A 71,375-nucleotide genomic window follows, 5' to 3' on the forward strand; every position below is an offset into this window, starting at 1 on the left:
AGGACATGTCCAGAAATGAGCTGCTTCCTTGTGTGGTAAACTGAGATGCAAGAAATACGCTGCATGTGTTTCTGCGGGGGTTTGGTTTGTTCATGCATTTAAAATGGTGACATCAATGAGTTTTTGAAGCTCCCTGTGGCTTGGGTGCAGTTGATAAGGGTCTGAATGCAGTACCATAAGAATACCCTTTTCTTGGCGTCTTAGAGACATCAGTTCTGACATTCCCCTCCTTTGGCAGGAGACAGAAGAAAAGGGGCTGAACTCCCCCACGGGTGATGGTGGGGCTGGGGGAGAAAAGAAGTTATTTGGAAGGTGAGGAAAGAACTGGAAGATTTGGGTTGAATGGAGGTTTTCCATGAAGGGCATTGAGCTAAGCAGGTATTAAGGTGTTGGGAGCTATGAGTAACTTGAGGAAATGGGGCATGGAACAGTAAGATAGGTGACCTTCTGATGGTCAGTATTTGTGTGAGACACCTGAGGTGGGAAAGCTCATGAAAGAACAGATTTGGTGCCTGGTTTGCTTCTCCTCAAGTGTCTGCTTCACACGCTCAGCATTCATGTTCCCTAAATATGGAGTTACTCTACATTGAATACAGTCCAGAGCAGAAAGACAAAGGCAGGCATCCCGGTTGGTGTCACTGAATACCTGCAGCAGCAGGTCCATGCCTGGTGCTGGCACCGCTTTGGTAGCAGGGTGTGCAGGGTACAGGTCCTGTTGCACCCAGAGGCAGAGTGCTGCCAGCGTGCCCTGGTCCCCACTGTGTGAGGCTGGTGACAGGGTACGGTGCACACCCCCATTGCAAACACAACAGAGGGTTGCTTTACAAAGTGGAAGGCTGCAACTGCTGCAGTTGTGGTTTGGGAAGCAGGGAAAGGCTGCCTGTACTCACCATCGCCAGAAGAGCCGGGATATTCCAGCATGGCTAAAATGGACAGTCCTTTCCCACACAGCTGCAGCTGGAGGTGTGAAAGCTGTTTGTTCCCATGAAAAGCTGGTTTGATGCCCCCTCCTTGTGCTGAAAGTACTGCATGGAGATGAATTTCTAGCAAACAGAGTTGTTCTTTGGCTTTGAGGAACCCTTACCATGGTTTGGCTCGGAGCAAATTAACCCATTCCTGAACACTGGAAGTAAGAGGGGAAAGATAAATTCAGCCCCCAAGAGGCCAAATTTCTCACTGTAAAGCACAGAATCGTAGAATAGTTAGGGTTGGAAAGGACCTTAAGATTACCCAGTTCCAACCCCCTGCCATGGGCAGGGACACCTCACACTAGACCATGTTGCCCAAAGCTCTGTCCAACCTGGCCTTGAGCTCTGCCAGGGATGGAGCATTCACCACTTCTCTGGGCAGCCTGTGCCAGTGCCTCACCACCCTTGCAGTAAAGAACTTCTTTATATCCAGCTTGAACTTCCCAAAAGGAATTAGCAGAGGATGGTTTCGATCCATCGACCTCTGGGTTATGGGCCCAGCACGCTTCCGCTGCGCCACTCTGCTCTGCACAGCAAATGTAAAGAGCTTCTTTTCTCACAGTAAAGGCTCATAGGAGAAGGTCTGGTTCTGCTGATGCTTCCATAAGAGTGCAACTTGGTTTTCTTATTTTCTATGATAAATGGATTGTTGGCAGACGTATACAACACAAATGGTTTAGCTCAGCAAAATAACCCCATGACAAATGGGTGATTTAAAATAGCCTTTGTAGAGCTGCATAAAAAACACCTCATAAAATTCGGGGATAGTCCCTAAAATGTCCCTGAAAAACATGGGACACTTGTTTTAGGGTTGTTTGACATCATTTACCTCACAATGTCAAAAAGTATTACTGTGCCACCAACTACTTCCATAGCATCAAAGCCTTTGGGATAAGAAGTAATTGTATATTCATAGACTCATGGAATGGTTTGGGTTGGAAGGGACCTTAAAGCTGATCCAGTTCCGACCCCTGCCACGGGCAGGGACACCTTCCACTAGAGCAGCTTGCTCCAAGCCCCTGTGTCCAACCTGGCCTTGAACACTGCCAGGGATGGGGCAGCCACAGCTTCTCTGGGCACCCTGTGCCAGCGCCTCAGCACCCTCACAGGGAAGAGCTTCTGCCTAAGAGCTCAGCTCAGTCTCCCCTCGGGCAGGTTCAAGCCATTCCCCTTGGCCTGTCCCTACAGGCCCTTGTCCCAAGCCCCTCTCCAGATTTCCTGCAGCCCCTTTAAGCACAGGAGCTGCTCTAAGGTCTCCCCTTAAGGATCCTTCTCTTCTCCAGGCTGAACCAGCCCAGCTCTCTCAGCCTGTGTCCATAGGAGAGGTGCTAGGGCAGTTTGAGGCAGTGGCAGAGCAAGACAAGAAGCAGAGGGTGATGCAGAGAAATTAAACCAGAGAGAAAGCTCAGCACCTTTGATGTGCTCTGGCAGCACGCATCTGCAGCATCATAAAGCTATGACTCTATCAGAGTATTGACATCAGTAATGCAATTTGATTAAAACACTGGGTATGCTGGGGGTTGCGTGAGAGAGAAACCTGTCCTGTCCTGAAGATGCTGTACATGAGTTGATAGACACAGTGAGGCGAGGGCAGGGCTGGGAGGCTGCAGAAAGAGCATGGAAGTTGATGACAATGAGGCAACCGTTAAAAGTCACCCATGGAAAACTGCTAATATTTTCTCTGGTTTCCTGGGGAGTGGCAAAATGACCTTTTTTTTTGTGGCAGAATTTCAGTTTTCAGCAGAGAAAATGATACTTTTGGTACTTTTTCCCATAACAATTTTTTCCTCTTGTAATTTTTTATTTAGGCTGGAAACTGCTCTTTGCCACTGAATCTTAAGGATTTTGTTTTAAATTTCCTATGAGGAAGGAGACTGGGAATTACCTAAATAATTCTTTCTATATAGAAATCCCAAACCTCTCAACATTGACCTCTCAACAGTCCTCTTCGAATACCTCCTCAAGCAAAGATGCTTTAAGGGGAACCCAATGCTCCTTAGCCCCAATATCCTTTTGTTGCTTGACAGCTTGTTGTCCCACTGCTGTGCCAAAACAATTGCTTGTGGGTTGTGCCACAAATGGGGTCCATGCACTTTATAAAGTCTCAATGAATTTATTTCCCCTGTTGGTCCCATGCATTTTCTCTCACTGATGTGGTTTACAGATGGTTGCATGGGGCAGAAGGAGGAGGAGGACATGCAGGGACCTCTTTAGTTGGCTTTGCTTGTGGAAAATGTCACGTGGAAGATGTTAAGGGAGCGTTTTCTGGCCAGCATCACATACTATTGAAGTCATCATCTCTTTGGGATCAGTCCTTGGTGCAACAAGGTCTTCTCTGCTGACCTCAGTGCCGCATCTTCATATGCCAATTACCTCTGGGTAATTAAGGTCTGAGAACCCACTACAGGGTAGGTATTGTGCAGCCAGCAGTACTGCTTGGGAAAGGACATGAACACAAGTGCTCTCTGAATGGTCATGGGTTAGCTAATGCCATTCTAAATGCTTCCCATGCCTTCGCCTGGCCCTGGTGCCCAGAGCAGACTGCAGGAGAGAGGGTTGAACCACAGGATAATTACAAGTGAGTTAAAATGTTCATGGACTCCTCAAGGCAGCGAGGATGCTATTTAAAGGAATGTATTATTCCCTGCTGTATCTTCTGGCCTGCACAGGGAGCTTTCATTAGAGCAGCTGGCAAAGACAGAGCGTGAGAGATAGTGCCTTGGAGAGCTCATGTGGCTTTTCCACACCATCTCGGCTTGAAAGAGCCTTTGACTGTGCATCTTGCAAAATGTTTTCTCTGAGCTCTCAAAATATGCATCGCTCAAACCAAAGGAGTCTGGAATGTGCTACGTTGGTGCACCGTTACCATTGGAGCTGCAGCTGTGCAGGAAGGGGTCCCAGAAAGTGCTCCCCAAAGCTATGTGAAGACACTGGTCCTCTAGAGATTCTGAGGTCCTGAGAGAGTACCTTCATCTCTGTCATGATGGGAACAATCCTCAGACCCTGATGGGGCTCTCCCAAGGGGGGACCAAGTCTGTCAATCTTGCTGGGTTTGAAAGCAAGCAAGGAACTATTCGATACACATCTCTTAAGGAAGAGCAGGTCCCTTGGCTTCCTTCTCTTCCTCACATACATTGGGCGGGATGGAAGGGTGCACGCCAAGGACAGAAGCAGATGTGTCACTGCACATGGTTGCAACCTCCATGGGGACCATCTAAGCTTGGAGCCCTGGGAGGTGACAGAGCTTCTGGCCTTGCCCCAGAAAGCATGGTTTGTGTATTGGAGGCCAGCTCGCCCTGCTGTATCTAACCAGTGAGGATGAGGAGCAGGAGACAGACCATTACACAGCCTTGCAAACATGTGAGGCACCACCACGATTTAGGAGGCAACTGGCAGGAGCCCATCTTGTGTATCTCATGCCCAGCCCTGAGGACTTGAAGGCTGTTGGAGAGAGATGGGAAACAACTGCACCCACATTTTCCTAAGGAAAACATGCCACAAAGCAAACTCTAGGCAGGCTGCTATTTGTAAAACTCATGAGAATGTCTATGGAGCCTGTTGAGAACTGCTTGAGGGAATTTTGTTCCAGAAGAGATTTTTGTGCCCATATTATCAGAAAACATCCAAGTGTGGCCTTGAGCATTCAACTGTATCATAGAATCCCAGAATGGTTTGGGTTGGAAGAGACCTTAAAGCTGATCCACTTCCAACCCCTGCCACAGGCAGGGACCCCTTCCACTAGAGCAGCTTGCTCCAAGCCCCTGTGTCCAACCTGGCCTTGAACACTGCCAGGGATGGGGCAGCCACAGCTTCTCTGGGCACCCTGTGCCAGCGCCTCAGCACCCTCACAGGGAAGAGCTTCTGCCTAAGAGCTCAGCTCAGTCTCCCCTCTGGCAGGTTCAAGCCATTCCCCTTGGCCTGTCCCTACAGGCCCTTGTCCCGTCCCTACAGGCCCTTGTCCCAAGCCCCTCTCCAGGCTTTCTGCAGCCCCTTTAGGCACTGGAGCTGCTCTAAGGTCTCCCCTTCAGGAGCCTTCTCTTCTCCAGGCTGACCCAGCCCAGCTCTCTCAGCCTGGCTCCAGAGCAGAGCTGCTCCAGCCCTTGGAGCATCTACATGGCCCTTCTCTGTACTCACCCCCACAGGTACACATCCCTCTTGTGTTGTTGCCCCAGAGCTGGGTTCAGCACTGCAGCGGGGGTCTCCCCAGAGCAGAGCAGAACAGAATCCCCTCCCTCAACCTGCTGCTCACGCTCCTGCTGATGCAGCCTAGCACACAGTGAAGCTGGGTCATGTCGAGCATGGCCAAAGGGTGTCCTTCAGGCATCTCCTGCTCCTGGCCAGCCTTGGTGCCTTGCTGTGCTGCTGGAGCCCTCCCGAGGGTGCCAGCCCTGTCTCCTGGGCAGCCCTCGAAGCAGGTTCCTCCCTAAGGGGAATGCAGGCATAGTGTTTCCATGAGTAAGCCTCTCTTGCAGGGGTGCATGTTTGCAGGATGAGGCCATGGAGCGAATTAGTGAGCTCCCAGCCCGAGGTACACGTGGTGTGGAGCTGGGTGAAGGCATGCTTGAGAGCTTTTAATTTCACACTTCCTGAGCAAGCACACTTTCCTCCCTAGAAGCTGAAAGACTCTTGGTTTTATTTCTATAGTATTTCTGTATTCAATTTAGCATTTCTTGTAAAGCAGAAAAGGATAAAAATGGGGGTGATAAAGAATTGGGGCAGATTTCTGTGTGTGTGGGCTCGGGTGAGTGGCATCTTTCTGGTGTGCACTATGATGAGCACTACATGGCGGGGTCCTGCCCTGTGCATTTTGGACAGGGCAGATCACTAACCATTCAAAAACACGTATTGAAACCTCTTGCTCAGGCTGAGCTGTGGTTCTTCCCTTCTAAGCAAGGTGGATAAGAGATGAGGTGTGAGGCAGGGGTGTGTTAGGGGTCTCCAGGCAAGGCCACTGAGGGTTAGTACACCCAAAGAGTAGGTCCCCATTCAGGTCCTCATCAATGTCTCATGTCATGATAGCACCCCAGCACTGGAGCTGATAGGCTCCCGCAAGGACTAATTAGTCTTCATCTTGGATGATGCTGTTGAGACCAGAGCTTTTCCAGGTCTGAGGCCACCTCTGGGATCTATGCATCATGCTTTGTGTTGCTGTGCTCCCAGATGTGCACAGAAAGGCACTTAGCAGAGTTCAAGGAGAGACAGCAAAGGTAACAGTGAATGTAGCAAAACTTGGGCTTGGGTTTGCTTCACATGAATGTATTTTTCTTCTTCATTTTCCTCTCCTCTAACTCCTTCCCTGCTCTATAGCCCTAAATACCACACTAGATCTGCAAATCCTCACCAGGTTTCCAGTCCTTAGTTGGTTCCTAATCCCTTAAACCCATTTTTCCTCATCTACTAGATAGCACATGGAAAACTTTGGGTTCACGGTCACGCTCCCTGCACGGATGCGAGTGCAGTCCAAGCAAATAAATCCTGAGTGCTAGCATTCATACATGAAGAACTTCACACTCGGAAACATGACCACACTAAATTGCTGCCAGAGTTTTAAAGGCAGCTTTTGAAAATATTGGCCCTGCATCTTGTATTTGTGGAGCAAATGGTTTGATTCATTAGGGAGCTGCCAGCTAACTGCACATAGGATTGCATCCTAGGGATGCAGGGAGGAGAGAGGGTTGAAGACAGCTCTCTGCTTGAACAGCAATAGACCTGGGGCTGATTAACTACCAAAGAAAAAGGGAATCTTTATGATTTCTGCCTTTATTATTCATTTCTCTGCAAATGCAAAGATTTGCTGTAGAAGAGCATCTTTCAAGTGTATAAAGCATATGCTCCCCAGAAACAGTCAGCAGCAATGTTTTTGGCTCCTGTAACTAATACTAGCAGAAGGTTCAATTTCCTGATCGTCAGCACCAGTTACTAAGAATGAACATTTTCCCTTCATTTTTCGCCCAATTCCCAAAGTACTATTGATAGCTGATTATTAGCATTTTATGTGAGGTCATCACAATCAAGTTTGAATTGTAGACATGCAAAAGTGCAGTCTGTAAATCTCAGTGTATAGGTAGTATATGCCTATAAACTGCGCTGATTCATAACTCCATCATGGGGAAGTTAAGAGATTCCAGAATGAAGGCTGTGTCTCCCATCTTCATTTAGCTTTCACAAGTCTATGTTTCATGAAGGTCTCATGACCATTACACAGTGTTCTTGTGCAGATTGCTCTCCATTCGCTCTCACCAGAAGCACTCACTCAGTATTTTGTGTCAGCCCCATGGCTGCACCAATATGTATGCTACTGATGAGGTGGGGATCTCAGTCCATCACAGCTTTCCCCACATCAGCCTTGGCTGCTCAGGGCCCTGCTTTCCTTTGCTGGCTCCTCAATCAGGGGCCCAGGCCTGCCTTTGAGTCTTGCCAACTTCTCACTTTCAGCCCTCTCAGGCTTCCTCACAAACAACCCCCTTGCTTTCCTCTGCACAGCAACTCCAGGAGTGATTTATGGTCTAATTTATGAGCTATATACTATTATAATGCGTGTCATGGAAAGGGATAGAGCAAAGAGATCTTCTGCTTTGTTGCAAAGAACCCTATACTTAAGCCCATGTTTTGTACTTTCTTATGCAAGTGGGATGGGGGCCAGGCCTAAGTCACCTCTTTCAGTGCACTGTGCCAAATGAGAAGGGACATGCTCATGGGGACAGGGACTTAGTATCTACCAATATCTGAAGCTATGTGATCTTTCACTGCACAAAACCCATCCATGGTGCTGGGGCACCAAACTGGCTGCTTGTGCTTAACACTATAAGATACCCCATGGACTTCAGGAAGATCATGCACATATGTGATTTGTTGTCCCCAAATCAGACTTGTTTCGATACTGGCATGATAGGACACAGATCTGATATCTTATTGGTATATTTTGGGTTAAAACTTTCAATACAGTGTCTTGGGCAGGCTTATTCTATGTGTAATTTAAGACTAGATTTTATACTCTCTTACCTTTCATAACATGTTCTGTTTCAATGAGGATTTGCTTGAATTCACCTGGTTATATCTGAGGGCAGGGTTTGTTCTTCTCTTTCTTGCTAAGTGCAGTTACACTTAAAGTGAAAAGCTGTTAGAATCCTTGAAGGAAAAGGTAAAACTAAGAACAGCAAAATTCAATTACAGAACATTTATCAGTGACAAAGTGTTGTGGAAAACATTTTGGTCTCAACAAAACACTTAGCTCCACACGAAATTAAATACTGCCTGATATCTAGGGCTTTTGATAAGCAAGAGGAAACAAATGTAATTATGACAGGCAGGGAGGAAAAATCACTGTTTTGCTTTGAAAATCAGCCTTTCTGGATTGTTTTTCCTGGCTGAGACAGTCTGACAACATTTTATGAAATATTTTGATCTACTTGAAATTGTCTCCCTTTCTTTCCATTTTTTTTTTTAACCGAAAAGATGTATTTTTGGCTGAAGTTTTTTTACTGTATCCAGAAAGGGAAATTGTTCTGTCAAGGGTATTGTAAAAAGCCCCGTGTTTCATTGCCTTTTAATGGAACCTTAATAGAAGCTGGCAGCGTAGATGACGAAGCTGGAAGGCTGCAGTGAAATTAAAACAATCAGAAGTTGTTCCGAGGTTCACGACCATAAGAAAGCCCTCAAAGCCCATAACTGTTCACTCAGCCATAGAAATGGCTGATCTCATTTCTTCCTATCACATCCCATCCTTGGGAGAAACACTCACAACTGCAAGAAGCCCACAGGGCAACTTGCTGCATTGCTATTGATTTTAGATGGAATATGTGCAGATAGTGGAGTGAGGAGGGGAAGAAGCAGCTTCACCCAAAGAAAAGTGCTTTGAAACCTGGAAAAGCTCTTGGATCTGGGAGGAGGGGATAAATCTTAATCAATGTCAGTGTTCCCAGCCGAGTTAGAAAAGCCTGACTATGCATTAAGCTGCAATGACCTCTGGCAGGCTTTTAATTTAGATGCAAACATTATAACTTTCTCTTTTAATGATGACCACGGCTTCTAAATGCTTTGAAACAGTTGCATCTGAATGGGTTTGTGCTACTTGGAGTTTACATTGCACTCACTGGAGGTTCTTCGGATTTATTCCAGAGTATTGCTGCAATCAGAGTTAGAAGAAATATCCCTCGTGGATAACACTACCTGGACTTGTACTACTCTTGCTCCCCTTGTTATTTCTCCCCCTAATACACTCACATGCTTTCTTTGTCTCCATCTTTACAGCTGTATGTTGAGATGGCTTTTGGCTCCAATCTATTGGTTTGTCTATTGCAGAGCCTTTAATAATGGTTATTTCCTGGTAGTGAATGCTCAACTTAGTCTTGGGGGACCTGTTTGTAGCATAGTTTTCTGTAATTACCCAAAATTTACACAGCAATTCCAGGCCTATTATATGGGACATAGTATGTAATTACAGGCATAACGTATTAGGTCCTAATAGCAGCAAATATATCATTGCACAAATCATTCATGTTACTGTGCTGATATTTTTATATGGAGTAAGTGAATACAATTACTAATAATTACAATACACATCCAGCTGCAGTTTGACTGGTGCCACTGGGACATGTAGCAGCCAGGGGCAGGAAACTCCTACTGAAATCTGGTTGAGTTAGTGAAATATCACATCCAAAAACCAAGGTGGAAGCCCTCTTCATACAGTTTTGTGTGTACGATGTACATGTGTATGACAATTGTATTCAACAAAGCATACAGCTAGGAAGAGGGATCCACTTTGTCTTGCTTAGATGATGGGTATCCTAGTTAGTTATATGGGGCAGAGGGTTCTCCAGGCCCCAGGGCTGGAGATGGAAGGAGTAAATCCTATAATGGAAGCAGCAAGCGGAGCTGGGCCAGCAGGTCACCAGCAATGAAAATGATGTGTCTCACCTTCCAGTTTGGAAGAGCTGGGCTCAGCCCAAGATTTGTAATACGAGTGCTTTGAGGCACTTTAAACCTTCCCTGAAAGGTGACTGTTGATCCCTACCAAATGTAGGTAGATTGTAGGGAAGAGGTGTTAGGGCTGGTATCAGTCAGGCAGCACTGGGTGTGGATTAAGGACACAGAAGGGGTGCAAGGCCAGTCCTGAACTTTACGTGCAGCTTTATGAGTGATTCGGGTTGATGCATATGAGTTTATGAGTAATCTGGGTTGATGCACGTTGGTTAATGGGTTGATTTAGGCACTGCATCCTGGCACTCTAGGATGCATTATCTCAGACTTTGGTATGAAAGGCAGGTAGGTGGAGGGTAGATGCAACAGGACTTCTTTTTCCTATAGTACTGTATCAGAAAGTTCAGTGGTGACTTCTCTTTCAACATCTACTTTATATCTGCTGCATGGTTCAGGCTCAAAGCTGTTTCCTTTGCTGACAGGTTAACCTGCTTTCTGGGCTCTGGATGCAGCAGCCCTCCAGCACTAACATGGATTTGCAACATTAAGTCCCTTTTTCCGCAGCAGCAGGATGAGGATAAGACATCGTCACCCAGGGTAATGGGAATTTTGATTACCTCAAAGTGACTATATGAGGAGAAAATCACATATGCTGGCGCATATCCTCAGGGGTACATTGCTGGGAGTTAGCAATAGGACATCGTTTGCACTTGGCCAACTTGGTTTGGGCAGAAGCCTTTGCTTTACCTGTGCCATCCTATTTCATTATGGAAAAATTCCAGTTAGAGCAGGGATGATTAACAGGAACAATGGGGACCAACACCATCCTGTCCAAGTGATTTTATCTGGCATGGAAATACTGATGGGTCAGTCTGAGAGGGAATACTTGCCCCATCCCTGTCAGTGTTCAAGGCCAGGTTGGACACAGGGGCTTCAAGCAAGCTGCTCTAGTGGAAGGTGTCCCTGCCCATGGCGGGGGATTGGAACTAGAAGAGCTTTAAGACCCTTTCCAACCCGGACCATTCTGTGATTCCGTATATGGGGGGAAGAGAGAGATGGAGGCATGGCAGGAGTTGTGTAAATGTGATTGTGTTTGTCCACAGAGGGCTACTTACAATACAGAAAGGTACTTGGAGCTCAGTGTTCAAGTGTAGAAATGGTAGGACAGCTCCTTCTTCTTTCCTGCTGCTCTGCTGAGCAACAGAAAACCCTTGAAAGAAAGAAGAAGCTGGCTTTAACGGGCAGATTACTGCACATGGTATTTTTGAGACTCCATGGACATCCTTTCAACCCCTGGCAAGTTAAGCTGATGTAAAACCTGTCTTGAAGATGTTTGGATTTAGAGGTGTCTGTGCAGAGCAGGACTCCTCATGCACGAAGGACTTGGCAGCTGCGAGGACATTTATTTAACAAGCAGGTAGATGGTGACTTCTCCAGTACTTGGAACAAGTCTGTGGTTTCATATTCATAAGATGACCCTCACCTTGGTCCTCACCTTTGGTACCTCCCTGGCTACTAAATTCCTTCAGCAATTGTTAGATCAGAAATAAGGGGAAATGCTAATGCCCTTCACCCCCACAGCTGTGAGCTGAGCAGCGGATGTTGTATGAGCAATGGGTGCAGTGCTTTACATAGAATCAGAATAGTTTGCGTTAGAAAAGACCTTAAGATCATCCAGTTCCAACCTCCCTGCCATGGGCAGGGACACCTCACTCTAAACGATGCCGCTCAAGGCTCTGTTCAGCATGGCCTTGAACATTGCCAAGGATGGAGCATTCCCAACTTCCCTGGACAACCCATTCCAGTGCCTCATCACCCTCACAGTAAAGAATTTCCTCCTTATATCCAGTCTAAACTTCCCCTGTTTAAGTTTTAACCCGTTACCCCTTGTCCTATCACTACAGTCCCTAATGAAGAGTCCCTCCTCAGCATCCCTATAGGCCCCCTTCAGATACTGGAAGGCTGCTATGAGGTCTCCATGCAGTCTTCTCTTCTCCAGGCTGAACAGCCCCAACTTTCTCAGCCTGTCTTCATATGGGAGGTGCTGCAGTCCCCTGATCATTCTCGTGGCCTCCTCTGGACTTGTTCCAACAGCTCCATGTCCTTCTTATGTTGAGGACACCAGAACTGCACACAATACTCCAAGTGAGGTCTCACGAGAGCAGAGTAGAGGGGCAGGATCATCTCCTTCGATCTCCTGGTCACACTCCTTTTGATGCAGCCCAGGATACAGTTGGCTTTCTGGGCTGCAAGCGCACACTGAAGCCGGCTCATGTTCAATTTCTCATCGACCAACACCCCCAAGTTCATCTCGAGGTGATGTTATTGGCTTGGTGCGTGATTTGTGGTTATACATGCCATTCTAGTTTAATATGGCATTCAGCATCTGGGAAAAGCACAAATCCCACTGCCCTCTCAGCATCCCTTTGCATAATGAACATCTCCCTTCTGTCCCACAGTGGGTCCTGCACATGGTCCTGTGGGGGGGCTATGTTGTAAGGGTTCCTGTGCCCTCCCATCCAAGACGTGGAGCTGGGGGCTGGCACCAACTGGGAGCAAGGCTTTGTGTCTGCTGACCCTGGGGAGGAGACAGCACGAGGGCTGTTTTGCTTTTCCAGCAGGATAACAAACATCATTTCCCTGTTATCTGCAGGGGAGAGTGATCGCTCGGCATGTTTGCTAGGGAGGAGTGAGGCAAGGTCAGCTCTGTGCCTCGACTGGCGCCGGGTGCATGCGGGGCCAGGAAAGCAGTGTCAGCTCCATGGTGGTGGTCAAACTCATGTGTTCAGTACAGATTTACCCTCCTTGTTGTCAGAGTTGGTTGGTTGAAGTAGGCTGGGGAGCACAGTGATGTTATGGATGGCCATTGCTGCTCCTCTTGTCTCACTGGGGATGCAAAAGCATCCACACAGCCTCTTGCAGAGCCTTGTTCACTTAAACCAAGCAAACCAATTTATTTCATTTAACTTCTAGGGACTTTCTGCCTGCATTTACTAGAGGGCAGCGGTAGGGTGGGAATAGCAGGGAATGTTTAATCAAAGTGAATTTGGGGAATCTGTAATTAAGCAACTTGATCCCAAGGGTTAATGTTTCCCTAACCAGGGGGGCAAAGAATATTGCATGACCTAAAGCCCCAGTCGCAACCCAGTGATGCCGCCCAGCTTGGGACTTACGTATTTACAGCAAATGCCTTATCTATAGCTGGCATTGGAAGGGGAAAAAAGAGTAAATAAAGAGTATCAGCAGTATTGTATCGCTGACTCTGTGACTGCCTGCAGACCTTGCCTGCCTGCTAATTATTAACTCCCACAAACAGAGCCACTGCAGCGCTAAAATACAGTGGTGTTCCTCACATTAAAAATGCCCAGTGAATGTCTGACTGCTTAAAGAAAGAAATGCCCACAGGGCTTCCTTAGCAACAACCCCGAGCCACCTCCATTGCTCTTGCTCAAAACCCAGATGGGAAAGTTTTAGCAGAGCCCCATACAAAACCTGCAGTTCCCCCTTCAGGTCATCTTGTGATGCTGTTTTTGTGTTCTGCTGCCTTCCAGCTGCCTTTCTCTCACCGCATTCTGTGGCTGGGCCGCATTCACAAGGTCCAACTGCTTGTTGGCTCTTGAAAACAAATGGACTTTAAACCCAACCCCTTGCCATGGGTGCAAACAGTTCTGGAGGTTTCCTGCAGTCTGTGAGCTCAGTCCCTCTACCTGTTAGAAGCTAAAAGGTTGGGTTTAATGTATTGCAATGAAAGACAGGCTTCAAAACTGTGCTTTAATAAAGAAATACAAATGACAATCTAAAAACGCACTTTATTGGGCTGCTAATAATGACTGGCAGTGAGGGTGGAGGGGTGAGCAGCATAAGGAGCTCTTGGGAGGGGGCTTGGACACAGCCATCCCCTGTGCATCCCAGAAATCACATAGAAGACACCTGGAGCATCCTCACTGGGAGCTCGCCCGTCCTCGCTGGGACCAGAGGACTTGGCAGTGAGCAGACCATGACCATTCAGCCTGGCATCCCAGCCCCTGCTCTGGTGAGCTCATGTTTTGTGTGTGTGTGTTTGGGAAATAAACGGGCAGGCACTGAGGAGTTCAAGTTTTGTATTCATGTCAGCAGAACAGAGACTCTTCCCTTCCCCTTCCCACCCCAACCCCTCGCCCTCCCCAGCACCTGGCGATGCCCGGCCAGATCCACACTGGAGTAAGTCAGACACCCGGGACCCTGATTGATGCTGATGTCGCCAGGATGGGAACCTGGCCTCACAAATAACCTTTCCCCTTGAGTGGGAAACAAAACACATCCCCTTGGTTTGGTAACCTGCATTTATGTGAACACAGAGCTCTGTCCCCCCATCATTAGCAGATGTCTTGCATACGAACTGCATTACCTATAAAGTCTGCTTACTCCAAGCAAATGTTTCTCAATCTTTTCTTTTTACTTCAATTTGAAGTGAAAGGTACAGTATAGGATTCAAATGCTTTTTGCATTACATGGGTTTCTGACCACTTGAAAAACCCCACAGAAGAACAACTTCACAAACCTGAAACGCCCGCTGAATTGTTTTGCTGCGTTCCATCCTACCTGATGAACTTCCTTTTGATTTCCTTTCTTTTTGCTCCACATGGCACTTAACTGCTGCTTATTTATTGTTATTTATTTATTAAAAAAGAGTGAAATTCGCATCTCCTGTTTCAGCTCTCACTTTGTGTCAGTTATTTCTACCCTGTGGATGTGTTGCACGGGCAGGAACATCAGGGCATTGCCCAACAGGCAGAACTAGCCCAAAGAAAGGAGCGAACCTGAAACGCCAAAGCACGACTTGCTGTCATCCCAGCTCTTGCCTGCACCACATGCTGGCTCCAGGGCTGTGGGCAGGAGACATCAGAGGTGACTGACAGAAGGATTCCTAAACCCAGATGTGTCATTGGCCTGCTCGCCACCACCTCAATGGCACCTCCGACTTTTCTTTGGCTCAAAGATTTAACGTTAAGGCAAAAATAAGACACAGTGTAGAAGCTCCATCAAATCTTTGGCACAACAGCAACAACAACAACAACAAATTACTGTACACATGAGCTGAGAGGGTAACATTTCCCAGTTAAGCAAAGGGAAAAGTGCTAAATAAATTGCACGTACTAAAAGGTGGCTGGCTTAACAACAATAAGAAGCATCCCTGTCCTTGTTTGGTTTTTGTTTCCTCCTTTTCCTTTTCTCCTTTCTGTTCCAGAGATTAAGAAAGTTCCTTGGCCAACTGTCATCTCGAAAAGGGGTTTCAGCAAAAATGCTGCTTGCAGTCTTCATCTGGATCGTGCAACCTTTGCCAAGAACAGATGTAACTCTGGCTGGAAGCTCTTCTGAATCCTCCCCTCCTTGTTACTACTCCTGGAAAGAGAAAGATGCACCATCAGAACAGTGAACACATGGTGTCCTGGTGGCTCCTTGCAACAACGATCGCCTTGACTCACACTGGGTTGTCCTTGGGGACCATTGGCCATGGGTATGAAGACCTTTAAGAGTTGGGCTTGCAGAGCAACCCCCTGTAGATGCCACAACAGTGGCCAGAACCCATAGAGAACAGAAGGACTAGCAGACAGAGGGGTGAGGAAGGCTTAGGGTGGAAATACAAGGTGTGGGCTGCAGCTCCTGCCACAATTAGAAATGATGGCAAACACCTGCTTTTGACAAGACCTGCAGATTTTTGGGGTATATTTTCAGCTTCAGAAGCTGATTTTAGAAAGCAAAGGGTATTTGTGCAGGAGATGGGGTTTATGTCTCTATTTTAGTTATCCCATTCACTATCCAGCATGTATGGCTTCTCAGCCTAAAGGACTGCAACCTGTTCCTTGTGTCTGTGATCACACTGCACGTCATGGCTGTGGCAGATGTACTGGGATAACAGGATTTGGCTAGAGAGTATTATGGCCACATCCATTGGAAAACATACAACTCCAAAGCACAGAAGCTCCAGGCAGGGAAAAACCTCATCTAAGTCCCTTTTAACATTAAAATAAGCTCTGTGAATATCCCACAAACAGTCGTTAGCGTAGTTCAAAACAGGGTAAAATCCTCAGGGCCTGCTCTTTCATGAGATCACATCTCCGTTGTCCAAACTGCCTTCATCACGTGGGCTCCTAAATCCTTCTTTAAGTAAGTTAGAATTAGAAACTTGGAAACGAAATCCCATTTGTGGAGTCCAACCACTGTTTCTCGCTTTCTGCCAGTGGATTTAAGAGCCCTTCAGGGTGCAGTACAGCCTCTGAAGGCCCTTTGGACACGGTCATCAATTCCCTGGATAGATCAGCCATCCTTCTGAGAACCACAAAAAGGTCAAACTCCTTAAAGCTTGGCCTGAAAAACAGTTTTTCCTGAATCTGTTTTCTTTCTGTACTGCCTCTTCTTTTCCATTATTAGATATAGTAACATTAACGTATAAAATATTACTAACTGATGCCTATTTTATGGTTTTATTTATTTGATTACTATCAGTAGGGAGACCAACCATCACAGCTGATCATCCGTGCCAAGCTAAGGGGCAGAGAGGCCCAAAATCCACCTTGCCATCCCTTCCTGCACAGTGCACACCCTGGAAAGCACAGGATCGCCCCAGGACCATCAGGATTTCCCTCAGAAAGAGCACTGAAAGGGCCTAGGTCAACCTCCATGCAAGAAATGCAGGTCTCTGCTGAACCCTTGATCCTGGAGCTGGGGTCAGCACATCTGGATACATGGAGGAGGGTTTGGCCATTCAGGTCTGCTGAAGGACAGGATGGAGCCTTCGGCTGGCTGTACCCCAGCACATCCCAGCTCATTCCAGCAATAACAAAGTCCCCGGATAAACGTCACTGCACTGGTCCCAGCCCAAATTGGTTCCTCTCCTGCGTAAGCAATAATGAACTCTTCACATCTGGCACGCACCAAACCTGAAAACAGAGCTCATTATTGCAATTATTATCAATAAGGAGGCACCTCTGCTGACTGTAAGACACTACTTAGTGCTGTGTGAAGCAGAACATATGAACTATTGCCCTAATTCAAGGCTTTAATTGGGATTTGGGATTTTGAATAAATGAGGTTTAGATAGGAGAACAACAAACAGCCTTGTGTATCGCAAACGTTTCTGTTTCTGTTTGGAGACCCCTGAAATTATTCTCCAACAATAAATAATATATATTAATAACCTGTAATAGAAAAAGTCAGTGCTTTAATTTGTCCCACATGGAAAGAAATGTAAAAGAAGAAAAAGGAGGGAAGAAATGACCACTCTCATTAATATTAAAAGACAGTAGAGAGACAAATCCCCCCTGTTCCTGTCTGGAACAGCAGTCCTAGCAAGCAAAACCTTTTCCACGGCAGGAACGAATTACCCAGCAATAGCAGCCTTATGCCCTAAGCCAAAGCCATCGGAGTCACAGGGCGCCTCGTCCCCTCTTGTGCCTCTGGTGCTCTTTAAAGTGCTGAACAAATAGGACCTGAACTGCAGTTAACACCTCCTGTGTTCATTCAGTGAGACCCTACCCTTTAGCTCAAGGTGCTCAATGCTGATAAAAAGCACTGGTGTGTTTTGGGACTTAGGAAGAGGAGCCTCAGTGGCAGGTCTCTGCTCTGAAGTCTTTGCAGTTGGGGAAGATCAGCCATGGAGGGAGAAGAGGGAATATGTACAAACCAGCCAAGGGCAGGTAAGGGCAACCATGCCATACCTTCCAGGCGGATGAAATGGAAAGGGAATGGAGAGATCCCTCTGCAACACGAGATGGAGCTCAGCAGACCTTGCTGGCATGCTCAACTGGTCCCAAGGCTCTGCCCAGTGCTGGCCATGGGTTATGTTAGGTGGGAACAGGCTCCTTTCTTTCTCCCTCCACCCTTTCCCACTCCAGCCAGGAGTGTTGAAGACAGATTTATTAACCAGGGTCTGCTTTAAACTAATAATATCAGAAGTCCCATGGCTCTTGAATTTGACAACTGGCCCAATGACCTTGGTGAGTTTGCAGCATCCCGGAGCATTTCAACCTCTATAAATCAAAGCACTTCTGGAATTGAGTCAGCCTTTGTTCCAGGGCTTCTCCTGTCTCTTCTACTCACATTTTCCTTTTGCTGTAGTTACCTGATATCTGTGGGGTGGATCTTACCCTATTCTTGGTAATACCCTTGCTACTAAGGGAACGGATCCTTCGCTGGGACCCTGTTCCCACTGTGGGTATGAATCCCAGGCCCCAGCCTTTGCATGCTGTACTGTGGCTGCTCCAACACCCCTTTTAAAGCAAAGAGGGGTTTGTGGTGCTGTCACGCAATAGTGGGGTCCACATCACGTCCCTTTTGCAAGGAGAAGCTTTCAGCCCTTCTCTTTGGGATATCGATGCTCAGTCCCCAAATGGGTCAACACGGAGTGTGCAGTGCCCTCAGGGAAGCATGTAGCTGATGCTGCCTCCCTGCCCAGCGTTGGATGAACACAGAATCACAGAATAGTTAGGGTTGGAAAGGGCTTTATCATGAGCCCTTAGCCTCACACTCATGTCCTATTTGCAATTGTTGTTTCGGATTGCGGGGACGTATGTAACACAAAGAATAAGCACAGGAATCCACTACAGCTCTTACGCACCCTCACTATTGCCCCACCATCTTATTCTTAAGCAGGTCTGTTCCCTGGGTGTGGAATCCTTCAGGCAGCACAGGGCAGGGATAACTCGTGGCCAGGCGGATCTCCCCCCCCCCCCCCCCCCATAGGGATGCTGCCATCCCGCTGTCCTGCAGGCAGACGGACGGCTCCAAAGCGGGACGCTGCTCTCCTGTGGTCCAGCTCCTCCCCGGGGCCCATGGAGCTGGCGGCCGTGGGGAAGCAGACTGGCTGGCTGCCCGCTCGCGCCTGCAAGTCCTAGCAGGGAAATGAAGCTATTTTTAAAGAGGAACCTCTGCTAAGTCGAACTGCAGGGAAAGGGAGCTCAAACCTCATTATCAGACCCCCCTCTCCCCACACAGGACGGGAAAGAAATGCCATGCAGATCCTCAAGACTTTTTACTGTGCTGGCTCCAAATGTGTTCTAATAATCAATATCAGATGATCAATAAGAGCAAGCCCCGGCAGACGGGATCATCTGCTCAAGCCAGGGGGTGGGAGCTGTGGCTTTATCTCGGGGCTCTGTCTAAATAAATCACAAGCCATGATACCGTGTTAGTGAAAAAATATGCTCCAGGCGAACGGTTTCAGTGCCATACAAATCAAGCCTGCCGCTTCCATTTCTCTTCTATAACATAAAACCTGGTCACTCCTGGAAGTAAATATGCCGCAGAAAGCCCTCCTTTGAGTTTTCCAATGGGAATAAGTGTTACCTACAGTGGGAATTCCGCTTTTAGCAAAGTGGCAATGAGGCGGCATCAAGGCACGGCAGAACACCACAATAACTGTTTTATATAATGCAGTAATTACATACATAACGCGAGCCCTTTTAGCGCAACCAACAGAATGGCTTTTCATTCCATATACGCTCCTCTATCATTTAATTATCAGGGAATACATATGTATATATAAAGAGCATTTTTAATGTTTAATTCCTTGCGTCTGTGCGCATCCACACACACAGGCACCAACCCAAGAAACCAAATTCCAGCCGAAGACTTTTATTGAGCTCCAACTGCTCGCCTGTTATTCATAACCCAGTTTCCTCTCTCACAAAGAGACCTTTCGCATGGTTTGGGGTTTTTTTTTTCTTTGCAGTGTGTGTGTGTTATTTTTTTTCCCTTCTGCCTCGCTAACAGCTGCTCGCAGTGTTGTATCCTGAGTGATGATGAGGTTCTGAAAGTGTTTTTTTGGAACAGATGGCCAGGAGAGAGCTGGGGAATGTGCCAGCAGCGAGCTGGGGAATGCGCCAAGTCCTGCAGTGACTGAGTACTCCGGGTTCCAGCTCGCGTGCCTTTCCCCTGCCCTCTGCCCCAAGTGGCGCCAGCAGGACTTCCCAGCTCGCGCTCCGAACATCTGGAGTCTGCGACTGCCAGAAGAGCCTGGACGGGGGGAGGATGAGGAGAAAAAAATCCCTCACCCGTCGCTCCCCGCTCCGGCTTAGCTCCCATGGCCGCGGCGATGTTGCTGCCTAGCACGGGGGCTAAGCAAAGGCAAAGAGGGGAGAGGGGAAGGCAAAGAGAATGAACCTCACCATGGGAGAATGGGGTGGGCTTTTTTAGCACCGGGGGGGCGGGGTCTGTTCAGTGCTGGGGGTGTTTTATAAGGGTATTAGCAGTCGGATCCTGCTCTGTGAAGGGCTGTGGTTATGCTGCCTGGATCCCGTGGGATGTGGGGGGCTGCGGCACACACCTGTGCACCCACAAAAATACTGGTGTCTAGGGAGAGCACGGGGCCATGCACCCTGATCCGACCCCGGGCCATCGCGCTGCCTTCCTGCAGGGCACCACAGTTTGGCTCTGCTGGGAAAAGGCTATAAAAGGAGAGTGTGCAAAGAGCGGGCTGGACCCAAACGTGCACAAAATCTGTGCGAGGCTTTCAGGCAACCTCCTGCCACTCAGGATCATGTCCCATGCAGAAATGGGGTACACCAGGGATGAAGGAACTTGAATTCCCCCTTCTGAGCCACCTCCTTCCCCTGGTGTGTCCCCAGCTGCTGCTGGAGGATGCTCTTGGCTGAAGCCAAGGGCAGGTCCCCCCCTCTTCCCAGGGCATCAGTGTGGCCCCAGCAGGGTTCAGGGCTCTGCTGAGGGTGCCACAACCCACATCTCCAATGTGGCGCGACTCCTGCAAGCATGGTGAAGAGGCTTAGTTCGGATCACTTGTATAATCAAGCCAAAGGAATCCTTAAAAAATGAAGACAATCATCAGAATTCACCACCCCCCATGCAGCTTTTGTTTTTTAAAGGAAAAGGCATTTGAAGACCTTCAATTACCCCCTTTGCTGCTTATAAATGAGATCTCCCATCACCAAACACCCTCAGTCAAGTCTCAGTTGCAACAACTAAAATCACCGTATAACTATAGTTAGGGCTGGAAGGGAGGGCTTTTTCCCCCCCCAGTCAAGTTTGAAAGGCTAAAGACAACTTTTCTATTTAACAACATGGAGTGGAAAGAGGGGAAAAACACCCATATACGCTTCACATTGCAACAGCAAAGTCTGAACAACAACCCAACGTTAAGGACAACAGATAATCTGCCCTCAAAAACAAAGCAAAAGGAGACGCACGATCCAGCTAAGGCAACATCTGGAGCCCCTGCCTGCCAAAACAAACTCCAACCAGCTACTTTTTAGTGTGAAAAGCTCACGGTGCCACAGCACATCGCAATCAGGGAGCTGAGAGAGTGAGTGATAAAGGAAGAGACACAATAAAATGGAGATGACAGGAGATAAGGGTGCTGTGGACCCAGCGGTAGAGCTCAAGGAGCAGAGGTCTGTGCTCGGGCTTGCTGTGAGTCTTTTTAAGAGACACTAAAAAAGGAAACCCCCGAAACAACACCACCACAAACACAACAACCACCCCAAGGTCGGTAACTCGGAGGAACTGCTCAGTGAGCAGTGGTTTGGGAGAACTGATTAAAAACACACAGAGCTTAGTAAAAACGTGACTATGTCCAAATGAATGAGGGCGCGGTGATTTGGGGCCAAGGCATTGCATCCTCATCCAGCTGCCCATGTGAGACCCCCCAGGAGAGACATCCCTTCACCACCTGACATCCAGAGCCTGGATCTTCCCCGCACAGCCATCCTGGATCTATGACTTCCCTTCCTTGTGCTCATGATGCCATTGAGTTGCTTGGCTCAAGAAGAAAGGGAGATACCAAGATGAGTTCTCCCAGCACAGGTTTTGCATCCCCACTCCCACCTACCAGGAATTACTACTGGGTTTGGTACCTACGGGGTTTGGGTTCCTCATCAGCTGCGTGTGCTCTTGCAATCACCTGAGCAAATATAGCTGGAGACAAAATCACACCTATCAGCCAGGGGAATCCACAGGATGCCCTAAACTTGGATTTTCCCAAGCAGCAGAAGTACATATGCAAGACACATTACAGAAAGAAAAGCAAGGCAGAGCAGGGACCAAGACCTTGCCTCAGGTACAAAGCCCAGCTTTCTTTTTGGATAGGGCCTCTGGGGAAGGGTTAGGATGGGTTTCCTTCAAGAACATGGAGATAAGGCAGATTTTGTCCTAGTAATGCTGTTTCTGTGTGTCAGTGGTGACCCATTGGGAGGCAGGATGTGCCTATTAGAGTTTCATTGTTCATGCGCTCTCAATGGGTTTGGGGCTTTTCTCCACACATATGCTCCAGAGCAAACTTTAGAGAACAAATGCCATAAATGGAAGGCTTTTAATTCTTAATTTAATTTTTTTCATTAAAGATGGATCCAGCCCTAGCCCTCAGATGTGAACTCTCTGGGATTTGGAGCCATTTGAAATCTGGCTCTGCATTTTGTCTTCAAGCTTGCTTTGGTTTACATAAGCCAGGATAATGAGTCTCAGCTCACTGGGCACTCAAAAGCCTGAAGACCCACTCAGAAATCTACTGAAGCCCCAAAAGGGATGCTCATCCTCCTCTTCCATCTTGACTTGACCCAAGGCTCCACTAGCAATCTGCTGAAGCCCCAGGAAGGATGCTTATCCTCTTCTATCTCGGCTTGGGGGGACCTAAGACCCAACTCTCACCTTGCCCTAGGGTTAGTGGCATCACATCAGCGTCCCTGGGACACCACTGCCTGTGGCACTATGGACCCCACAATGAACCCCAAATTCTGGGCTATGCCCAGGAGCTCCCCATGCACTTTCCAGTTTCGGCCAGTGCTGTTGGCTGTGGTCAAGCAGTGCTGCGTCTGCCTGGCACTGCTGCTCCAGGGGCATAAACACAGACCATGACAGTGAGAGGAAGCGACAGGGAGTGTGCTATTGTGCTTATTTATAAACTAAATTGTTGTAGGATGATTTGTTGGGCTAAAGAGGACGAAAAGTGAGGAAACCTGCCCGAATTGGAGGCAGATCTTAATGACACCGGGGAAGGAGCCTGCTCCCCGGCTCAGCTGCCCATTCATCCATTAAAATCCTGCTGATTTATTATCCCGCCTGACAAGCAGGCCCAGAATGCAGGGGGAAGTTCAATTCAAGTTTACAAAACTCTTTTTGTCATAAAAGCCTGAACAAAGACATCAATCACTCCTTTAATTCACCCATGTCACTCTCCGAGAGGAAAACTGGCAGAGCGCTCCGCTTCCTCCTCCCGCCGCTTGACGATGATTTCACCTAATTGGTTCAGTGTTAAGTAACCTAAAGGAATGTGGGGCGTAATTAGATTTAACGTTGTTTCCTCAAGATACCCACATGTCCTTCAGGTCATACATCTTACTAATGTGTTTATACATACAACGTCTCCATTAGCCACTTTTTTGTTGTCGTCGGGGCGATTTTTCTCGGAGATAAGTGTTAGATTAAACAAAACAGAAAACACAGGCGGGCGACCGTGTTTTTATGGGCTCCAAAAGGCAGCTCAAGGTTGGTTTGGTTTAACAAGTAACAGCCCCAAGATGACTCTAATAGGATCATGCTCATGTTTAAACACACGATGGGCCACTAACGAGAGGAAGAGCCCAGCGCGGAGGACGGGGAGGAGAGAAAAGCTTTTGATTAGAGAGGAATGCAGTTATTACAAGATCAGACAGATGGAGGAGAGAAAGCAAGAGGGAAAGGCAAGGGATGAAAAAAACCCAGGAAATATCCAAGAGATTGGGAAAGGAAGGAACCCCCTTTGGATTCCTCCTTTTTATTTCCTTATTTTTCCCCCTTTTGTAACTTTTCCCGTTATTTGGGGGGCGTTGGGGGAGGCTGTAACATACCTTCCTTTTTTTAGATCTTCCTTCTGCTTGTAAGGTCCTAGTGCACTGCTCCACGCATTCAGAGAAGCTCATGTTACTGTGGTCAGCACTGTAATCCAGGTCTGCTAGTCTGGCCAGGGAAAGGATATAGTTACAGGCTATTCTCAAGATGGCCAGTTTGGACAACTTTTGACCATAAGAATAGCAGGGAACCTAGAAAGGGTAACAGGGAAAAAAAGAAGAATTAATTAAAAATTAGGCCAGATAAACAAAATATCTTGCTTGAGGCATGGCAAAACAACTGTAGGTTATTTTCTTAGCAGTTTTTAACATAAATAGGAACTCCAGCGATAAAAGGCCATATGGTCCCAACAGGTTTTTAAGAAGAACTCCCCCGCTGCTCTCCATGGGGATGAAAGCAGCACGAAGCCTCTTGATTTCAGCAGGGCAGTTCTGCTTAAAGTGTGATGGCAGGATACGGCCTGGGATGTCTGCCTGCTGCTCAGGCTGCTTCTCAGAGGCCCTGTTTGTCTCAGGAATCTACAATCCCCATGCCACCCAGTTATTCATCTTGAGTAACTTACTCCTGCAAGTAGCTCCAATGCCATTGTAGGTCTTGCAAAATAAGGCACTAAGGGGGGTATGAGCAAATATATCACAACCTGGTGGGTTTGTGCTCAAACAGCATCACTCATGACTTCCAGCCCATGCAAAACCACAGTGCTGTTGTAGGAGCAGGACTTGGAGGCTGTAATTCCTACCTGCCGAAACAACCCATCACGGTACCTCACCTCCCAGTTCAGAGCCTGGTTCAGGGCTCTGGCCACATCTGATGCAATTTATTTCTTTACCCTTGAAGGTTCCTAGTGTAATGTGAAGCATTCAAACAATTCAAACTAAACAGTGTGTGCCTAAATAACTGAGCAGCATACGTTTCCTGCTGCACAGGGCTGGACTGCTTTCCGATCGTGACCCACCAAAGCCCTACGTATAGGCTCAGTTTTGCACACACAGCTTCAACGTGTCCAGCTTAAAGAGGGATCTTCCCCTGAGTTCAATAGGCCCGGGGCCCCGCTTGCTAGTTTGCAAAATTGCTAAAGGTCATTGAGCCTTTAATGCACAGGAGCCTATCGCCTACGGGAAACTGGAGCCGGGCATTTATCTGAAATCCATCCTAGCCACTCATGTTGTCTGACCGCCCGTCAATCCTAGGTTTTCATACTACATCAATCACTGGAATACCGCAGTGTCCCTCTACCATCTGCCTCCATACCAGTCTCCATCTTCCTCATCCCTCTAGGGTGTCATGCTCTGTTTAGGGTTGGAGAGTTTTTAATGCTTCTTGCCATGCCCATGCCTCAGCTTTTCTCCAATACGCTCCTCAGGTATTCCGCCTGGCTCCAACTAACCTCAGCTCCATGACCTCAGCTAGATGTGTCTTCCCAGTATCCAACAACCATGATAGATGGTTTTTGCCCATAAATTAGTCTGATAAGCTGAACCCCTGCCAATTTTGAGCACCCACAACATTCTTTTGCAAAGTTTGCTTTATGTTGAACTTGGCTCTTCCAGTCTTCACCTGAAGCCCCCCAGATCCTGTACATGAATAGAGGACAACAGACTTATTCACCTCTATTGTAACGCACGTTTTTTTGTCCTCCACCATCCCTTCAGCATCTTTTCCAGGAGAAAAAGATCAAACCACCTTAGCAGATGGGTGTGTGGAAGCCATTCCATACCTTTGATGGCCCTTGCTGCTCTTCCCTGAACTTTTGCTAGTCCTTTTGGAGCTGAGAGGATTAGAACAATGCATGGTATTCATGTTGTGGGTGCTCTGTGGATGCATCTATCTAATAGATGCTATGTTCTCTGTTTAATAGTCCTTTTCTCTTAACTCCTGATCTGATTTGTGACCACTGCCAGGCATTGACATGAGACTTCTGTTGAACCATCTATAGAAACCCTGAGGTCTCTCTTCTCCAAGATACTGGTCAGCTCAGGGTCTGTTGCTGCATATGTGGAATCTGTTTGTTTTCCCATATGCATCACTTTATCTACATTGTATTTGTTTAATCTGCCATATTATTACCTAGTCACTCACAGTCATAAAGTCCCTCTGCAATTCTTCTTACCTCTGCTACCTTTAGCGAATAGCAGCACCTTTTGGTGGAGTATTGCCAGCAAACTTCCCATTGCACTGCTCACCCACTTTTCCAGGTCATTTGCAAACACACTCAGCAGCACAGCTCACACAGTGTCAGACAGTGGGACTTTTGAGATCCCCAACCCAACTTCCCGCTTGAAGCAGCACTAAGATCAGAGTAAGACCTCAGTTTGTCTACTCATGAGTTCCCTCCCCGTAGAAACTAGCCCTTTTTCCCTTTCCTCCATCCTCTGCCTGTTCACCAGTCACTAACCCACACTCCTGTCCAAGATGCTCAGTTTCTTCAAGCACTTCTAGGGGAGGAGCTCTGCCATAATACTTATGGAAATCCAAACCAACTACAATTGGTTGGATCATCCTTATTCACAGGGATTTTAACACTGTTGACACTATGGGCCAACTGACTTGTATGCTACAGTCGAGGTGCCCACCAGTATCCAACCTTTCCAGAAGCAAGCCAAAAGGCCTCAAAGAGCCTTTTTTTTATACATACAATTTGCTCCTGCTACCCCTGATGAGGCAATGAATCATTGAATAGTTTGGTTTGGAAGGGACCTTTGGAGGTCACCTAGTCCAACCCCTCCCTGCAATGAGCAGGGAATCTATTTATTCCCTGGGAATACCCAGTGTCACTGCTGCATTCTCCTCAGGTTGCAGCTGCACAAAGCAAAAACTCTGCTGGTAACACCAACCCAAAAGGGACAGGGCTACTTCCACGTTCCTCCTGCTGGAAACATCACTGGGTCCCATGGGATTCAAGATACACTCTGTAAGACCCCCTTTCCAAAGCTGGCAGTCAAGGAAAAGGCAAGGCTGAGGGCTGTCCCCATCTCTCCATAGTGAATCAGTGGGGTGGCTGGAAATGGCTGGAGTCCATTTCCATGGACATGCTGGAAAAGAGCACAAACGGCCCCTTTTTGACAGACAAAATCTCTCTCTAAATACTCATCTTCACTTCTGCAGCACAATGCACGCACCAACTGTGCTTGCCCTCAGACCGCAATACCTGGCCCCCAGATGCAACAAACTGAGAGTTATTTTGAAAGCAAGAGCTCCAGGCTGCAGGAACACCCAGTGTAACAGTGGAGATCCCAGATCAAACAGCAGCGTGAGAAGAACAAAGCAAGATGGAAACTGGAATGGAAGGATTCAGTGAAATGTGGGAATAATTTCAGAATTAGAGCAAGAAGGAAGTTAAATCGAGTGGAAGGAAAATAGACCACGAAGTCCTTGAGGCTGATGCACAGACGCTGTCCAGTTACAACATAAGAAGGCAGAAGTCTTTTTTTTCCTCATCTGTTTTGCTCTTTTTTTTTGTGTTATAAAAAAAACCATCCCAAAACAACCCAAAACCAAGAAGAAGGAACAAAATAAAACACAAACTGTTCCGTAGGACGTTTGCTACTAATTGCAAGAAAGATCTCAGTGCTAACACAGCTGACAAAGCCCTTGACTGGGATTACACAACACTCTTCCAACATGCTCCAGCAAAGTCCAAACTGGAGCTGCCTCATGCATCCATGGGAAGAGGTTCACCTTGAGCAGCTCAGATACCATTGTGATGGGTGCAGGGCACCAGTACTAGGACGTAAGAGTTTTGCCATGGTTACAGTGTTAGAATAACTATTTCATCTGAACCCTCCCTGTCTTGGCTCAGCTCCTGCCATTTTAATGTTTCCTTTTGAATTAAACATGGGAAATTGAGAGAGGAATGAGCCACTTAGTTCAGATCCAGATACAAAGCTTCCCCAAGTGTATGTGTGGGGTGGTGTAAGAAAGTGAACTTTGATTTTATTCCTTCTTTAACATAAAGCCAATAGAGAAGAGGATATAGATTTGCATAAGCTGGAGTGAAGGGTATCGATGACACACCTGGATGCCAAGAATCTTCGACATCCAACCCAAACCAAAGCAAGCATCCTAGAAATAGGAAGAATGCCTGATGCTGGTGTGGCCACGCAGATGTAACCCTCCCAGCTCCCATGGTACATAGATTTTCATCAGGAGGTAATGTGAGCAGGCATCCATCGCACTCCTGGTGAGTATCAAGCCCTTTCCTTCCATGACCTTCTTGCTCATCACGCCTGAAATGAATAAACACCAGTGCTTTGGTGGGAGAGCTGTGAAGACAGGAGCTGAGCAGATCCATTCAGAGCCCAAGGGAAGCAGGGGAGAGCTCAAGTTCCCTTGCAGTTAATGACAATCCCTTATCTGACCCCACTGGTTTCTGCCGGGCGGCAGCGCAGCTCACCATCTATCCTGCAATATTTGCAGTGATTAAAAGGAATTAGGAAGGAACTGCAACTGAAATTTCACACTGATCCGAAGGAATGCAGCTGTCTGCTAGAAAGCAAAGCATACTGGCACTATCCTCAGCACTGGGAGGTCAGCATAATAGTGGGCTGGGACCAGCAGGAACCAGGGCTTCAGCCAAAGGATGTCTGTTGGTTGTGTCTGAGAAGGGCTCTGCAGAGTCTCATGGGTCTTATCAGTGATCCCCAGGCTGGCAGGGGCTGAAGATGAATGCTCTTGAGACATATTCCTGTGCAGAAGAGCCCTTCTTTGGCAGGAAGATAGGATGGGATGTGCCCTAGCAGGTCTTTTCTATCCTTGCCATTTTCAATTCAGAGGCAGTGCCCTTGGATGCTCCCTTGAAGTCCATGGGAAGCCTGCTGCACGCTTGACTGGAGCAGTGCTCAGCCCACAGCCAGCCCTCTCGAGGGTCACTGTCATCCACTAGTGACATGGTCTTGGGGTTTATTCACACCCAGGACACAGGAAAGAAGACAGTGGGATAAGGCTGGGGAGCAACTAGAGAAAAAGATAGCTGAGAGGGTAAAATAACCACCCTGGCCATAAGAGGGTGCAGGGTGTGTTCACCATGATGGGTCCATGGGGAACAACCAGGGGCATACCATGGACTTTAGAAGCATTAAGCCAATTCACACCACTGAGCTATTGGCTGGGTAGCTCTGTCTTTATGAGTAAGATACAATTTATACGTCCAATCTGAATGAATATGTTGGAAGAAAGAAGGGGTTTGGGTGCTGGGGGTCCAGACCCCTCTGTTGTTGTGCTGGAAACAGGACTTTGCAGCACAGATTTGCACATATCCCTTCCACATGAAGGTCACACAGGGCAGAATAGGCCCTCCTGGGTGAAGCAGGGAAGACAGGGTGGCTCCAAGGCAGAGAAACGCCTTAGCATAAGCTAAGCCCTCCTGAGAGCTAGCTCCTCCCCAACATGCCGTATTTAAGCTGCTGAATTTACCTGTCTGCTAATCCATCTGGTTTATTTTTATGCTGGGAGTTAAAACACATCAGCCTCCCCCTCGGGAGAGCATCTGGCTGCCTCTTCCCTGCGTCTGAACACCATAGAACTGCACTGTCTCATTGCATGTGCTGTGCCTCCTGCCAAAAATGCTTCCAGAAGGTTCATACAAATGTCCAGTGCTTAATAGTTCTGGCTCTCATACATCCCTCCTTCCACTCCAGAGCGAGTCAGATGTTTCCTGGGGTTAAGGCACCGCAGGGGAAAGGCAGCAGGGCTGCTGGTGTTTCCTGTGCACAGGGGAAACCTTCCTCTCACCACCTAAGGTATCTCCATGGCTGGTGTATGAACTACTGTGAGGAGAAGGGGAAGTTGTGGATGCCCCATCATTGGATGTGATAAAGGCTAGATGGGGCTTTGAGCAATCTGATCTAGTGAAAGAAGTCCCTGCCCATAGCGTGGGGCTGGAAGTAGATGAGCTTTAAGGGTCGCTTCCAACTCAAACCAGTCTGTGATTCTATCAGCCTGAAGGCCTTATCCAGATGATCATCGTCTGTGTTACATCATGGAGCATATTTGGGAAGGGTGTGGATCCAGCTGTTTCATTTCCACCCAGTTCTGGATGGAGAAGTTCCTACTTCTGAAGTTCCAACTTCTTGGGGGTTCCATTGGTTGATGGGCTAGTTGGTGTGTTCAGATTCACCAGCAAGGGACTTGGCTTCCCTACCTTGCTCCTTACAGCCACATGCCCTGAGTCTTCCTAACATCCCAGATGGGATATGATGATTTACACACTGTTTGATGGGAAAGCGTGCAAGCATTACCGGGATGTCCTTTCCCAGTCCTGCCAGTCCCCTTCAGTGCAGTTGGTTATCAGTGAGTGGGTACGGTGATTGCAGTAATGGCATCATGGAAGCAGTTTCCATGGCGTGACTGAACTTAGGACCCAGAAGAACCACAATGAGCCACCAAGCAACTTGCAGCTTAGCTGCCTGCAATACTACTCCCAGAAGCTGCTGAATGGCCCTGGCCCCCAAACACCCTCCTCCTGCCCATGGCACAGCAGCAGCCAGCTTCCACTGATGGCTCCTCCATGCCACTGGTGCTCACTACACCAAACTGAACCTTTGGGGCAGCACAACACGGGTTTGAACCCAGCAAGGCCAGATCCTGCTTTGTGGATGTGCTTCATCTTCAGCTAGATGCTCAGAGCCCTGTTCAACCTGGCCTTGAACATTGCTAGGGATGGGGTATCTACCACCTCTCTGGGCAACCTGTGCCAGTGCCTCACCACCCTCATAGCAAAGAATTTCCTCCTTATATCTAGTCTAAATCTACCTTCTTTTAGTTTAAACCATTACTCCTTGTCCTATCACAACAAGCCCTACTAAAAAGTCCCTCCCCAACATTCTTATAAGCCCCTATAAGTACTGAAAGTCTGCAATGAGATCTCCCTGAAGCCTTCTCTTCTCCAGGCTGAACAAGCCCAGCTCTCTCAGCCTTTCCTCATAGCAGAGGTGCTCCATCCCTCTGATCACTTGTGTGGCCCTCACTCCTCTGGACCCTCTCCAACAGCTCCATGCCTTTCCCATGCTGAGGTCTCCAGAGCTGGATGCAATACTCCAGGTGGGGTCTCACCAGAGCAGTCACCTCCCTCAACCATCACTGTGCCAGTTGCTCCCCTATTCCTGCCAGCAATAGCAGCTATTTCATACCATGGGCATGTGGGGCTTTTGTTTCTCTGCCACCAGGCTGCAGCGGTGGGAACGGGCAGCCCTGTTCTAGCCAAGCAATCACAGCAGCTTCAAAGCAAGCCTCATCCCTGCCTCGCCACAGGCAGCAGAGCATCCAGCCAGGGACCAAACCTAGCTTCCAAACGCCAACAGGAACAAAAGCAGCACTAGTCCCGACCCAGGCGCCTTCGCCTCTTGGGTGGGTCCATGCTGTCAAATAACCCAGCTCCCGGTTCCCTCCCAGCTCCTGGCTCCCCCATTGCTCACATTGCACAAACATGAGTTCACTCCTTGGAGCGAATGAATTGGCTTCCTCCAAACAAAACCTAGGTGTGGTGCTGGGTGAGTTCACCCCAGGGATCTCTTCCAAATGGCAGTCTGGTTAATGCTGCCCCAGCACTGGCTCCGCTCCATTTTGGACAGTCCTCCTGCAGTATCCCCGGATGTTTTGCACCGCCAAAGCCTCCTGCAGATCCTCAGGGCATGCAACACACACTCTCAGTATCATGCATGAAAAATACCACGGTGCTGGGCTGCAGCAAAGCTCTTATTGCAGGCTCTTTGAACCACCTCCCAGAATAAATCACTACACAAAGGGCTACTGCAGTATCACAGGAGAAACCCCAGGGCATCTCCTCTAGAAGAGGCTACCCTCAAGCACTATAGTGGGGAAACACTTTGAGTGACACTTTAGTAGTGGTCACCATATCTGAGGTCCAATGGGTCCAGTTCACCTGGGGAACAGGACAACAAGCTCCACTGGAGCTAGTGGCATTACACCAGTCTTGTCTTGGTGTTCTTTAGTCAACAGCCACTGCTGGGCAACACAGGGGTTTCCACTCCCTTTCTATCACTCCTTAGACTCAGGAGCTGCCCCAAGCCCAGCTCAAGGAGCACAACACTCCCGCAGCACACACATGGCTCTGCTTGCATCCCCGCACCCCTGCTTGGCGCAAGGGACAGTGCAAACTGGGACCGGGGTGGGATATATCACTTTGTGAACACGCATGGCATGGACCGAAGGACATTCAGGAAGGGAAACAAAGAGCCTGAGGGAATCTGCTGCGAGCTACCATAAAGTGTCCCACCTCCCCACCACAGCCCAGGGAGGAATTTGAGAGCGGATTAAGGCAGGGAGCAGAGGCTGGATTCAAAGCCCGACAGAGAAAAGCAGGCTCTTTCCTCTGATTTCAGCAGGAGCTGTAAGAAAACACAGAGGTTAACTCGGGGTGGCTGCAGCAGGCACAGCAAATACCTCCCGACAGGAGCGGGATTTGTAGCAGAGGATAAAATCAGTTAGGCAGCAGCCAGGGGAGCAAACAAACCCCATTCTTGGTGACACACAGGCATTGTTTTCAGGATTTTTGTCCTTTTGTCTGGTTTCTCCCTTATTTTCTCTCCCCTCGTGTTGCTTCAGGCCAGTATTTTGTCATCTTCTTTAGCTGTTAAACCACAGTGCCACTCAGTTCTTCCCCAGCCAGGCTCTAAATAATCCTAAGCATCACTCTGGACTAGCTGAAACCACCGAGATGCTCCAGTTAACACTGTGCTGTTTGATAACGACGTACAGCGGTGGCACCACACACTGTAAGCAATGCGTGGAGGATGCTCCAACTCTCCTGAAGCCCAGCAGCATCTCTCCAACTGCCACTGTGGAGCAGAGCCAAACCTTCCTGCTGTCACCCCCAGGGAGCTCACTGGGAGGCTGGTCTTAAGGAGCTGTGTTTGAAGGCATCATAGGGCTTCCTGCTGGTGGGATCATGGGGGGATGAATCACTGGGAAGAGGGCTGGGAGATGTCAGCAGGTGATGGAGAAAAGCTCTCAGTCTTCCCACCACGCAGTAAGGACACTAGTCCCATACAGTGTCCCGCCTGCAGAGGTGACAAACCACAGACGCCTTTGGGATGACACACAAAGAGGACAAGCACGTAGCGATGCATCCCCAGAATAGTCACAGCCTCCACTGGCTTGTGGCTAAGGCACTGCTCAAGCCACAGGCCCTGCCTGACTTGTCCCTTCGAAACCCTGCAGACAGCTTGCCCTAATGCCACCTTACAGCAATGCAACCTTCTCCCATGGCCTTGAGGCTGCTGCTCCTGATGTCCCACCATGCTCAAACAGGAGAGAGCGGGGTATTCTCTGCAGTGATTTAACACCAAGCCACAGCAGCCACACGCATGCTGGCAGCGAAGAGTGAAAGGATGCTGGTGTGGGGAAAAAACCCTCTATTCCAGCAGCTAAAAGGCCCCATAAAACCCTAAAATATCCCCCGAACCCACATGAGTGAGGAGAGCGAGGCTGTCAGCTGCTGAGGCTGGGAGAGCCCTCGTAATGCAGTGGTGAAAAGATTTAGAGGAAAGTCAATATACTTCAAGGGAAAAAAAATGTCTGTGGACACATTTGCTCGAGCTCGCTGTGGCTCCATGCTTTGCTGTCTTGAGGAGGAGTTGGACAGCAGTGCTCCATAGAGAAACCAGATGTGCAAGAGTAGGCAGGCTCCAGATGAGGAAGGCTGCTGTGGTTGTCTCTGTCCACCGAGGGAGAGTTTGCTGCCACCTTAGGGTCTGTCAGCACAGCTGAGCAGCTCAATCACAACCCCTGTGAGTGCTATGGGTTGGTGGGAGTTGGTTTGCTCGGGTGCCCACTGCAGCCTAACGGAGAAGAGCACTATCTCCTCCTGGCCAAGGCCTCCAGGAGCAAACTGGTGGCTAAGTTGATGCTGTAATAACTGTTCAGATGGCTCTGTTTCACACTTGGGATGTACTGGAGTAAGCAACCCTTGCTGCCAAAAGGAATTTGCAAACAAAGAATGGAGCCAGTGTTGCTGGCAACCATGACCCAGCCTGGGTAGCAGTTGCTTTGCAGATGTGCAGTGGTGGCATCGCATCTTGTCTCCTCTGAACAGTTGCACCGCTTCATGAACTGGAACATCCACAAAGGCACTTCAGATGGAGGAGGAGATGACCCTTGGGCTCTTGTGAACTCATTGCTGCGACTCCTCATCAGAGATGTTTGGGTTCATTGACCACCCACAATGGCAGAGAGAGGAAGAGAAAAATGACAACTCACCATGTCACTTATGGGAGGTCCGGGTGCAGCTGGGACAGTTCAGCTGGATAGCAAGAACTCACTGACCGGCACCTACCAGGGCGTCTGAGGGCAGACCAGTGCTCCAGGTAGGAGCTGCCCAGTTATGGGGACTGGAGCTGCACCCACAAGGGACACCCAGAAAGGCAGCAGCAGAGGGACAGCAAAGTATAGCAGAAGTATCTCCACCATGTCAAAGTGGTTTAGAGCCCGTGTTTCCCATGGGGAGCTACTCTGTTACTCTATTAGCCTCAATGGAAGGGTCACATGGACAAATGATGCTCCGGATTGAGGGGGGGAAATCTATTCCAGCCTGAGCACTTACAAGCGCCAAGATTAAGGGGAAGGAGGTGTATCTCAGGAGCATCTACTCTTGAGTCCCACTTCAGTGCTGCAGACCTATGGTGAAGGCAGCAGCTCCATACAGAGAGAAGGAGAGAAATCTTCATTCCCAGTGGCCATAACACCAAGGGGCAAGCACTACAGCAACGGCACATCTCTCCCAACAGCAGCCAGCTTCCTGTCTGCATCCCACCTCTGAGGTGGCCCTGGCCTTGGAGGCGAGCCGGGGACAGCTTAGCGCTCAGGGACACGGCTGGCTTAGTCTCTTTGGTATGCAACAACTGTGGTTGGCTCTTCCTCCATCAAGAACTGGGGAAGAAAAAGGAAAACAACACCCCTTCCTGCCATCTGGATCGCTAGACAACACAAGCCAAAACATGTGTGCCATATGTACACAGCTGTGCAGCTCAGGGATGCCGCTGTCAGCCCATCTGCCCCGCACGCTGCGTGCCAGTCACTCGCCCTGGGGTGGGCTGTTGAGATGGGGAGGGTGTCCTGCATGACTTCCCCTTCTCCTCCTCCTGACCAGGCATGGATGGGCTCCCTTCCTACAAGCCTAGGGTTTTATCCCATGCTTACCAGCAAGGATGGGCATCTCCAGTCCCATGCATCCAAACAGGGTGGGAAAGGGGATGATACCTGCATGGGTGCTGGGTACCGGTGGTTGAGTGGGGCTCCACATCCAGCACAGAATCGCTTCCCAAAGGGGCTGGAGCTGGCTGTGTGCAAGCACTGCGCTCTCCTGTGCTCCTCTCCCGCCTGTCTGCAGGGAGGTATCGGTTTCAGTGCCTCAGGAAAAGCCTCCCAGCTGCTTAAGGGCCTGATACTTGATGACAAGGAGGGGACGGAGGACTAACCAAGGAACAAGAAGTAAACCGAGGTCTGCGGCTCTTGCCACAAGGGGGTTGCCTCCTGCATGGGGCTCAAGGCTCTTTGTACACTTATGGATGTGAACAGCTGATGCTTACCCAAAGCAAGAGGAATCCTCCCTATTGCATTTTCCTCCTCAAACACACCTCTCCGCGCCCCTGCTTCCCGCTGGACATGACAGAACGCAACATCCTCTCATCTGATCCAAACTGCTCCTCACAAACCCCTTCCGCCAGCACCGGTGTGAACGATCTGAGTGACAAGCCAGCGCCGTGCGTATGTTCCATGAAGCTGACTGTCACCTGATGTCACGTACAGCACCAAGCACGCCGCTGGCAGCCCAACAAGGAATGAATGCAAATGTCATCCAATGATGGTCGGGACAGCCAGCCCACCCCTCAGCAAATTGCTAGGAAGACCTCGCAGCAAGCGTTTCCCAGAGAATGATTCCTTTCTCTCCGCAGCGCGAATACAGCTCTGCCTGTATGTTCCTGTGCTGACCCTGGAGACCGGCTTTCATGGGAACAGAGGACAGCAACTTGTTCTCCAGGCTCTTTGTGCTCTCAGCTGAGTCCAAGGCTGAAATGATTTATGAAGGCAGGGCCAAGGCCAGGAATCTGAGGCTTTTCAAGAGTTGCCCATTTCCCAAAAGAGTGCTGCTTTAATTTGTTGCTTGCCTGACTTCTGCTTGAGGCTCAGCCTGGAACAGGATTGCCAGTGATTTGGGAAATCAGTGCTACTTCCCCTTGCGGTTTTGGTGGTGTAGATGTCTGTCCACGGAGAATTAGGCTGACACTTCCAAGCGTGCTACACACAGTCGCCAAACAGCCAAGATATGGAAGCAGCTTAAAGAAACAAGATATATCAAGTCTGGAGTTTGCATCTACAAGGGACGGCCTCTCATCACCGGAGGGACAGCATCCAGCGTGGGCTGGATTACCGCGATCATAACAGAAGCTGTCAGATCCCACCACCGTGCGGTGATTTAAAATGCTCTGATTTAGATGCTTGTTGGCAATTCCCTTCTGACATACAGCCCTAGTCTTAGCTGAGGTTGGAGCTGGAAGTCTGTTTGCAGCAGATGACAGGAAAGGATTAACTCTTGGGGCGCAGCTACCCAACAGACAGCAGTCACTGAGAGGGGCATCATGCAGGAGATGGGAACAAGCAGAGCTCCTCTAAGCAGGCAACAGTACTGAGTCTTAAAGTCCCCTAGGGAATGGCTTGGATAAGTAATGTCTGAAAGATGGTAGCCAAAAGCCTGAGTGTGTGAGCCCTCCTGCTAGCAAAGCGTTCTGCTCCCAGTGGGCTGGAGGGACCATCCTGGGAGAGGTGATGCTCAGCATCACTCCCCATTAGATCCATTTGCAGCTCACAGCCTCCAAGCCCTGTCTACACACCTGGGATAGTCCCATCAGCATTACTGGAAAGGCAGAAGAGCTGGGACAGCTGGGCTTGCACAATGTGACAGCACATCTTTGTCTGTCAGTGAGCTGTTACAGGGTGCCTACACAGAGAAGGAAGCACAGGGCTGATAACAGCGGCCAGGGCACTGATTTATGCTTGTGGGAAAGATACAAGAACCAGATCTATCCTCACCTTCCATAAAGGTGGGAAGGTGAGGGAGGGGTTTTGTCCAGAACCTTCATTTACCTTTCAGGAGGTTCACCCTGCCAGTGAGAACGCATCTATTACCCTTCACAGGAGACCACAAGCATTTTCAAGACCTCTCAACAAGGAAGCCCAGCACCACACATACTTCAAGCACACACTACTGTAAAAACCTTGGGAAACCAACTGGGACCACAACTGAACTCTGCTATCCCTGGCAGACACAGGACACACAGAAAGTTTCAGAGGTGGCTGCAGGAACCTCAAAGACCCTGACACAGAAGTCAACGGGAGTTTGCTACTGCCCGAATTCCAGGTGATCCCTTTGAGTGAGCCCACCCCGGCAGGAGAGCTCCAAGTACACGTGCTCTTGGTACCAGAGCATCACCCAGCTCGCAGCGTGGCCAAGTGCCTCTCTGCACCCGCTGCTTTCACTCGGAGGGCTTTCTCTGTTTTGTGTCATTTCCCACCCTCCATGCAGTTCTCTCTCCGGGATGATGGGGGGGAAGTCCAAAAGTTCCTAACTGCAAGCAAATTAAAAGCCCTTATTTATTTATCCTGAGTGTTAGCATACTTGCAGGGCTGGTACTTCCAGGCATTTTGAACCGACTTCCCCTTCTGTCAGGCGTCCACTCCGGACTGCTCCCTTTAACCCACCCTGACCCCAGGGCAGAGCAGCCGCCGACAGCGAACGCGGGGCGGAAGGGGGTGTGTGTGTGTGTGCCATTTGCCCAGCGATGCCCTTCGCCATCCGCGCACCCTTTACGCGCCCGTTCCGCGGGGTGCGGGCGGCAGGTACCTGCTTCCGCAGCGCCTCGAAGGCGGCGCTGATGGTGTGGACGCGGGTCCTCTCCCGGGCGTTGGCCAACAACCGCCGCGTCTGCTGCAGGGCTTTGATCTCCGGAGAGACTCCGGACGCCTCGCCCGGCCGCGGGCGCGGGGAGGCGGCGGGCGGCGGCGGTGGCGGCGGCGGCGGCGGCGGCGGCGGCGGGGCGGCGGGGAAGGCGCTGGCGGCGATCGCGGCGCTGCGCGGCTGCCAGGCGGGCGGCGGGACGGCGGGGGGCGGCGCGGGGTGGCTGTGGTTGTGGTGCGGGGCGCGGAGCCCCGTCCTCCTCCCGCTGAGCACTTTGAGCTCCACGCGGAAACTTTTGCAGCCGTGCTTGCGCCGCAGCCGCCGCAGCCCCCCCAGCTCGGCGGGGCACAGGCGCGGCCAGGGCTCGCCTTCGGTCAGCGGCGTGCTCCGCATGGCGCGGAGCGCTCAGCGCCGGCCGCTCCGCCGCTCCGCTGCTGCTGTTGCTGCCGCCCCGCTGCTGCCCATCTGCGCCGCAGCGGGCTCCGGCCGTGTGTGTGTGTGTGTGTGTGTGTGAGTGTGTGTGTGCGTCCGCGGCTCCCCGCAGCCTGCCTCCCAGCGCCGGCAGCCGGCCCGCCGCGCCGATGAGCGGCTTTAAAGAAACAGGAAGGCTGGGCTGCCGCTTTTTTTTTCCCTCTTCCCCAAACAGCTGTGCTGCCAATCTCCTTTGTTCATCCCCCCGCACCCCTCCCCTCCCACCCCACTCCCACTTTCTTCTTTAATCTCGCTTTTCCATGCGGTGGAAGAGAAATCCTGCCCCCCGGAGACTCGCCGCGACCCACCGTGCGCGCTTCCCTCCCGCCCCCTCCCCGCTTTGCCTCCCCAGGGGAATCCGTGGTTTGCTTTGGTTTCCAACCCGGCTTCATCCCTATCGCTTGTTTCCCCCATCCCATCAAGATCCTCATCTGCGAGGCGGGGGGTGCCTGACTTCACGTTGCCTTCCTAAATGTGCCTGGGAGCATTGAGGGGAGCCGGCGGGATGGGAAGCCGGGGCAGCTCCAACATCCCCCAGATATCCCTCCCGCCGCTGCTTCGCCTTCGGCTGCTGCTCTGCCACCGACTTTGGATCCGCTTGGAAGAAGTGTTCCGCAGCAAAGGGGCTGCACTGTTTTCCACAGGGGTAACAAGGGAGCCCGGATGTGTGGGTAATTCCTACCAGCCCTGGGCTGCTCTCTGCCTGCATCCCAAAACCCCCTTAACTCCCCTTGCCCCAACATGCTGTCCCAGTGCAGCAGGGCCAGGGGTCTCAGCAGAGCAGGAGAGAGGGAGGGATGGAGAGATGTGGGGACTTGCCTGTAGTCGCAGTCAGAGCTGTGGCACGTCTAGGAATAAACTGCATTTCACAGGGTTGTAGGAAAACTCAGGACAGAAGGGACCTCAGGAGATCTGTCAGTTTTAACAGTATATCTGTTACTGCAGTTTCTGTTCTTAAGTCACCTAAACCCCTTAGACATGAAGTCATACTGAAAATCGATGGGATGTAAGCCCTGAGATGCTTGAGTTCACTGAAGAGAAAGGGATGTTGGTTCCTAACCTTCTTCTCCCACAGCATGTCACCCTTGCAGCCACCAGCACCACAGGGGGTGAGCAGAAGGAGCTTCTAGTGACCAAGGTGAGGTCCAAGCTCTACATGATGGCTGATGTCCTCTGCTTTGTGCTCCTGTGGCCAGGCTGCCCCAAAGCAGACACAACAAGGTGGAGAAACTAAAGGTACTGGAGATAGTACTAGAGAAGATGCTGGGTCCCAGTTCAGCATCACCCCCTGCCTTGTGGTGGTGCTGGCAAACTGCTCTGATATCCTCAGCTAGAGCCTCTGAATTATTGCTACTAGTGACAGAGCATGCCCTAATGGCCCTTTTCTCCATCTTTTGTCTCTGAGTTCCTCTAACTCACAAGGGTGAGAGCCAGCAAAGGGGTTTTTGGTTGGCCTGGTTTCTCCCAAGCATCCCAATGAGTGGCAGTAGCACCAGCCCCTCCAGCAGCATCTATCTTTCAGTGGAAGCCTCTGTTAAACACTTGGTGCCTCTTCTCACAAGACAAGGAGGATTAAGTCCAAGATCTTGGCCAAACTTCAGTCTTATCCATTAAATGCTGCCTACTTAAAATCCTTCTGCTGTTCCAGATTGACTCCATGGACCAAATCCATTTACCAGGGGGCAAATAGATGAAGCTCATTGAAACCAGAATCATTTTCAGCCACTTGCACCATTTGTTTTTCACATCTTGCCCTTAAGGTGCATGTATTTTCTGGGTGCTGGTTATGTAGCTGCTCCCTTGGCGGTGGTTGTATTACGGAGTGCTTCCAAGAAGAAACCTAAACCTGAGTGTCCCCAGTCACATAAGTGCCTGTCAGACCTTCCTCTTCTCTGCTTTTAGTATCCTCGTGGTTATGGGCATCACGGGAGAGCTGGGGAGGCCTGAATCAAGCTGAGTCACCATGGTCCTTGTCCCTCAGGGTGACGCACTGTGTGGTGCACATAGTCAGTCCCACTCTGCGTCCTGTTTGCAGGCAATACAGCAACAACAAGATGCTGAATAGATGCAAACCTGCACCGAGTGCATGAACCTGCTTTCATTTCATTACTAGTAGTGCAAGCTGCCTGAGGACTCTCTTGTATCATAGAATCACAGAATCACAGACTGGTTTGGGTTGGAAAGGACCTTAATATCATTCAGTTCCAGCCCCCTGCCATGGGCAGGGACACCTCACACTAGACCATGTTGGCCAAGGCTCTGTCCAGCCTGGCCTTGAGCTCTACCGGGGCTGGAGCATTCACCACTTCTTTGGGCAGCCTGTTCCATTGCCTCAGCACTCTCACAGTAAAGAACTTCTTCCTTACATCTAACCTGAACTTCTCTTGTTGAAATTTAAACCCATCACCCCTTGTCCTATCGCTACAGTCCCTGATGAAGAGTCTCTCTGGCAACCAATCATCTGATTGAGTTGCTCCTTTTCACCTTAGAGGTGGTTGAGCCTAAAACTTTCTTGAGACGAAACTGAAGGGAGAGATCTAAACTCCAATGAAAAGGCCCATACAACCTCTTCTACCAGCTGAAAGTTAGTCTCTCAGTTAAGCAAGGATGAGTTTCCTGCAGAGTAAATCCTGCCCTTCAGCACAAGCCACAGTAGCCCCAGAGTCACTGGCACGCTTTCCACATGCAATGGAGATGGGCAGTGATGCCCAAGGTCACAGACACCACCTTAACCCTGCAAATTAAAGCAAGTGGGGCTGTGCTGGCATCAGTATCCAGGTTAGGAGCAGCATGGCCTTGTGCCATGCCATTGGGGCAGCACACCTTTCAGGACTGAATGCAACAACATCTCCAGGCAGTGCTACCTGTTCTGTGCCATATGGATGCAGGACCTCATTCTATGCACCAAAATGATAGCATGAGGTAGAAAACAGATGGAGGGAATCATCTGCAGAGTAAAGGAGCATGGTTGTGAGTTGTAGTGATGCTTCTGAGCTTTCCTTCCTGCAGAACCACTTCATGTCAGCCCTGTCTGCACTCAGTTACATCATTAGCAGTCCTGCAGTGTCCTGCAGCATAGATGCAGGTAAGGGAGGTACTTGCCCTAAACTGGTCTCTGGGTGGAACACCTCAGTGGGTGGAAATCTGCTCTGCTAAAAGTTAATGTGGTTGAAAGAAATGTCTGTTCAGACAATATACTTTTTAAAAGGATAAATAAGTAGAAAGGAGAAGGAAATGGTAGCAACATATTAAGTGTCAAGATTTAGTGGGAGGTGCTGTCTGGGGTGTTTGAAAGGGGCAAAGACGAGCTGCAGGTGGGTGTCAGGGAGGTGTATCCAAAGCAGAGCCCAAAGGACAGGACTTCTTCCCTAGGAAAGCATCCTGAGCACCTCTGAAAGGTGCTTCAGCTGGTGACAGCTTTGTACACTCTGCAAACCAGTGCACACTTCCAACCCCTGTGAAAAGCCAGAGCTTTGAGCTTGTACAAAGGAACATCTACTCTCTTGTGCGCTTTCCAACATCCTCAGGCAAGAGGAATTACTTTAAAACACTGTTGAAGAGCAAAAAACCTAAAGTCTGATTGCAAGTGACAGGCTGAGTATATCGATGTGAAGTTGAGTCATCAAAGTGAGATTGAGACGCAGCCTTGAGCCTTCTGTCAACGTTTCAGTGTGTGTCGTGTACTCTGCCATTATCATTAGGAGCTTGACAGCATTGGAGTCTTTCTCGGGAGCTACAAAACACAGTGCGTGTTTTGAAGTGTGGAAGATACAAGAAAGGAGAAAGGGAGAACTTTTCTCTTTCTCTGCCATAAAAATTCCATCAGGAGCACATTCTTTTATTGTGAAGTATTTAAACAACAACAACAACAAAAAGGAGTCAAGAAAAAGCTTGGCAGGATTAAAATTTGTCCAGTCCCAAATCTGGGGAAAAAAAGAAAGAGAAAAAGAAGAATTAAAAAAAATGCAGTGTTTTTATAGTTCTATGAAAAATGCATCTTAAAAAGCAGCAATTGGAGAATATAGGCAGAAAAGGAGAGAAAAAGTGAGAAAAAGCTGCTGAACACATGTCTATTATTAGTGAAGAGAAGAGAAATTTCTCCAGCATTAGGAAAACCCTGTAGCATTGCTAAGTACCCATAAAATGTACAGTGGGAGTTGCAAGAACCAGTAAAGTTGGTGGTCTCTCATCAGTGGGGGTTTTTAAAGCTATTTGGAGACTTGGCGAATATGCATGGGCAGGATTATAGGATAGTGCTCTTGGATCATATGAAACTGAGGACGGATAGTGAAATGAGGTAAGAAATGAGAATTATTCACACCCAGTGTACATTGGAGACATATCTGTCATTGACTTCAAATTGAATTTCTTTTTAAATGCTTGGGTTTTTTACTTGACACAGTCCATATGCACTCAGAGGGAAAAGTGCTAATGACAGTCTGCAGCTTAAGGTTATTCTCTAAATGATTACATTTAATCCTCCTCTCCTCTCTTCTCCTCTCCTTTCTCTCCTCAGCTTAAAGAGGGGCTGTAACAGTGAACCAAGGTCTGAACAATATGCGTTGGCAGTGTATCTCAGCAAAGAACAAAGTGTGAGATGCTCGTGGCCCATTCACATTGCTACTGCCTAGCTTTCTAGCCCATCAGAAAGAAGTACAACGATTTCCAGAGGTAGAATAAATGAGGCTTGTGATAAGAGCAATGTAGTTATGCTGAACATAACAATCTTTGCAATATGTTACCTAAAGGAGTCTGTGCTGCTTGAATTCTGTGAGCAAAAGCTGGACATCTTTTAAAAGCATTTTATGGTTTAAGCTGTGGACTTGCTGCAGGAGTTGTGGTATGAATTTATGTGGAAAGCTGGGCTAAATACTGCTGCGGGATCCCTCTGGCTGTAATAGCCTTGAATCCCAATCAGGTGTCTGACTTTCTGAAACATCAGTGAGCATGTTGTTGGAAGGCATTGGGCGCTGGGCAGCCTTGCAGGTTGGGTTGGATGAGCTCTGCTGCATATCAAGAGGCTGAATTTTATAAGAGCCATTTTGTTTAACATCTTTAAAAGCCTGAAGTTCTCAGCTTAGCCCCAGTGGAAGTACTGTGTTACCCAGACCAACGCTTCAATGCCTCCCTCCTGCTATAGCAAGGTGAAAGATGCATCTGCACTAACCTGCCAGAAGGCTGAGCTGCGTGTTATACAGTGACCCTGGAGCCACCAAGACCAAGGACAACTCTTCCATTGACTTCAGCAAGAGCAGATAAGGTCTCCTGCATTGCAGGGATGTGAGATGGGACGTTGGTTAGCTGGGAAGGACCTGCAAAACCCTCAACTCTTTCTCCATCCATGAGCTAATCCACTGATTTATGCAGTTGCACTGCCAGCTGGTCTGGCTTCAGCCCGATCTGACCTCATCCATCACTGACACCAGTAAAAATCCTCCCATTTGTTTGTTTAGGTTGTTCATGTGGTCAGGAGAGGGGCTGCGTGTAGAGGTGGACACGAGGTAGAGCCAGCCCTGCCAAAACTTCTCTTGCGGGTTGCTCCCTCTGGTGCTCCTGGTCTCCTGTGGACTCTGGCACGCAGCAGTACCATGTCCTTCCTTGCCCTGACCCAGCTCCTCACTGTGGTCCCTGTGCCCTACAGCACCAAAAAGATGCCCAGCGTCAGCATTAGCTCAAACTCCTCCTCCTTTAACCAGTCAAGGCAGTGAGAGCTGAAGTAGATAGTATTTTCTAGGCTTGTCAAACAGTTACTCTTTACATCTAGACAAAAGATACACAGGATCATGCAAACAGCCTCAGGCTTCCATCTGCTTAGTTTCCCCACTGAGCATCCTTTGGGCTTCGCCAGTCTTCTCTTTGCAGTGTCAGGTCCCCTTTCTCAGCCTATCTCCCTCCAGCACTGCTTTTCCCTAGTCAGTGAAAGCAAGCTTGCTCCTCTTGTCTCCCCATCACTTGATATTCCTGGTCAGCCACAAGTCCTGCCCTGTTCCTGCACCTCCTGGTTTACTCAAGTTTTTGGCCAGCTCTGAAATGACGAAAGACAAGAGGCCAAGATGACCTTGAATAAAGCTGTCTTCAGTGACAGTGTATGCATAGTGACAAATGCCATAGCAAAACCAGTACTAAAAACATCTATGGAGAAATTGTTGCAGAAAAGAGAACAAAAAAGGATGAAGTGCTAAAGTCTTTCACTTAATATTCTTTTGGTCTAGAAAAAGGACAGTGGACCTTAAATAGAACACAGGTACAGTCACTTTTTGAGTTCAAACCTATGTATTTTGGATGGAAGTTTACTTCTGTGGCTGAGGGCAAAGCACTTGTTTGCCAGATTTTTTTAGTGGTGGCTGTTGAATGTAATTTGCAAAGGCCCAAAAATTCCAAAGGACTCTTAGTGGTTGCAATAAAGAGAGCAAAATTAGAGACACTTTTATTATAAACTCTTTAGTCAAATGCTTCAGGTGTAAAAGAGCTTTTAATGGTGAAGAGGGAAGAGTACTACCACTGGGAGCTTCATTAATGTAAGCCAAGTGCCCACATCTCCTGTGGGCAGTCACAATGATGATGCAGAAAAGGAGGTTTGAGAAGGTAGAGGGTTCCCAGAAAGGTTTATCTTCATGAAGGGGGTCTTACCACCTGCTAAAGTTTATTATTTCCTACTATTAACCATTCATCAGAAGGGCTGAATTTGGTAAGTTGCTATTTTAAAGCAAAGCTTCATGTAGCAGCCTGTTTCTGGTTAGGTTTGGACTTCACACTGGGATCCATTACTTTAGAGGCATATTAGTGAATAGAGACATGGGAGTCCAGATTCATGCTGTTTTATAGTAGAAAGATTGTAAGAAACAGTGCAGAGTGGTCCTACCCATGGGATATCACCCCAGCTTAGTCAACAGCTAAGGGAACTCTTGAACTAAAGGTTGAGTTTTGGCTATGGTATTTAGTAGTTATGCGGGAGCTCACCGTCATTACTATTTTAAGCCCATTTGGACTCATTTGTAATATTTTGAGTCCCATATCTCATTTGTGAGAGAAACATCTTTCTTCCTGTTCTAAACCCACTGATCGTTTCTCTGTCCCCTGATGTTCTCAGAAATGGTGCACAATTATTTCCTATTCACCTTCTCCATGCGACTTGTGACTTCAGAGACCTCTCTCAGATCCCCTCTACCTTCTTGTCTCCCCAGTTAAAGGTTTTTAGCCTATTGTGGCTCTTCTTGTCTGGAAACTGTTCCCCATCTCTGGTGTCTTGTTGCCCTTTATTGCCTACTGTAGTTCTGCTCTATCCTGTATGAGATTGGTGCACTGGAGCTATGTGCAAAACCTCTTTATATTGCTCTGAATTATTTTCCTACTAGTTTTTAATTTTCTCTTTGCCTTTTTAATCCCCACAGAGCACTAAGTTCTCATTTTTAGAAAACCATCCAGAATAGCTCCAGGATTTATACCCAACAGTGGTAGCTCACACAGTGCTCATTTTTGTGGATGAACCCTTAGGGTTGGAACTTAATGATCTTAAGGTCCTTTCTAACGCTATGATTCTGTGATTGCTTTTTTCTCATTACTTATATTATTCTGAATGCTGTTTTCCATTTTATTGTGCAGTCATTTAGCATTGTAAGTCCTGAATTTCTTTGCTCATGGCTTTACTTTGGACTATTTTAGATGGTTTAGTATCATCATCAGAAGTTGTCACCCTGCTCTTCTAGAACAAATGTATGTTGAGCAGCAGAGGTCCTAGCAGCATAGAACCTCATCCAGTTATTTCTTGTTTGATCTCCTAGCTTTAACCAGTTACTGAGCCAGATTAGAACTGTTCAAGAACAGCCTGACAGTGTTCAAGGGCAGAGTCTTGGGCAACATGGTGCAGTGTGAGGTGTCCCTGCCCATGGCAGGGGGTTGGAACTGGATGATCTTAAGGTCCTTTCCAACCCAAACCATTCTATGATTCTATAAGTTCCCACATTGAGAATCCAAGAGAACTGTGTTATTCAGAACGCCATCCCCCAAAACTCAGTAACACCCTCAAAGATCATGATTTGTGAGGCATGACTTCCACCTATACTTGACTCTTCCCCATGACCTCTTGCTCCCTGATGTGTCTAATACTTCTTGCTTGCTGAATATTCATCAGCTTGCCCTATACAGAGTCACACTTGTCTGTATTTATTTCTTCAATGAGCCATCTCTGGAAACTGCTATTTCATTTTGCACCACATTTATGGCTTCTCTCCTTTTGCTGTAGGCTGATTTAAACAGCAGGTTGGCTCTGCACCACGTAACTGTTCAGCAGCTTCCTCTTTGGATTTCCATTGAGCTTTTGGGTGAATACCATCTGCTCTTGCAGATTTGTCATATTCACTTTATCAGCTTGTTTGAAAATCTTTTCTACTGACACTTCAATTTGAGATATCTCTTCAGATGTGCTCCCTGTAAGGGAAGGCTGTAGTGTGGGATGCATCTACAGTATTTATTTGACTTTACTATCATGAGATAATGTGTCTTGAATGCTCATCTATCATATATTGATCATCTATTAGTCTGAACAGCTGGCTGGCAAACTACTTGCTTTGAGGGTTTTAGAGCAGTTTTTATTATTAACTTTCAGAGCTTTAGGAAACTGCTCTTCAGAATGCTTTTTAATAGACTGATAATATTTTATACCACTGGCTTACCTATGTGCATGGTTTCCCTATATTCCCCTTTTGAACTTTAATCTCATATTTTACTTTTGAATAGACTTTATTCTGTTGTTCCTTCTATTAACATCTAAGATTGAAAATGTAATTTAGGATGGAAATGAACTCTGTGAGTCCTGAAATCCTTCAACTCCTAACTTCCCCTTTCAACTTCCTTTCAGTACAATTCACCAGTTTTGGGTTATTGCCTGTCAGCATCCTACACATAGAGAAAAAGCTCTGTTATTTAATATATGAAAGATGTGATTGGTAACCTATGCATCAGTTTACTGCAGGACTTGGTTTAGTACTAGTCAGTAAATGCCTTCCTAGGTTTAGTATGATATAAAATATGACCCCTTCCAATTTTCAAGCCTGTTCTGAAATGCCATTACTCCACCTTGGCCTCCTAACATGATTCACAGCACATAAATTAATACTTTGTGGACAATATCAACTTTCTGACAGTTTGGACTGTGAGCTTCTACATTAATCAGGATCATGGCGAATAGGGTAGCAAAAGAGATGGGGATAGAGAAATCAGCGGTGGGTTGAAGTACAGCAGTCAACTTGTAATACATGTTCCAAGTCTCTCTATAAAGACCAGAATGTTGGAGCTGCTGAAGGACTGAGATTTGGCCAAAATTTGACGACCCGCTGACAAATATGAAGCTGCCTTAGCATCTTTTTTGCCTTCAGGGTTAGGTTTGGGTATCCTTTCTTGCATGCGAGCTGTTCAGTGCTGAGAATTGAACATCCATCCACCTGGGTGACATAGGGACAACATGAAGAGGTTGATTTTCCATTGCCATGACTGTGGTTTGGCACTTTCTTCCTTGGCTAGTGATAGGAGTGGTAGTCTCTCAGCTGTATGAAGATGGATTGGTTTGTTATTGCTGTTGAATTCATTCCTGTCCCATCAGCCTGGTGAGGACTCTCATAGCAGGACTGTGTCAACACACCAGCCAAGCCTTTCTTTCCTACCATTCAAACTTTCCCAGGAGGGCAGGTAGACTGCCAAACCAGGACCATCCTCCATTCTGCACACGGAAGTGCACACTGCATCAGAGGACAAGCTGTTGCCCATACTGTTAAATCACAAGTATGCTCTGTTGGGTGGGTTTGGTCTGGGCCAAGTGAATTTTCCCAGGCAATGCCTGAGCACACTTTGGGGATAGCCTAGGAGAGGATTGATTCCCAATGGACAATTTTTTTGTGGCCAACATTGGGGTTTTCCATTCTTTTTTCTGTTTTTTTTTTTCCCCCTTGGGTCTGGATGAGGAGCATTTAGTCATCTGGACCCACATTATGCCATAACAATTGACATCATAGCTGCAAAATGGCCTTTTAGCTCTTTTATTTATCATTCTGCATGCAACTGGAGTCTTCACTGTTGTTCTTGAATGGTCTTAGGTGTAAGTTTGAGCAAGACTCCTTTCTTCCTCCAGCCTGCTGTACAGTCAGCCTCATAGATTCTTGGCTTGATTTGTATTTGGGAGAAAAGATAACTAAGCATGCTGGTTATTGAGCAAGCAATGGCATTGCTAATCAGCCGTGTCCCTTAACCAGGTCTCTGGTTGTCTAAGCAAGGTCGTCAGGGTCAGGCAAGGCTCAAAAGAAGTCAATGAGGGCAAATGTGGTCAATGGATGTGAAGCTGAAGAATACAGTGGTCCAGATAAGCGAAATGAAAGGCCAAAATATATATAGGAGCTCTTTCAAGTTGAAAACAGAAGTTTAACCTGGGATTAGGCTGCAGATGAGGAAAAACAGTAACATAGGAGAGGATCCAGGACAAGAACTAGACAGAATGGGAGTGAGGTCGGGCGGATGTGGACCAGGGTTCAAGCATAGCAGAAATCATGCTCAGGAGGCGCAATCACAACCCAGCAGCATGGTGAGGAGCAGAGAACAGTAAGAAGGACTTCATGAATAGTGACTGGTTGAGGCAAACCTCCAATGGAACCTACATGAAAACCCTCAGGTGCTTGGGCACATTTGTTTTTTCTTCCTGGCTGCAGAACACAAAATTCAGGCAGAAGTCAGCACTAGTATGGGAAACATTTTGGGATATAGCCAGAGAACACAGGAGAGGCAGTGACGCAGAGACTGCAGGTCCTATGAATAACTCTGAAAATTAGCTGTGAATAGTCCCCAGCAGAACTTGGCTGTGTTTGTGAAAGACATCGATACTCATGGTATCAGTGGTGTTGCCCAAAGCAAAATTAGCAGTTGAGGTAACATGTAAGAGTTTGGGTAATAGATTATTAGTGGTATTTCTTACCTTCTCTAAATGCAATTTAGAACAACCTTTTCCTGGGTATCCAGATGTTTACTTGGACTGTGTTCACTGCGGATTGGGTGGTTGTTCAAAGGAGGAGCATCTTCCAGCAAAGCTGTCAAAAGCATGTTTCTAAATAAAGTCTCACACTTTCAGGCGTGATCCAAAACCATCTTTCCATTGGTTTCCAGAGGCTTTTGGATTAAGCTTCATATGCAGATTTGCCAGTGCTCTCAGATGAAAAACAGTGAAGGATATGAAGTGCCAGATGGTGTTAAGTGAAATTTATTGGGTTTGGAGGTAACACAGAAACCCTCAGCTGAATAGACCCAGAAATTCTGGCTGTCGGAGTGTGATTCCCCATCTGTACTGAACATCAAGGTGGCTGAAATAAAGGTCAGGGACCCATATTACCATTCTCTGTTCCACTGGTGGCTTATAAAATATTTTAGGATGCATTGAGTGGGCTGTATAGGAACAGCCTGACTACTTTAGCAGATGTCACCACTAGAAGAATGTCTGCCGTGATGTGGTGTCTTGTCCTTTGATAGCTGTTCAAAGAGCAGGCAGGAAATTGCACTGCTGAAAAATAAACGGGATATTAACACAACAGAAAGAGCTGATAGTGTTTCTCTTTGCGATACCAGGCTGGGTTGGTAGGAAAGCTAACCTTAGCCACCCTGAAACAGGAGCTTGCCTACTGAAATATGTGGTGTGGACTTGAGTCCAGTTTTCATGTGGACATTTTTTTTCTTGTGCTTTCCACCCACCTTTTAGCAGAGCCAACAAACAACGCATTGAGGCCCTTTAATTTTAGCATTCACCCTAACTTCCAACAATTTTCCTGCTACTGATTGCTCCTAATGACATTCAGATCCCCCAAAACTCATTCACTTTCAAATCTAGAGGTGCATATCTTGATAACTATTAGACATGATGACAATCAAGGTGGAAATGGAGTGGGAGGAAAGCCATGGAGCTACTATGAGGCTCTGTTGCTGAAGTTCCAGATGACAGTGTTTCAACTGATACTTAAAGTGGTTAATGTGCACTGAACTGAGCAAGGCAAAAGAGCTGTTGCAAAATGTTTACTTCTCAAATGTTTTCTGACAGAAAATGTCACTATGGATTAAGCAACTTTTTTTTGACAAGTGTCTGTTGTCAGCATGAAATTTCAGATGTTTACTGAAGATTTTCAGCTAAAAGCAGAAAGTTTATTTTCAGCTGTTTCTATTTTCTCTTCTTTTTTTTTTAAGTAAAAGTTAGAATTTTTGAGAGAGAAGAAGAAAACTTCATTTTGAGACCAGCTGTGGTCTATCCACTCTTTCAGGTGGAGAAAAGCCTGAATAATGGCATTCTGAAGCCTCAAGCTCTGTGTGAACACTGAAAACACTTAGTAGGGTCCTGGCTAGATAGGTTTGGCTCATGCCTGTCACTTGGCTTCACTTCCTGCCACGGGAGAGACCAAAGGAAAACAGGGTATGTATGAAACCTCACATGTTAAATGTTTGACTGTCTTTAGAGCAAAACATTTGCATTCATGAAGGGTCTTTGAGTGTTCCTCTTTCTTAAAAAGTGGACACCAAGCTGCTTTTGGTGCTGACAAGATAGCTCGTTCCCACTCAAGTGTAGCACTTTGGTGTCCTACCCATCTCTGACCATGTGTACCATGTTGAGATCAGTGGACCACACATATGAAGCCTTGAGCAAGCCAGGCCCTGGGTTTGTCTGTGCTTTTGTCAAATGGTTGAGATACAGCCTGAGCAGGGAACAAGGCCAGTTGAGTGACTCCCATGCTTGATGGTGGAGACTTGATGGGTCTCCACAATTTGCCTTGCTTTTCTGTCACAAACTCTAGGTGCCTGCTGGTGCTGATGCTAAGCCAATTCACCCTCTTCAGTTTCAAACCCTATGAGAGCTGGATGAACCAGAAAATTAGTTTGGCAAGGCTGGTATTGAAGGAACTTGAGAGTATCTTTGTCCTTGGAGAGATGGGTTTGAGCAAGGAACAAAGCCACGCAGTGTGCATGGGGAAGGGGACACCCCATTCTGCAAAGAAAAGTGTTTTACATGGTGGATATGGAGATGTGTTATTTGTGACTGCTTAGCAGAAGCAGTGCTGGAGAATTTCAGGGCTTCCCACAGAGCTGCACTCAACTGTAGGGCACAGGATTTCAAACACGGGATGACATGGTGAGCCTGCATCGTCACATTTGGGTACGTGTCTCCATGCATGGCCTACTTGCAGCACTCCGAGTCATTGTTTGATCCTTTGGTTCCACAAACAATCTTGCTCCCTCCACAGGAGGAATTATCCTTGTTTCCATCAGTTGATTTTGGATCTTCTCACTGTGAAGCGATCCAAGCAGTAAAGAGCTTGTTAATCCGTTAGTGCAGAGCCTGAATAAACTGACTCACAAGGTAGTGGCTGTCGCTGCTGAAAGCCTCTGCATAAGAAGATGTTTAATTTGTCCTCCTGGGGCTGATGCACAGCCTCTGTTTTGCTGCTTAATTCCCATGTGTCACAGAGGGACCCTCCTTCATGCTGCTGAGAAGGCTGCACCACTTGGCTCTGCGGCATGCAGGCATCTTGGCCACCGACGTGTCGGCTCTCTGGGGGGAGCTGGTAGAAGTGATGTGGGAAGCTCAAACCTGAAGTCATCTTTCCCTGCTTGCCAGTATGAATCATTAAATCATCTGCTTTTACAGGCTGTGGCCAGCTATAAGCACCCGTGGAAAGGGAGATTTCACTCTCCTTCTGCCTCCACACAGCCACACATGGTCAGATCCTAGCCTGGTTCCACTCCAGTGGTTTTACATCGAGAATATTCACTCTTTTCTAAATTAAGCTAAAAGTGTTGCTTGTTTTATTCCCCCACACTCTCTCAAAGGTTGTTTCAACCAAAGCTTCTTGAAGATATTTTATACTTTTGGGGAGGGCCAAGAACACCTCTTAGTGTATCTGAACATCTATCTAGACATTACTCCTACTAGCCCATCCTAGCCACGTAGGGTGGGAAGGGCAGAAAGAACAAGAAGGAGGTATCTGCATGCAACAGGAACTCCCCCTTTAATATAGGGGATCTTTTATCCCTGCAACTTGATGGTCTGCTAGGAAATAACTTGTGCCCATTGAATATGAAATTGGTCTGCCAAAGCTGGCTTCAGGTGAGCTAAAACTGTCAGACCTGGATTGGTTACTGTTGGATGATCTTTCTGGAAGTGGGAAGGAGAAGATGATTGTTGAGAAGATGATTTTGTTTAGACTGAACAACTTCCCTGAGCACAAGTCCCTTTAGCAAAGCCAAAGTTGATGGCAAAGTGGTATCTGGCAAGCAGAGCCTTTCGTTGACTCTCGCATCTCATTTGCTTTGTTGGGTGGAAACAAAGTGATGTTTCTTCTTTCTTTTTTCTCAATTACTGTGATTCAAGGCAGCCTTCTTTAATGCCAGGCTGCAAAGGTGGAAAGGTGCAACAGCAGCACCACATAAACGTACCCCAGCGGGCTATGGACAGCAAAACACATAAAAATGGCTTGAGATGTAGAATAACCACAATTGGCACATGACTTATTGATTACACCCGTCATATGATCAGCCCTTAGCTAGTTATAAATATTATATTAGAAGTGTTAGTAAAACCAGATGGGTTGCAACCAGTCCAGAATGTGGTGAGCCTGCGGCCTGAAATAAAGAGGGAGGAAGCACAATGCTTTGGCATTGAAAATCATCTTTGTGCTAGAACCGAACACTGATGAGGAAAAAGAGGAAAAGTCACAGAGCCGGCTGTGCTGTGCACATGATGCCTGGGAAATCATCTTTCTGTGTCCCGAGGCATCAAAATCTATTGCTCAAGAGTCTGCAGCGTATGTTGGATGTTTCATCCTGGTGCTAACTAGCACTTTTAATTAGTCTGATTGTGCTTATTTTGAGTCAGCAGTGAAAGAAGAGAGAGAACATGAAGGCTATTGCCCATTGAATGTTTCTTGCACTCTTGGATGTGGCAGGACTTTTCTTCTGAGCATACAGGACTCGTGCTTAGGTTGGTGCAGGAGTGAGGAAAGAGGTGAATGCAGCTTTCTCCATCAGTGCCTTCTTCCATGACCCCTTCAGATGCTATCCCCTATGTCTGAGAAGGTTTTAGTCCCTGATACTCAGCGCCTGCTGCAGCTCTCGCCTCTGGGTGTTTTATATGTCCTCAAACACATCCCAGTGACTTCCCAGCTTGTGTTAATACACCCCATGTTAGCTCCTTCCCCAGAAGTCTGTTCTGGTCTCATCTCTCCTTGGAGGACCCCGAACATACATTAACTGCATCAAGAGACCCTTAGAACCCCACTGACTCAAGGGGCTGATCCAGGAGCATGCGCATCCCACAAGCATCAACCCCAAGTGGTGGGACTTGATGGAGCCGGGCTGACTACACGCTGCCGAATCCCGCATGGATCAAAAGACTTGTATAGCATGAGGTGCGTTAGCATTTGCACCCATCCCTGCTTCAGAAAAGCCCCAGGGTTGTCCATGGAGCAACTGATTTATCCCCCAGCTTGGGAATGGAGCGGTCAGCAATACAGCGTCAGAGCGCAGTGTCCGTCTGTTGACAGTGGGGCTCAGGGTCACGCAGGTGCACGCCGAGCCCTGTGTGTCAACCCGCAGCCTGTGCAGCTGACAAAACATGCCCGGCATCTGGCGCTGTCCTTGTGTCTGGGTCTGTGCTGGCACGCCAGCCCCGCGCAGCCGGTGCCTCCCAGCGTGGACAGAGCTGGATCCTTACACAAACACATGGAGGCGGCCGCAGCGGAGCTGTGCCAGGGTTGGATTTGGCCCTGTCGTGCAAAGCAGCTCACAGTCGTGCCTCCAGCCTTGTCTGCGAGGTCCTCACCAACCTCGCCTGTGCCTGCATCTCGCCTCCTTCCAGCTTTCTTCCCCAGCCAAACTGTGTGTCACCATCCTGTCTCGCCTGGTCCTCTGGAGATGCCGTACTCTCCTGCTTCGGTCCCTAGGCAGGTCTCTCTGCTTGCTCTTATCACCCTTCAGTCTGACAATAAGGCTTATTGAGATTCTGGGGCTCACAGGCTTGTTGAGGGCTGGTTGCATCCATCCTACTTGAGCTCTCATGGGGAAATTACCTGGCAACTTTTAATGAGCCCAAAGCGCGTGGTTGAGCTCCTGCGTCAGATGGCTTTAGGCTACACACTTTCTTTGGTTGGGGTTTTGAGGGCTGTATACATTTGCGGCAATACATGGATACAAATGACTAAGAATAGGAAAGCATGTGCTGGGTCTGCGTCCCTCCTTTCTGTCCCGAAAAGGAACGGGCTCTCTCTAAGAGCCCTAACCTTGTCTTGAAGGCCAGGACAACATGCTTTGCTGATGAGGTGGCCTGAATTTCATCACCCTCATATCACTTTTGGTTCTTGGCAGACGTGAGAATCTGTTGCTTATAATACTACTTACCTCTTTAAAAGGGCTGTTCATCTCAAAGGGCTTTAAAAAGAAGCCAAGATCATTATTTCCATGTTCCAGATGGGGAAACTGAGGTATGGGAAGCAAAACTGATTTCCATGAGTTACACAGCAGCGCTGAGGAAGAGCAAGGAAGGGCTTCATCCTGCCCATGTCCCTTGGCTACATTGCCTTGTGCTGCAGTTCTGGAGCACAGGGTTAGGTGGGAGAGCTGACTGTGACATTTATCCTTCAGGGTGATCGCTGTCCATCAGTGCTCCCCTTGAACCACATTGAAGGTGTTCCAGCAAAGAAAGAGGCACTTGAGGGCAGGCCATTAGGTGTTACGGTTCAGTAGACAACTACATACAGCCTCTAGTACAGTTGTATGGACTGATCATTTGGATGTGATCCTTTTTAGGATTAATCATCTAGAAAAGAAGTTGGGGAAATGTTTTTTTTCCCCTAAGACATTCTCAGGAATGTGGGTATTTTATTAAATAATGGTTAGAGGTACTTCACAATAAACCCAAATAATTCTCACTGTTTTACTGTCCATGCACTTTGTGAAACAGAGTCTCTTTCTGCCCTTAAGACTACAAAAAGCACAGCAAGGAAAAGAAAAGGTTGTAATATCCATCTTACAGTAGAAGGATCTGGGACAAGGGATTCTTCTCACAATCACATAAGAAACTGGTGACTGAGCTGGGAATGCAATGCATTTTAACCAAAGCCTTTGTGCAGTGATTTAATGCCAAGCTCTTGTTCCAAGTTCAAATTTCTTAAGGTGAAAATGGACGCAGAAAAGGAGAGCGATGGAGAGCTGGGATGCCGGATGCACTTTGCTTTGTTGTCGCCTGTACAACAAGTCCAAAGCTAGGGGGAAAGTGTAAAAAGAAAAGAGTTGATGGAGAGACAAGAGTGATAGAGCTGAAATCATCTTTAATTCATCACCCAACTTAGGAGACCCCCTCAGGGATACCCACATGCAGATCATAGCTCAATCTGCCCCTGAAGTTCTATAGTTTCTCTCCAGTTTCTTTATGGATTGATCAGATTTGCCTGTGCCACCTCTCCTCCATCTGCAATGGCAGTCTCCTTGGGTGGCTTTGCCCTGTGGAGTGATGACACTGCAATGGAAGATGGGTGGGCTCTTGTGATGGGCACCATGATGCTATGTTTAACTGCAAAAATGCTTCTGAAGATTATTGAGCCCTGTGGTTTGGAGCCACAGGTACAGCTTGGTCCCTGGATGTGCTTTCACCAGAGCTCCCCTCCCTCTCACACATTGGGTTTTACCTATATGGATGGAGAAGGCAACAATAAGGGCAATTTTATTGCTCCTTTTTACCTCTGGAGAAGAGCCACAGTCGACATCAGCCCATCATGTGCTGGTGACTGTGCTGCATTCAGCTGCTGGCTGAACACTGATTTCCCTCCTTAGCAAAAAGGGGTTATCCCTGTCAATGGTGGTCACTGTGAGTCGGGCCACCAGCTTGCTCAGAGCCTCTCCAGCTGGGATGCCCACCATCCCAGGGTTATTTAGGCTCTGTGTGCAGCCTGGCACCCAGCGTGCACAATACAGCAATGAAAAACTACAGATGTGCAGACAAGAATGCCTCCTCCTGTGCTGTGGGGAGTTAATGGACATTTTTCATGTGGAGAAATACTTCTTTTTGTCTTTTACCTACTTTCTCCACTCCTGTAGGCAAGTTAAACTTGACAGAAAACCCTATTGCCTCCCCAGAATATAAACAGAAGTCTCTTCTCTAGTGTTTGGTGCTTGTTACTGGAGTAAAAACTATGCTTGTTTGCTGGAGGGTATCTTCAGAGGCATTGGTACTGCACCATCCCTTCCCTGGGGCTGCCCATTGCCCCAGCACTGCGTCTTCTGCCTTATGCAGGGATGCAGGATCCAACCTCACCCATCAGAACACAGCTTCCTCTGCCAGACGTTACCGCTGCGCAGACCATGGGGGTATTCCTGCAGGAACGCGTCTTTCAGAAATCCCATTCTCCAGCTCCCTGGCCCCAAAACTGCTGGGGCTCTGTTTGCCTGGGAAAGGGGAAAAAATGGGGGGGGGGGGGTGGGAAAGGCAACATATACACACAAGAAGAAAAAAATCTGAAGGCATCCAGTTGCTCCTGGGCAAATTGCCAGTGATTGAGTGACCTGCTGCTTCCCCAATATTGCATTCCACTGGCATGTCTTTAGCCCTGGCTGACGCCAGCCATCTAACTCACCCCCAAAGCAAACATTTCCAGTTGGCACCGCTGCCTTGTTTTTCTGAAGAACCGATTCATGCCTCCCTTAAACAGTTTTACTATATCCATTTTTTTTCCTCCTTTTTTCTTCCTCCCCCCCCACCCCAGTGCATGGAGCCACCGGAGACCCGCTGCTGCTTTCGGGATTTCTCCTTCAAACAAGAAGGAAAAGAAGAGAAGAGGGATTTTGCTTTCCGCCTCCCTTTTTTAGCGAGCATGATAAATCCATTCAGAGCGCTCCTTGTGCGCCAGTGTGGAAACCTTCTGCTAAAAGAGTTATTCTGTTCTCATTCACAGATAATTGCTCCCCGAGGGGCCGGGCAGGGAGCGAGGAGGAGAGACTGATAATCCGGGAGGACATGGATACAAATATCAGGCTGTGGCGCTGAGTGCCTGCTTAATTTATTGGGAACGAGCTGTTACTCAGCACTTTGCAGGATTAGACCCGCTGTTAATTCTGTTATTTAAGGAGAGATGGAGCCGGACGACGACCACAACAACAACCCACCCGGGGCCGTTGCGGAGACGGGAGGCGTTGGAGAGGGAGCACATGCTGGTTTATTTTCTACGCTATGGAAAGAATGAGCTTTTAGGACACAAAGTCCTCACTGCCAGCGGGAGGGGAGCGAGGGGACAGCCTGGCTCCGTGCTGGCCGCCCTGACGTACGGGCCCAGGTTAGGGTTGCTGCTCGGCCAGCTGGGATGATGTATGGCAGCAGGGGGGGGCTCCACTGCAAAGGGCACTGATTTACTGCCATGCAGCACCACCAGCATCCGCACTGCTTGGCAGGTAGATGAGTGACAGCACCCAGCATCACGTAAGTGGGTGATGGTCCAGACCACCAGTGCCCACTGGGTCTTGCTTGGATCTCAGAGTGCTGTTTTATCATTGCTTGTATCTAATCGCATAGTGCACCAGCCTCACATCTGACGGGCTGTTCTTACCCAGGACTTCACACAAAAGTGAGAATTCAGCTTCCTTCCCTTTTAAAATCTTCTTAGGGTTCATCCTGCATCCCCAGAAGGGGGGTAAGTTACTCAGCAGGATGCCAAGGATCTTGAACAGGGTAAAGGAAGGCGCCTTCTTTTCCTTGTCTTGATGGACGGCTTCTTTCATTCTGGTTCCTGGAGATATTTGACACATTTCCCTGTTTTTTTTCACTGACCATTAGGAAAAAAACCCTCTGGGAAGCCAAGGACTTGGAAAGAAATGTTTAGACTTTTCTGGCCCAAGTGCAAGTTGCAGTGACATGAAGATAGAGCAGGCTTTTCTGCACAAGGTTTCTTTCTTCAGGGACAATAAATACATTAATCTGACCGTCTAATAAAGCATCTATCACACCAACAGAAAGAGCCTGAATATGGCATTCTGTTTTCTCATGGGGTGGTCCAACAAGGGTGCTCTCTGTAGCATTATGAGCCATTTATTTCTCCCAGGTCCTCGGGTGTGTTTCTCACCTGACTTTCTATGTTTGAAGACCCATTCAGCTGGGGAAACAAAACCAACCAGCTCATAGAAAACAGGGTTCCTCCTTGGGCAACATCTCCCACTGTCAAACCAGCAGCCACTACTATGTCCATTTAACAGGTGGGGAAACTGAGGCAGCATGGATGAAATAACTTCCCTAAGGATAATTTTGTTGGATAAGGGAGTCAGAAAGTGTTTTCAATTTGGGTACTGAAATAAGAGAACCGAGGGCCACTTCAGGGCTTCTTCACGTATGGAATTATTTCAGGAGAGGTTTCTTTGTGACAGAAGTAATTGGGAATTCTGGTGATGCAGGAATAAATTATCGCTTATAATTCTCTTGAACTTATTATTGAGTGGGATTAATGGTGATTTTAAATCAGGGGGTTGCCCTATGGTATCAAGGATACCATCCCAGGGAAGTTTTCCCTTTGAACAGCGGTAATTGCTCCCCTCCTCCCCTCCTCGTGGATTATTGAGTGATTTTTGGCCGAAACAACCCTGTGCTCATTTCATAGTAGCAGCAAGAAGAAAAAACTGACAGCTATGAGGTAGTAAAGACAAATAGTGGAAGGCAGAGACTTAGGAGAGCGGGTCTCAGGCTGTGCTTATGAGGAGTGATGACAGCAAACCCGTTTCTCCAGCAGAATGAAACCTGAAGGGGAATACTTTGCTCTTTCAGGCTGCTAATGTAAATAAAAGGCACACAGAGGAACACTGGTAGGTTAACAATCAATTAAAAACAAATTTCCCACCCTGTGTGGTGTTAGAAGGCTGTGGGTGATATAAATGAGACAGAGATGAGGCACCATGGCAAGATTCTCGGGTAGTGGAAAGACTGGGACAACCAGCACAGCAGTGGGGTTTCCCCTTTGGTTTGCAGTCTCACCCTCTCTGAATGCTTCAGGGATACATTTAAACTCACACAATTGATTTGATTTCAGCTAAAAGAAGAATGATGAGAATATTACTACTGATCTTTCAAGAACTCTTAAGCTATGGTCTTAATGTGGTCTGACTTAATGTGTCTCTTCAATGTCTCAGTGGTGCTAAAACCACAAAAAGCATATTTAGTTCCCTGGACATGTAATTCTTTAGCTGTTATCTGATTGGTTGTTTTAGTGATGATGCTGTAATTCCATGATGTCATATCTAAGCTCTTCAAACCATTTCACCTGGTTTAAATGCCAACACCAAGCTGGAGCAGGATGGGATGGTGCATCATCAACAAAACCAAGGTTAAACAAGCCATGAAAATTGATTGCTTTCAGTCTATGATATCAGAGGCACATAAAAGCAGGGCCCATAACATCTGCCTGGATTTCCATATTCTCCAAACCATGTCTTTTATTCTGCACTGCTCTTCATTGGTCCTCCCGGTGGGATGAATCTTGGCACAGTCAATGGTTGCACCCAGTGTTTCCACATGTGCTGCTGGCTGTTGCACAGAATCCCAGACTGGTTTGTGTTGGAAGTGACCTTAAAGCTCATCCCATTCCAACCCTTGCCATGGCAGGGACACCTTCCACTAGAGCAGCTTGCTCCAAGCCCCTGTGTCCAACCTGCCCTTGAACACTGCCAGGGATGGGGCAGCCACAGCTTCTCTGGGCACCCTGTGCCAGCGCCTCAGCACCCTCACAGGGAAGAGCTTCTGCCTAAGATCTACTCGAAATCTACCTTGTTTCATTTTAAAACATGAATGTGTGGTACCTTCACCATGTCTACAAGAACCAGCCACAGAAGATATGCCCATCATGTGCTTAGCCCCATCATGCCTGATCTGACCTATCCATGTATATGGTTTGGATGGGACCATGGGCTGAGCCTGCATCCTGTTGGGATAGGGATGCTGCAGCTGGAGGATGCTCCAGTCCGTGCTGCACAGGGCCGGATGAGGCCAAGCCCTTGTGGTGGAAGCTGCTCTCCTGCTGATTGCAGCTGCCCTGCAGGCAGGAGGAGGAGGAGATGCTGGCTGCCAACTGTGCCCTAGGGGATAACCCCAAAGCAGCTCTGTAACCCTCTGGCCACGGCTGCTCCAGCTGTCAGGCAGCAGTTGCTGTCTGCGGGTCGGCAGCTGCCTGTGTGTTATCCCACAGGCACAGCTGGGGAGCATCTCTCACAGCACCAATGCCTTCAAATTGGTGTTGATTTGTCACCTGTCTGCAAGATATATATGGTCTCCCTATAAGTACCTGAGTCTGGTACAGCCTGCAGTGTGCAGCCTTGCAGCTGAGCTGTCCAGGGGGGAAAATGCCCCTTATCATCCACATTAAGTTGTCAGTGTCTGTGTACCTTGGCTCCCTGAGATACCCCATGTGTTTGGGGCACCTGGACAGAAGGGTGACACATGTGTTTCTCTGCAAGAGCCTGTGTAGTGTGGCTGCTGGTGGCAAAATGGTCCATTGATGTTGATGCCAGGGCCATCTCTAAGATGGAGAAGTGCAACTCACCACTGCCTTGGTAAAGACACTGCAACCTTCTTCTGTCTTTCTGGACATCACTGAACACAAACGCAGCCTTACCCTACTGGGACCAGCTAAAGATGTAGGTGAGTGACATGAGAATACTTTTTGCTGGGTGCAGGCTGCTCTGGTCTCCCCCAAACCCTCCTCTCCTGCATGTGCTCCAGCCAAACAATTGCTATAGTTATTAGCAGCCTTAGGACTGTCCAGCTCCTTACTCCATTTCCTAATAATCTTTTTCATATGGTGGTTTCCAAGGGTGGTTTCTTTACTTTGGATAGGTCAAATCCATATTTACAGACACCTCCAGGCCAGGTCTGAACTGTGGTTTGAACCTTGTTGCTCATACCCATGCCTGGTCCTGATGCTTTAGTGGCCAGCACTTCCACACTTACTAAGGGAGCACTAAATAACTTCATAACAGTCCTAAGGCTTAGGAACCAGAGCACAAATAAAAAGCACACTTTAAAAAGTATATATATATCCTCTGTTCTTGAAGGCAGTCTCATTATGTGGGGAGCCTGACTCATGGGTTTGACAGCTTGCTTCTGGCAATAACAAGCAACTTCTCATCACTTGACAAGGAAGAGTGATGAGCAGTGCCAGCACCCCATCTGAAACACTGCTGAGAATATAGATGCTTGATGCAGATGATGCTGATAAATCTGACAAAAGTAATTGGTACATCGAGAGAATTTACAGGGATAGGGCCCTGGTGCTGACTAAGAACATTCTCTAGCACCATCTAGTGCTCCGAAAGTCCAGTTTCTTAATGCTGGGGTTTAATCATTGCAGAGATCAATACCATAGGCAGTTATGAGCACTATGGTGCCGGTCTGTGAAGTGATGCATATCTTGGAATAGATTACATGAAAGAGTGAGCATTAAATTGAGTTAAGTGTTGGCTGGGAACCTAGGTAATAAAATGTGGCATATATACTGCAGACAATGCAGATCTGCGATTTATGCTTGCTGGGCTTTGAAAGCAGGAATCCATATTATTAAAGTATGTGTTCTATCATTTCATAAAATAGGAATGGATTCATAAATTCAGACTTCAGGGGCTGAGCCTGAATATCCCTGAAGCCTTCCAAATGTGTCCTCCTTTTCCCCAGCACGCTACCACTTCTAAATATCTCTGTCCCTCTCCAAACATGCCTTACCTTTACTGATATCATTCCTACTTTTGCAAGGTTGCCTTCAAGGCTGATGAGATTCATCCCCAGAGGAGAATTCCCCATTTAAAAGAAACAGAAGAGGGGATGATGATGAGCAACTATCAACGTCTGCAGCAGCTGAAGATGCTATTCAAGCTGCATTGAACCTGGCTGTTAAGTTGGGGGGAGAGGGACAAGAAACTATAGGGAGTACACTGGCTGTTTAGTTAAGAGTCTGAAGTTCAAGCCGGGTTTGTCAGACACATTTTAAGTAGCCAGTGAAACCCACAGCAAATCTGGAGCCAAATTCTGAGTGTCAGAAAGGGGAACCCATGGCACAATGCTATTGTTTAAATATTGTATTTTCCTTATTTGTTTGTTACATGCAGCTGTATAGACATAGTGTGGAGCTGTGAACCAAGCTTGTAATGTTTTCTATTTAGTTTTATGCCAATTGCATGGTGTATCTTACTTGTTGCTTCTAGGACTCGTCAGACTCTGATGGAGGGGGTATTTTTTAGCATCCTGTGTAATTTCTCTGGTACAGTTTTTTCCCAATACCTTCTTTCTGGAATGTGATAAAACTGTTATTACTGAGATGGTGCTAACACTTCTCATAACATATCTTGTCAGTTGTCAGGTTTTCTTCTCTGAGATTCCTTATACTAACACAAGTTGCCAGTAGCCAATACCAAGTTGATCTTGTCTGCTGATTTTCTGTGTTGAGCTTTATTTCTTCCCTGTCACCACAAGTAAGCCAAAGCAAGCAGCTCAGAAGGTACATGCTTTATCCATTAAGCCGTTATAGTCGTAATCAGTAAGTTCGTTCAGCTCAGCTGCATTCATTGCTCAGACATTTGTTTCTAGCTTCATTTTTTCAGGGTCAACGGCAGTGAAGTTTTGGCTGGGAAGTTGTGAGTGAAAGTTAGGAAGGCTTCATGGGGTTTCAACACAAAAGAAAATCAACCTCCAAGACAGACACAGCAGCCTGCTGCACTGTTTGTGCCAGCACCAGGGGTTGCAGGAGGACAAGGAGCCCATACTCAAGAGTTAGCCCATCCTTTTTGGCATGCAAGTGAGGATGGGACGTTGCACCTCCATATGGCCTCTTCATCACCAGCACTGATGAAAGTCTCTCTTGAAGTAGACCCCCCCCTGAACCAAACTGACACAAGGGAAAAGAGGTGAGGAAGACATCAAGAGGTGCATGGCCATGCAGGTTACTCTCTAACAGGAGTGTAGGCAATTCCCATTTGGGCGGTTGGAACTAGATGATTTTAAGGTCCTTTCCAATCTTAACTATTCTATGATTCTGTGAATTTATGATTCTATGATTCTCAGCTTATGAAGTTAGACCCTCCTGGTGTAATGCAATACTTCTCATTGAAGGTCTAGGACTCTGGATCTCTCTTCTGGTGCCTGGTTCTTTAGATAGAGAAGGACCATTGCTTTGAGCCAGCACTCTTCTGCACACTGGGATTGCTTATTTCATTTAAAGAACAACACCCAAAGTACTTTAAAATGTTAATAAAAAAAAAAAAAAAAAAAAAGAAAATATCCTTGGAATCAAAATAACTGGGTTCTTACTTACTGGAAAAATGATTTGTTGTAAACAGTTTATTTCTGGCTGCATCTGAGCAATATGTGTCACCAAAAGGTATTTGAAAAACTTGCCAAAAAATGAAAACCAAATCTGTTTCAAAACCTTTTAAATCTTCTCTTGTTCAGCTGTAATGCAATGTCCCCTTTGCTTTCAAAACACTTCAAAACCCCCATTTTTTTCTCACATTTAGAGGTGCAAGATAGAGCGGGGCAGGTAGACAATTCTATAGGTACATCTTGACCTTGGCTAAAAACCCTTGGGTCTGGATCTAAACAAGAATGTCTCAAAAGCTGTGGGGTTTGGGTTTTCTTGAAATAGCAGGTGGCTGTTCAGATAAGAAATGCTGGTTCTGCCCATTATACAGACAGGAACCAGGTGCAAGGTGCAGATCTGCACTGGAACTTCCTGCAAATTTGGGAGTCTGCAGCCAAAATGCTTCTTGGATCTGATCACTGCTGTGCTTCCAGTTATAATTATTACATTAGAGTGTGTCAGATTGCCTGCAACTGAAAACACAGTCTAAAAATATACATACTTCAGTATGTCAATGGGAGCTGTGCTAATGAACGACTAATAGGCTAATGAGCAATGTCATGTTTTGGATATTCTTTGGCACCGAAGAAGATCAGTGCTGGAACTAATGCAACGATAACTTCTTGCTTAAGAACAGACTCATGGAGTAGGAAAGTGAGAGTAATTTATGGCAAAATAACTTGTTTAGCTAGTTAGTGGCTTCCAAATAAGCGAAGTTGGGCTATGGACACATGTGGATGTATTTATCCTAATGCATTCCTTGCCACGACAAGGGTTTCAGATCCTGGTGGACTGCTGAATTCCTCTGCTCATCCAGACCCAGCCACTACACTGGCAGCTCAGTCTTATACTGACCTGGAATTATTTCATTGCTGTGTTTGCTTCAATCCCATGGCCCCCAACTTAATGTCAGTTTGCATGCAGAGAACATCTTAGTTATCACCCATTCAGGACTCATTCAACATATTTAAGACAAACACTTAGAGGTATAAACTTTCTGGTATCCAGTGCCCCTTCTGTATACGGGAAAACCAACTCCATTACTTGTGAGTAAAAAGGAAAACATAAGGTCATGAAAAATGTAAAGGAGGAATTCTCAGTGGTGTAAGTTTGACTTTCTCCTGTATTTTTACAACTTATCTTTTACTAAGTAATAAGGCCTCATCTATAGTCCAAGATAAACATGATAAACATGTCTACCATAATGATAAACAAATCATCTGTTTTCCACTTTGAATACACACTAGAGAAATCAGATGGTGTCTGATTAAGATGGAACATGCGTTATTTCTTAGAGTAGACAAGACATCAGTCTTAGCGGGAATGCAGATATTTGTGTTGTTGAAGACGGAGTTATCACCGGAGGTTATGCAAATGCCTCATCTGTGCTACAGATTAGACGGTCGTGTAACCCAGATGGCTAATCATAGCCTAATGGGAGTTTCCAAGCAACCTGTATTCATAAAATATATAAAATCACTGAAGATGAAAAGTTAAGAGATAGTGGATTAATTCTGACAAAAATCTTGCTCTAACACTGGATAGTCCATGCATCACCCCATCTTCAGAGCTCTGCATCAGTGAATGAACAGTCATAACCTATCCTTCAACCTCTGCCTCCAGATGGCTTTCCATTGCCTCAAGTGTATTTAAAGAGTTCTTCTGAGAAAATGGAAAAGTAGAACATGCTTGACTCACAGAGAGAGCTTTCCAGAAATGGGCAACTCCTCTGTTATGGAAAAGTGCACATCCCTGGAGGAGAACATATAAAAACCTTCGACAGACTTTATCCAGCCGAGATAAGCCAACTTGTGCAATTTGGTGGAATTACTACAGTGTTGCACCACTGTAGTAATAATAGTAATAAAGGTAAAAATAACCTTTTCTCTAGGTTGTTATATAGTATTTTACATTGCATTTAACTTCTGTACATCCTGCCTTTAGGAAATGTCTCATATTTGTGGGCCTGATTTTGCACTTTGCTGAAAATCAGATGTTTGGATTTGCACCTAGACCACTGGAATAGTGCTTCTTTGGGTTTATGAGCTACCTAATTTCAGGCATATGTCTATACGCATGAATATATGTATATATATATATATATACCTATTTTCAGGCAGTATTTTGTGCAAAGACCTGGCTCATGAGGAGATTCAGGTGAATGAAGGAGTCTTTCTGGTTCTGAGACACTTAAGAGCTGGTTAACATGCAAGCACAGAAGAAACCTGCAGGTTATCCCAGAACTCCCTAAAATGACTGAAACATGCTCCTGGTGCATACTGCTTTCTTAAAAATATGGTTGTTCAGCATCAAGATGGAGGTCAAATTTGAAGCTCCATGGTATAAGGTACATCTGCAGTAGCATATGAAGAGGGGAGGGATTCTGCAGTGGATAGTGGGCAGTTATTTTATGAACTCCTATGAAAAACAACCAAGTTAGTGACTCCTGAGTTTCCTTTCCTGCTCCATTCTGTTGATGGCCACATCACCCTTATAGGATTGTGTTGGACACCTTGACTTCAAAAGCGGGGCCCAGATCAGGAGGTGAAGAAGAACTTCCACAGGTTTGCAAAACCTGGACATAATCCCCCTCAGCAGGGAAGGTTTACATTGGGTATTAGGAAGAATTTCTTCATGGAGAGGGTGCTCAGGCATTGGAACAGGCTGCCCAGGGCAGTGGTGGAGTCACCGTTCCTGGAAGTGTTCACAAACCATGTAGAGGAGGCCCTCGGTGACATGGTTTAGTGGTGGCCTTGGCAGTGCTGGGGTAAGGGTTGGACTTGATCTTAAAGGTCTTTACAACCTAGTTGATTCTATGATAAACGGAGCATGCACTGCAGGTTGTTTTCTCAAGTATTTGTCCATTGTGACCTGCATGGTTATTCCTCTTTTAACTGCCTGCTCTCCTGCCTGCTCTGCAGGTCAGGTCGCTGTAGCTCATATTGGTTCCCATGAACCTAATGAAATCACGGCATAATATTTTCCATGCCTCATATTGTGTCCTTGCTGCAGTGTTGCTTGTAAATTATTTGCTTTGTCTGCTTAAAGGGGAGGAATGGGGGTGGAGAGAGAGTCCCTTTCACTGCCTGATTTATATGTCAAATATAAAACTAAAATGAAACATGTGGCTGATTGCCTACAAAGTTTTATGTCAGGTGTAGAAGTCAGTGGCCCCGCTCGTAAATCACGTTGCTCATTTGTAGCCGTTGCAACAGATTTATGCGATTTATAACTGGGTTATTGAGCTATGTCATCAGCGTAAGCGTTTTCTTATTAATAAAAGTACTGGCACATTGAGAGATGGTTTGTAAAGCAATTGCCTAGACTTTTTTCATGATGGGAGGAGGGAGACACTATATTGTTTGTGATCTATTAAACCAAAATGCTTGTGAAAGGCCTGGGCCCCTCCCTGGGCTCCCACTGCTTTATTTCTTCTCTAGGGACTTGCAAAACAAGCTCCTTATTCATAAATATGAGATGATGCTGTAAGGATGATGTTTCCGGTGGTGATTCATGTGATTTACTCAGTGTGTTTGATTCATCCATGAAGAAAAACAAGCTCTGGCTGAGGGACAGATGCTTCTCGGGATTTGACATTTGATTTTAGCCGGGTTATACAGGGTTATGAACAGGGATGTTTTTTCTCTATGTAACAACTTTCCCCAGAGCAGGAAACCAAAGTAATGCCCTAAAAGGTTGCTTCTGGTCTGTAATTGCAAAGGAAAGGAGGCATTTCTACATGGTTTAAGTTGCACTCTGAAATTCCCCTTCTAAAGCTTTGCATTATGTTGTAGGGGTGTTAAACATTCCAAAAGGAAAAGGATGGCATTGCACTGGTGGGTGAAGAGCCTCAGGTGCTGTTGTTTCAGGGTGCCTTAGGGTGGAAAATGCCATGTAAATGTGATATTTGCTACAACTGGGGGATCATTTAACTAAAGAGAGGTCTTTCCCGGATGTTAGGAAATAGAATTAATTGAGATTCCCAGGAATGGCTTCTCTGACCCTGAGCTCCGAGGCAGGTAATCCCACTCATAAACTGGAACATCCACGTTCATATTCATAACAGGTGACTTCAAAGTCCCAGTTTTGAGCACCCACAGTTTTAACTGAGCTTGGTTTAAATTTATGCTAAAATTTCCCAGTATGTTTTTTCATTAGAATTTATAAATTATGGTTATTAATTTATATTTAATTTATATGGTTTTAATTTATATAATTATGGTTAATATAGAGAAATTACTCAAGCTTTTAACGCAAAAGTGACACTAATATGTTTTATTTTATTTTATTTTATTTTTTATTATTTTATATTTTAATTTATTTTAATTTAATTTGTGTGTGAAGTCTCTTATCATTAAAAATGACTACAAAGACCTGATTCTACAGTGTTTTGTATCCCCATTTTATGGATGCTTCTAAGAAAATGTTCCACAAAGACTATATTTGAATCTGATCTAATTATTTTTCTTGTAAGAAACATGAGAAGCCCAGCCCTACAGGACTCTGTCAGATCATTAAACCCAAAACTACAGTCAGATTTTATTGTAGCAAAAGGGAAGAAAACAAGATCCTGCTTTTCATGGGATGAGATTCTGTGTGAAGATTATGAAAAAATCTCAGCATTTAATAAAACTGATCAAAAGTGACCATATTTTTCCAATGGAATTTTTTAAATTGTTCTAATAATTTTCATTTAATACTTTTTATTTGGAAGTGATTTCTTTGCCTCTTTATTGAACTGGGAATATACACAAGGCAGTGGTAGCCTCTCTGGCCATATTGGTGCTGAGAAATGAAATGTGCTTGGGGACAGTTCTGATCATTGAGGCCAACTGGTAGGTGATGGCCTTCAGCTACCCTACCCTAGCAAATGCTTTCACCACCCAGCCAGGTTGACTGCATCCCAAACACCAGTTGGGAACAATTGCTGGACTCCTCCAACCTAGCACCAAGCCTGGGAACAGCTTGGAGATGTTTCTGCCTGGGTTGGGACATCAGGAATAATCTAACAATTTCCTCACAGTGGCAAATGCCTCCCATGCATGGGGGTGTTGCTGGTTGAGCCCGAGTTGACCAGAAGACGCACAGCCTTCCTGTGTGATGCTCAAGGGATGCCAGCAACTCGGAATAAGGCTTCAGGGGTCTTTATTTGAATGTGCAGCCAAATCTCTTTATAGTATACATTGGCATTCCTGTTCTAATGGTGTTCAAATACCTCTTGATCTTACATGAGTCTACCTTGACAGACGTCTGGGGAAGTGAGAATGCGCAGATAACAGTGTTCCACAGTAGAAAAGCCAAGGTTTAGAGACTTGCTGGAAGTTGTGTGGGAGGTCTGTGGCTGGGCAATGCTTTTTAAGGACAAAACACTTGTGTTTCTTATTTAAATGACACTCTTTTATGGTGGCTTTGCTGCTCCATTTACCTTGATGGAAGTGGAAGAGGAGTTCAAGCCAGAAAACTTCAAAGCTGATTCTAGGTCTGGGTATTTCATGCCCTGAAGGCTGAGACCACATAATATTGTCAGTGATGGTGTGAGATCCAGCCCAGCAATGAGCTTGTGCTTGAATTTATCTAAATCATGCAGGATCGGAACACAGAACTCAAAGTTAAGTAGGTGCTTAGGTGTTTGTTGCATTTGGGGTAGAGAGAAGAGAAGCAGGAACTGTTTGGGCAGATACTGAGAGAAACACAATCCTAAAGCTCCTGGAAGTTGCATTCATTTCAATGAGCAATTTGTCCAGGGAAAGGAAATGAGGACCCTGATATCTGTGCTATTCTGCACGTGGATTGGGCAAGGCACAACAGAACTAAGATGTGAAGATGATGTCCATCACTCACTAATTTAAACTCCACTTGAACTGAAGCTGCCTTTCCCACCCATGCACTATTTTAAAAACCCATTATACGTTTTCTTCTGTGCTTCACTGTCAGTAAAACATCCTCAGAAACCTGATTAAAAAAACCCGCAACAAACCAACAAAAACACCCCCAAAACAACAGAAAAAGCATCTCTACCAGATTTATCCTTATCCATTTGGCAAACTTTGCTTTTCCGCCCCACTGTTTCCTATGAAGCCACAGCCAACATGGCTTTCCAGCTTGTTGATTTCCTTGTGCCATCATTTTTAGTGTTGTCTGTAAATATCAGCTCTGCTCTGGGGATTTAAGGCAATTCATCCTGTCCACTCTGCTGGCTGCCTGTCCTGCTGCAGGAGCAGAGTGAACTCATGGCTGGATGAGGATCCGTGTGCTGCCTTCTCTTTGCTTATTGTAGATAATGGTGGTTTTAATAAAATGCTGGGCACTGTTCTCTTCCATTGTTGCCATTTCTGAATGTCTGTTGCTTGGTGGTGTTCTTGGAGGCTGGCAGAAATAACTTCTGCCCAGGAGCAATACAAACTCGTAAGAACTTGTGCTGGTGAGAAGGTCTACAGGTACCTGCCAGGTAGGAAGTGGTCACAGCACAATGGAAATCCTCTTTCATCCTACCACAGACTATTGAGGGCTTTGGTACTATAGAATCATAGAATCGTAGAATGATTTGGGTCGGAAAGGACCTTAATATCATCTCGTTCCAACCATGGGCAGGGATGCCTCACACTAGGCCATGTTGCTCAAGGCTCTGTCCAACCTGGCCTTGAACACTGCCAGGGATGGAACATTTACCACTTCTTTGGGCACCCTGTGCCAGCGCCTCATCACCCTCACAGTAAAGAACTTCTTCCTCATATTAAGTATCCATTGCTCTTCTTGGTGTTAGCAGAGAGAGTCCTTGGGAGGAAGAGCTTGAGCTTTTCAGGAGAGGTGCATTTTCATTTGGCCTTCCGGACTGAATCCATCAGCTGCTGATGAGATGTGCATCTTGTTACAAATGAGGAGTGGAAGACCTGCGTGGTTTTAGTTTTTAACTGACTTTTTAGCTGACAAAGTTCATATTCTCATAGCTATAAGGGAAAAGGGACTATGTTACATGTGAGCACAGACTGGGAAATAAAAATATCAGCCAAAAGAGAAGTTAAATGCTTGTGACACCTTCAGGAGTGTTGATGTATGGCCCTTCACTGCAGAATGTGTTACCTGAAATACGTGTACAGGCTGATACGGCTGTAGTTACACACTGTGATGTTACGCACTCTCCAAACATAGGAATCATAAATCCAGGGTCTCTTCTGTGCCCTTTGCCTCCAGTCTCTGCCTCCTAGCACATAGTCATTCATGATGATAAAGTAAGATGCAAGTACCCAAATACTTTCAAACAAACTTCCGATTTTCTCGTTTCTAAAAACGTTTATGGCAAAGAATTCTAGAGAATTGGGCATTGTGACAATTGTTTAGGAACCAGATTTGCCTTTCTTGATCGTTCTTCCTGCAGTAGAGGCAAAATGTAGATAAAACAGTGTTGGTTTGAGTCTGATGATGGACCATGTGGGCAAGGACCAAGCTCCTGTGTCTATGACATACTAAGAAGCTGTAACTTAATGATAAATACCCTGATGAATCATAGCAACTCTTCACTCAGATTTTGAACGGCCAAGGACTAGCTTTTATTTATCATTTCATATGGTCTCTCTCAACACAAATGCCATGGCAGCCTACTCCAAAATGTTCCTTCAATGGCCTCTTTACTGCTCCTGAATGTATGTGCCCATGTACAGTGAAGGTCCACACTAAAGACAAACCTAAGAAGCACAAAATCCTCACTTCATATTGTTGCCATCCACAGGACATGCCAGGAATAAGAAGTGGAGACCCCATGGAGAGGATTGTGATGTTCAGGTGCGGAATATCTCTCCATCAGGCAAGCTGGGGAGGACTAGGGCAGGGGAAGGATGCTCTGGAGGTGGAAGACGCAGAATGCATGGTAGAAGGGTGGCAGTTTCCACCCTTAAGGCTATTTAAATAGTA

At 47.1% G+C, this 71,375-nt stretch overlaps 1 protein-coding gene and 1 non-coding gene across 4 annotated transcripts; both read right to left on the reverse strand.

The window, feature by feature from the left end:
- Nucleotides 1-1,422: 1,422 nt before the first annotated feature.
- On the reverse strand, nucleotides 1,423-1,494 carry TRNAM-CAU (transfer RNA methionine (anticodon CAU)). The gene has a single exon. It is a non-coding gene; the product is annotated as a tRNA-Met (tRNA).
- Nucleotides 1,495-13,644: 12,150 nt separating this feature from the next.
- ATOH8 (atonal bHLH transcription factor 8) lies at nucleotides 13,645-38,108 on the reverse strand. 3 transcript variants are annotated; one of them, XM_061359775.1, is made up of 3 exons: nucleotides 37,558-38,108; nucleotides 23,702-23,893; nucleotides 13,645-15,269 (listed from the first exon to the last, which is right to left on the reverse strand). In XM_061359775.1, the coding sequence occupies exons 1-3, from the start codon at nucleotides 38,002-38,004 to the stop codon at nucleotides 15,264-15,266; spliced, it is 645 nt and encodes a 214-aa protein (XP_061215759.1). In that variant the 5' UTR covers nucleotides 38,005-38,108; the 3' UTR covers nucleotides 13,645-15,263. The 3 variants fall into 3 exon arrangements, with proteins under 3 accessions (XP_061215759.1, XP_061215758.1, XP_061215760.1); XM_061359774.1 differs by lacking the exon at nucleotides 13,645-15,269 and adding an exon at nucleotides 22,435-23,135; XM_061359776.1 differs by lacking the exon at nucleotides 13,645-15,269 and adding an exon at nucleotides 36,548-36,654 and having other exon boundaries at nucleotides 23,755-23,893.
- Nucleotides 38,109-71,375: the final 33,267 nt, after the last annotated feature.

The sequence above is a fragment of the Neopsephotus bourkii genome, unplaced genomic scaffold, assembly GCF_033783945.1.
Source record: "Neopsephotus bourkii isolate Nb327-2 ecotype Australia unplaced genomic scaffold, CSIRO-AGI_Nbou_v1 NB_994, whole genome shotgun sequence".
Lineage (NCBI taxonomy): Eukaryota > Metazoa > Chordata > Aves > Psittaciformes > Psittacidae > Neopsephotus > Neopsephotus bourkii.

Bases quoted from the DNA above. Each gene is read 5' to 3' on its own strand.
- ATOH8 (XM_061359774.1), bottom strand. From the start codon at position 38,004: ATGCGGAGCACGCCGCTGACCGAAGGCGAGCCCTGGCCGCGCCTGTGC. The intron at 23,894-37,557 runs GTACCTGCCGCC...TACCCTTTCTAG, and splicing joins TCGAGGCGCTGCGGAAGCAG to GTTCCCTGCTATTCTTATGG.